At 37.1% G+C, this 71,253-nt stretch overlaps 4 protein-coding genes and 1 long non-coding RNA gene across 9 annotated transcripts; 2 read left to right on the forward strand and 3 right to left on the reverse strand.

The window, feature by feature from the left end:
- Nucleotides 1-10,668: 10,668 nt before the first annotated feature.
- Nucleotides 10,669-13,473, reverse strand: LOC125476679. Its single transcript, XM_048583009.1, has 4 exons — nt 13,322-13,473; nt 11,577-12,098; nt 11,224-11,457; nt 10,669-10,954 (listed from the first exon to the last, which is right to left on the reverse strand). The coding sequence occupies exons 1-4, from the start codon at nt 13,471-13,473 to the stop codon at nt 10,669-10,671; spliced, it is 1,194 nt and encodes a 397-aa protein (XP_048438966.1).
- An 8,932-nt stretch (nt 13,474-22,405) lies between these two features.
- Nucleotides 22,406-26,856, reverse strand: LOC103959031 (zinc finger CCCH domain-containing protein 15 homolog). Of its 4 annotated transcripts, XR_007257917.1 has the most exons (4): nt 26,690-26,856; nt 26,150-26,285; nt 23,778-23,838; nt 22,406-22,745 (listed from the first exon to the last, which is right to left on the reverse strand). XR_007257917.1 is itself a non-coding variant. In XM_009371365.3 (3 exons), exons 1-2 carry the CDS (start codon nt 26,768-26,770, stop codon nt 26,151-26,153), a joined length of 216 nt encoding a protein of 71 aa, XP_009369640.1. In that variant the 5' UTR covers nt 26,771-26,853; the 3' UTR covers nt 22,406-22,745; nt 26,150. The 4 variants fall into 4 exon arrangements, 3 of the variants coding, with proteins under 3 accessions (XP_009369640.1, XP_048438842.1, XP_048438841.1); XM_009371365.3 differs by lacking the exon at nt 23,778-23,838 and having other exon boundaries at nt 26,690-26,853; XM_048582885.1 differs by lacking the exons at nt 22,406-22,745; nt 23,778-23,838 and adding an exon at nt 24,666-24,894.
- A 3,549-nt stretch (nt 26,857-30,405) lies between these two features.
- On the forward strand, nt 30,406-33,761 carry LOC125476700. The gene is made up of 3 exons (XR_007257996.1): nt 30,406-31,278; nt 32,844-33,029; nt 33,539-33,761. It is a non-coding gene; the product is annotated as an uncharacterized LOC125476700 (long non-coding RNA).
- Nucleotides 33,762-34,177: 416 nt separating this feature from the next.
- On the reverse strand, nt 34,178-37,760 carry LOC103964019 (4-hydroxybenzoate polyprenyltransferase, mitochondrial-like). 2 transcript variants are annotated; one of them, XM_048583076.1, is made up of 9 exons: nt 37,507-37,760; nt 36,575-37,134; nt 36,171-36,306; nt 35,953-36,074; nt 35,755-35,824; nt 35,498-35,647; nt 35,198-35,355; nt 34,989-35,085; nt 34,178-34,721 (listed from the first exon to the last, which is right to left on the reverse strand). In XM_048583076.1, exons 2-8 carry the CDS (start codon nt 36,973-36,975, stop codon nt 35,019-35,021), a joined length of 1,104 nt encoding a protein of 367 aa, XP_048439033.1. In that variant the 5' UTR covers nt 36,976-37,134; nt 37,507-37,760; the 3' UTR covers nt 34,178-34,721; nt 34,989-35,018. The 2 variants fall into 2 exon arrangements, with proteins under 2 accessions (XP_048439033.1, XP_009375171.2); XM_009376896.3 differs by having other exon boundaries at nt 35,220-35,355; nt 37,507-37,758.
- Nucleotides 37,761-62,404: 24,644 nt separating this feature from the next.
- LOC103959034 (sulfate transporter 1.2) lies at nt 62,405-66,860 on the forward strand. Its single transcript, XM_009371370.2, has 14 exons — nt 62,405-62,506; nt 62,793-63,148; nt 63,237-63,285; nt 63,386-63,593; nt 63,705-63,879; nt 63,974-64,039; nt 64,128-64,241; nt 64,330-64,446; nt 64,535-64,661; nt 64,996-65,282; nt 65,369-65,559; nt 65,981-66,066; nt 66,168-66,244; nt 66,365-66,860. Exons 2-14 carry the CDS (start codon nt 62,807-62,809, stop codon nt 66,506-66,508), a joined length of 1,983 nt encoding a protein of 660 aa, XP_009369645.2. The 5' UTR covers nt 62,405-62,506; nt 62,793-62,806; the 3' UTR covers nt 66,509-66,860.
- Nucleotides 66,861-71,253: the final 4,393 nt, after the last annotated feature.

Here is a 71,253-nt window from a genome sequence, read left to right on the forward strand (position 1 = left end):
CTGAAGGAAAAAGATTACACAATCCAATGGGAAAAAGAATAAGGTTTGGTAGAAACCAAAGGGGAAAGGGATAGCGAATTTCACCAGAAATTAGGGATTCTAGAAACTAGGTATTTTGTGGCAGAAATTAGACTTCTAAAAGGGATAAAGGGTAGATTTCTAGAAGAACTTAGGCTAAGGGTGCGGCACCTTTGTAGGAGAGGGATTACAACTCCTAAACTTCCAAGGAATGGCATATATGCAGCACATAAGGAATTAGGCTTCTAGAATTTGAGTTTATGTGTTTAAATGTATATCTAATCCCTTCTAAATAGCTAGAATTAAGGCACAAACTGATTTGGATAAGATAAGATAGGATAGGATAAGATAAGGTTGGATAATGTTCCTTATTTCTTGCTCTTTCCTTATCTTCTTTCTCCAGATTTGTAGCCTTTCCTAGCCTATTTTGACTTCAATTTCGTCCATCCACTTTGCTTCATAGTTAAGCTATCCAATCCATGCCCAAAACTGCTCCAAATGGCTCCAAAATGGACTTTCTTGCTCCTTTTGCCATTAGGACCTAAAAACATACGAAAATAGCTTAAAAGACTATAATAAGTAGTAATTAACTAACTAAATGCAAGGAAACAACATAGCTAAGTAGCATAAATATGCTCCTATCAAATTCCCCCACACTTAGCTTTTGCTAGTCCTCGAGCAAAACAAAATAAACAAAACAAACAAGAAACAATCTAAACCTTCCAACAATTGCCTTAGAGATTTCCAATGCAACATGACATTTTAAAGATTACTAATCCCATAGATTTTAGCTATCCCTACCCTTTAGCAAATACTTAACCATAGTCACCACTCACTAGCTCGCATTTAATCAATTAAAACAACATTTTGAATTTAGTAACATGCCTTAGAGAATTCCCTCAATTCCTCACTGGATACACTCTATTTTCACACAAATTTTCTGACTACACTCCCTACACTAAGTATATGTGAGAAGATTGATGTAAACATGTAGACTAATACTCACATATGTATAATCAAGGAAGACACTTTCTGGAATTATTAACGTGTACATATATCATCTCATGAATGGAATGCCACTACTTAGACGCGAGAACCAGGGATACCATATGCTCAAACCAATTTTAAACTCTACATATTGAAACATATAACAATCAAGATAGAAGTCTAAGGGTTGTAACGGGGCTAAGATATTGGTTAACAAAGAAAGGTAAGGATAAACAAAAGTTCTTAAAGCAATAGTAAACAAAGTAATGAATTGACACTTAGAATTCACTTTTGATGCAGAAATCAACTTTGAACACCAAGGGAAGATTCACACAAAACTTAGGGTCAAATTCAATCTTTTGGACCCTTTCTTCAACAACCAACACTTGTGAGTTCATTCTCACTTATTTTCAACTCTTTTTCTTCTTTTTTTTTCTTTCTTTTTCACGTTTTTTTTTTTTCGTACCCCATTCTTTCTTTGGCACCTAAATCATACATCCTCCTAGATTTCCACGAAAATCCTTCCCCCACACTTGTTTTTCTGCAATTTTTAGATCAAAAGGTATTCCTTCTAAGTCATGCTTCACTATACTTTAAGAACAAGGGTATGGATAGTCTTATTCTAGGCTAGGTAAGGATAGTGTGGCTAACAAAGAAAATAGGCTAACTAAGGCTCAAAGGGGTTAAACCTACAATAAATATGCAAAGGGTAAGGCTTTTTGGCTCTGGTTTAACTAAACAACTTCATCTTCTTTTATGTTAGGCACTCAATTTTATGCTTTGAATGAAATGAGCATGAGTTCTAGTATTTGGAATTATAGTGATAAAACGCATTCTAAGTAACAACCAAGCAAAGAATAATGAGATCTTGCAACGACTTTAGAAAACAAAAACATCAAGATTAATAACTCTCCAAACAAAGTTTAGGCTCAAGTCTTTCAGGATTGTAGCGTTACGTTGAGTTTCTTCCTTCAAGCATGTTACAAAAACTGATTTTTTCCTTTTAGTGATTACATGTAAATTCATAAACGACAACTACAACTAAGCATAAACCAAAGAGCATATCAAACTTCCATCCATGTTTGTAACTTTCTTTAACAGTCATGCAATTAAAAACCAAATCCTCATCATTGTGTTGAAAGGTACCCTAAGACACAAACAAACATAAAAACAAAAACGACTCTAAAAACAACTCTTTTTTGGGTTTTTAAAACACTCTTTTTCGATTTTTCTTTCATATTTTCGGATTTTCTGTTTAAGACACATAAAAACACTTCAAAACACATTAAAAACAATGAATAACAACTTTAGAAGTGATAGGTGATAAAATCCCACGAAAATCATGCAAAAACAGCTTGTTTACCCCCCCCCACCCCCCCCACTCCCCCCCCCCCCACTTAAACTAAACATTGTCCTCAATGTTTTAAGCATAGACTCACAAACAAACAAACAAATAACACAACTAACAAACATGACAATCATGGCAAATTAAAAGCAATAAAGAGTAGGGTTTAGGAACGCAAATCTGGTTATGGATTGTTGGAGATTGCTAGGCCTTCTTTATTTGCATGCATGGGTTGCCTCCCAAGAAGCGCTTGCTTTAACGTTTTCCAGCCGGACGAGACCTTTAGGCTTCATTGGGGCCTAAGGCATAGAGGGTTATATCATCCACTACATGTTCCTCAAAATGCTCATACTATGGCTCAATGAATGGGAGGGGATAGTGATCCTCCCTAATTGTGGTGTTTTGGTTCCTAAAGTCCATGTAAATGCTCCCACCACCTTGAAATCGATTTGGAACCTGAACCAAAAAAGGTAACAACCTATTAGTTGAAATGGGAATTGGAATTGGGATTGGAGACTTACTAGGATGTTGTGGCAATGCCCCTAGGGCAGCCACCATCTTGCCAATTTTATCACTAGGCACGGCCATATTGGGTGTTTTTAGGGTAGTGGCATGCTCCTTGTGCTCCACTCCAATTCCTTCCTCGATGGTGGTTCTAGATGCATCCTTCTTGATTGGTGTTGAACGTTCTTGCCCTATATTTTTAATTATACCAATGGCAAAACAAGAACGAACATCATTAGGATTCTTAATAGATTCAGAAACTTTAAAGTTAATCATATCACCACCAAACTCCATAGTTAAGGCTCCTTTGGCCACGTTAATCTTGGTGTGGGCTGTTTTCATGAAAGGTCATCCAAGTAAGAGTGGCAATGGTGGAGAGTGGGTTGAATCCTCCATGTCAAGCACATAGAAATCTGCAGGAAAAATCAAGTGGTCTACCTACACCAAAACATCTTCCAAAACTCCTCTCGGGTATACGTTAGATCGATCGGCTAATTGAATAATAACACCATCATTTTTAAGCTCTCCTAGATTCATAGATACATAAACAGAATATGGCATGACATTAATTGATGCACCTAAATCTAGCATAGCATGTTCAAACCTTGTATTACCAATTACACAAGGGATACTGAAACTACCTAGATCTTTGCATTTAGGTGGCAGCTTTCTTTGCAACATTGCAGAGACATTCTCACTTACATGTACCACCTCTTTCTCCCAAATCCGTTTCCTTGTTGTATAAATCTTCTTTAAAAACTTAGCATACTTCGGAATTTGCTTTATTGCATCAAGGAGCGGGATATTGACGTGCACCTTCCTAAACGTCTCCAAAATGTCTTTTTCATCCTCCTCTATCTTAGATTGCATAAACCTGCTAGGAAAGGGCACATTTAGTGGAATAGAAATAGAAAAATTCGAATTTGGACTTACCTTGGTGGTTTGGGACGATTTTGGTGCACTAGGGGGCTGCGGCAAGATTTTGGCTTCCCTTGCCTTAGCCTTTGCTCCTTGTTCTTCTTCTTGCAACAGCTTTTCCTCCTCATTAAGGCCTTGTTTGGATGGTTTTGGATGATTTCCAAGCTCCTTACCACTTCTCAACGTAATGGCCTTGGCGGTTTCAAAGCTTCCCTTTGGATTCACAATGGTTGAACTAGAAAGTTTACCTTGCTCTTGAAACTGCCCAAGGAACTCTGAAATCTACCCTATTTGCTTCTTTATGTCACTCATCTCTTTTTCTTCGTTCGCTATTCTATTATTTTGATTTTGTAATCTCTGCGATCTAGAAGTTAGTAATTGAAAAGTTTGATCATTATCAATTAGCGAACCTGAGTTTTGTTGGGCAGTTTGTGATTGAGGTTGAGATTGTGCAAATGGCCTTTAATATATCCCAACAGGTGGCTGTTGAATTCCTCCTTGTTGTTGAGACTCCCTCCACTTGAAATTTGGGTGATCTCTCAATCCCGGATTGTATGTATTTGAGTATGGATCATTCCTTGGTTGATTTTGACTTTGGTACCCCACGGCATGGGCACTATCCTATTCTCCATTCTCTATCAATTGAGGACATTGATCACTGAGATATCCTTGCATAGAGCACACTCCACATATGGCCGCACCTTGCATTTTGGATCCTTCAACAACCTGAGACACAAGCATAGTGAGATTAGCTAATTGAGATTGAATTTCAAAAATTGCACTTACCTCATTCACTTGTTGTTGCCGTGAGGGGTCTCGTTGTCCAACTCCCTCGTATTGTTGTGCATTCAAGGCTCGATTTGCAATTAGGACCTTAGCAGCCACCAGTGTTTTGTCAACCAAAGAACCTCCTGCCGAGGCATCTAACATTTGTCTCTCAATTGGAAGGAGTCCTTCGTAAAAGTATTGAACTAGAAGCTCTTCCTTCATTTGGTGTTGTGGGCAAGATGCAACAAGGGCTTTGAAATGCTCATAATATGCTGGAAAGGATTCTCCTTGGTTTCGTTGAATTCCGCTAATCTTCTTCCTCAAAAGAAATACTTTTGAAGTTGGGAAGAATTTCTCCAAGAACACTCGTTTCATGCTTTCCCAAGAAGTAACAGTTCCGGGCGCCAATTCGTATAGCCAATCTTTAGCCTTTTCCAAAAGAGAGAATGGAAAGGCTTTCATCTTCAAAATATTCCCATCCACGTTAATGGGTGTCATGCTTGAGCATACAACTTCAAACTCCTTCAAATGCTTGTTTGGATCTTGACACGTCCCGACCCCGATATCCCGAATACCAGTTAGGCACGTGCTGGCCGCAACCCGAGGTGACGAAAGCATTTATTATTGGGGCAAAGCTGCAAACAAGATAAATAGCTATAAATCTTAAAAGAATTGAATTTTCAAATAAGGACGTGTTCAGTGACCCACATCTAGAACACGTAAAAGAAGTAATAAAAATGAATGAAACAAAGAGGGGTCCATGAAGACCGAAGATGCCGATGGGAGGTGCCTGACGTGGGATTGTAGCCTCGATCTAAGTCCTGAGGGGGCGCAAAAAAATGAGTGGACCTAGTTGATATTAAAACACAGTTATCACATACTGCCCCCAGTTTTTATGACAAAAACATATATTAATGATAACATAGGTTTTCCGAACCAGTGTCGTGCAATGTCTCAATCAAGTGCATAAATAATAAACACTAGTGAATGTCCGATACAGCTCTCCAGGCCCCATGCCGGCTCCCCGTCTCTGAGCACACAGTCAGAGGAAAATACACTTCAGGCCCCATGCCGGCTCCCCGTCTCTGAGCAGACAGTCAGAGGAAAACACACTCCAGGCCCTATGCCAACACCAAACCGTCGCCCGGGACGGACCGGATCTATCCCTACGTCCCGTAGCGGAAAGGACCACTAGGTAAGTACAAAACCAGTGAACATACATATATTGAAAATCAACTTCATAGTATAAAGTCATGCATCATCTATACTATAAAGAGGTGTTCTAAACATGTTCTAAATATCATATCGTCATCCATCAGATATTCTATAAGAACATGGGTTATAGGAAAAATAGTAATAATTCAAACTAGCCTCAATAAGCATGTTATCTCGTAAAACGTTTCATAAAACATAATCATCAAATCATGCTTTTTATGTATGCATTTCTACTATCAAAACATGCATTTTTAGAAGGGGTCCACTCACAGTACTTCGCCGTCGAAAAGCCACGTCATCTAACGAAGAAGGAAACGTCATCGATAATCGCCCCTAAGCACATAAAGGGTACATTTAGTCAAACTCTACTCAAACGATTGAATTTGGGAAAACGGACATCGAAAACGGGTTCAGGACGTCGAAATTAGCCTAGGAGGGGTCCCGCACGAAAACCCAAAAAGTCAACCCCCGAGGTCAAAGTCAACGGTCAAAGTCAAAGTTGACCGTTGACTGGTCAACGCTGACCGTTGACCCGGTCAACGGTCAACGGGTCAAGGTCAACGGGTCGTGGGTCAACCCGTCAGAGTCAACCCGGGTCAACCCGGTTTAGGGTTTGGGTAATGGATCCGGGTTTGGGCCTAAGGGTTTGGGTTAGGGTAATTGGGTTTAGGTTTTAGGGTTTTGGGTTAGGGTTTTGGGTTAGGTTTTTAAGTGGGTTGGGTTTGGGTAAAAAGGAAAATGGGTTTGGGTTTTGGGCTAACAGAAAATGGGTTTGGGCTGCAACCAAGGCCCTAAGGCCTTTGGGTTTGGTGGTCGCCGGATTCCAAGGAGGGGGAAGGCCGGATTTCGGCCGGAGAATTCCCAAGCTCCGTTGGAGCTCAAAACTCAACCAAAACATGTCATTCAATATACCAAATTGAAGCCCCGAAGGTAAGGAATCGCAATATACCCTTGGTTCCCGTCATTGTGGCCGGAGTTGGCCGGAAAACAGCTTGGAAGCCACGGGTGTCCGCCGGAAACTGGGTAAGATTCAAATGAGCATAACTTCTTCAATACTCAATGAAATTAGGTGAAACAAAAAGGAAAGTTGTAGTACTCAGCGAGATGAAGAGATTGATACCTCGCACGCCGGCCAACTCGCCGTGGTTTGGCCGGAAATCGTCTCGAAAGGGGCGGTGCTCGCCGGAAAACTGAGAAATGTCTCCCGAGGTGGTTTCTTCGTGGTTTGACGTCCAAAACACAACCAATGCGTTAGAAAAGAGTTATAGGCGTGGGCATGGGTCTGTGTGTGTGTGTGTGTGTGGGTGTGTTCTGCTCGGAGAAAAGAGCACCGAGAGGAAGGGTGAAAGAGAGAGCACGGAGGAAGAAAGAGAGAAGAGAGGAGAAGACTTTTCAGAAAAAAAAAAGAAAAGGGAAAGGAACCGGGGGACAAAACAGGGGGTGGGCCCCTTGGGCTCACCAATTAAGGTTCAAAAACAATTTTAAAAAGAAAGGTATCCCCCAAACTTAGTGAAAAATACAAAAATACCCATTTTCTTACGTAAATCCCGGGACGGGATGGGATCTACTAGGCACGCTGTCTGCCAGCAAAAACCTGAAAAAGGAACTGGATGAGTTGCAGGGTGCTCACATTGGGCTTGTTAAGGAGAATGTGTAGCTAAAGAATGAGAAAGCCGGTCACAAAGTGGCGCTTGCTTCTTGTCAGGCCGATTTCTACAAGCTTGGCTATGTAGACCATCTTCAGGGCAGGCCGTCGGATTATGAGTTTTCCGAGAATGACTTCGAGACTTTTTCCATTTCTCCAGTTGATCTACTTGATTTCTTATTTGAGGCTGCCTTTGGTAGAGCAGTTGAGGGTCAGGCAATCCAGGTAGGGGATGCTAAGGATAGACTGATGGAAGCTTTGGCTGCTAGGAGCAGTATGGCTGCTGAAAGCGTGGTAGTCGAGGAACCAATGGTTACACAGGCTGCCAACAAGTAATAGTCATTTTGCTTAGACTTAGGAATTTTTTTCCTTTCCTTTTTGTTCTGCTTTACTTGAACTTTGTTGGCCTTCGAGCTAGTTTATCAATTTGCTAGAAATTTAATAAACAATTTTGCTTATATTTGCTTCATCCTTCTATTTTTCCATGTCTTTTGCAAAACTTTTCCATATGACAGGTGGCTGGGTGAGCTGCTTCAATGAAGCAATTGATCCCACGTTGTAACTTAGGTTTTAGTTTCGGCTTCGAGGCTTTGGGAGCCTTGCCTGCTTGAGGCGTCTTGCAAAACTTTGTTGTAGGACAGGCAGTTGAGTTGGCTACTTCGATGGAGCAGTTGACTCATGCGACCACTTTAGGCTTCAGTTTTGGCTTTGGGGCTTCTAGAGCTTTACCTGCAAAAGGAAAAAATGCTGGATTTCCAACTTATAGAGTCGGCGACTGAACTCATTGTCTCCATATGAGGCAGGCAAGTTCGCGTAGCTACTATAGCTCTGAATCTCGGCTTTAAGTAGCTTCGTGAGCTTTAGCCCTCCCGGGGCATGTTGCAAGATTTTTGACTTATAGAGCCATCAACTGGACTCGTGCTTCCCATAAGAAGCAGAGGAGATCCGCATAGCTATTATAGTCATGACACTCGACTTTAGTGGCTTCTTGAGCTTCCTAAACTCCAATCTGTCCGCAGGGAGCATTTCATTGACTATGTAGTCGATGATGGGATCTTGCCAACTCGGGAATGTGTTGATCTGTGCCACTTTGACTCCTAGTTCCTCTTCTATGCTTGACTTTTCCAAGTACTCGACTGGAATAGAGCACTTGAGCTGATGGTCTAGTGCAGAGCCTAGGCTTGCTAGTGCGTTTGCGTGGGCATTTTCTGCTCATGGAACCTAAGTGTGTTTGTACGCCTGGAACGTCACTAGCTTCTCTCGTACCTTTTCGAGGTATCAAGCCATCCTTGGGTGCTTTGCTGCGTTCTCCCCTAAGGTTTGGTTAGTGATCAGCTGGGAATCGAAATAGATCACAAGCTTCTACATCGTTAGGTCTTTTGCTAATCGAAAACCTACTAGTACGGCTTCATACTTTGCTTCATTGTTTGATGCTTTGAAGCTTAGAGGGATCGCTTGCTCGAGCATCAAGCCGTCTGGGGTAGTAAGAACTAGGCTTATCCCAAATCCTTGACGGTTGGATGATCCATTGAATTGCAAATGCCAAAAATCTCCATCAGGTAGGGCTGGTACGGCTATGGTGTGCTCGGCTGCCTTCAAAGCACTTTCAGGCCGTGTTGCTGTATCTTTCAGGCTTAAGGTGAATTCTGCTATGAAGTCCGCCAATGCCTGGGCTTTTATCGCCTTGCGGGGTTGGTATGCTAGGCCGTACTGACCAAGTTCCAACGCCCACTTCATGCTATGCCGTTTTGCAAAACTGATCCTAATGGGTATTAGGTCATGACGATGACCGGATGCCCTTGAAAGTAGGTCCGAGCTTCCGAGCTGCAACCACTAGTGCTAAAATTAGTTTTTCAATCTTTGGGTATCTGGTTTCTACATCGAATAAAGCTTTGGATGTGTAGAATACAGGCATTTAGGCCCCAGCTCTTCTCGCATGAGGTCAGAGCTTACTACTACTTTCGATACCACCATATAGATGTATAAGTTCTCCGTTACTTCCGGTTTGGATAGTAGTGAAGGTGATGTCAGGTACTATTTTAGATCCTGAAATGCTTTCTTACTTTCATCGTCCCATTTGTCCTTCTGTGTTTTTTTTATTGCCTTGAAGAAGGGTTTGCATTAGTTAGTGGATCGTGAAAGGAAACGATTGAGTGGTGCGACTGCTCGTCCGGTCAGACTTTCGATCTTCTTCAGAGCTGTGGGTGATTTCATGTCCAGGATCACTTTGATCTGCCTTGGATGAGCCTCAATTCCTTGTTAGCTTACAAGGTACCCTAGGAATCGACCTGAAGAGACGCCAAATGTGCAATTTGGCTAGGTTAAGCTTCATGTTGCATTCTCAGAGAATGGCAAAAGTTTCTATCAAGTTGCAAATACGGTCTGACCGCTGCTTGCCTTTCACCATAATGTCATCAACGTAAACTTCAATGGTGACTCCAATATGCTTCTTAAACATCGTGTTTACGAGTCGTTGGTAGGTTGCTCTTGCGTTCTTGAGGCCAAAGGGCATGACCTTGTAGCAATATGTGCCTCGCTCTGTCATGAATGTGGTCTTTTCTTTATCAAGCTTTTGCATGGAAATTTGATTATAGCCTGAGTACTCGTCCAAGAAGCTAAGTAGCTGGCTCCCGGATGTTAAGTCAACGAGTAGGTCGATTCGAGGAACTGGGTAGTTATCCTTAAGGCATGCCATGTTGAGATCAGTGTAATCACGCATACTCTCCATTTTCCCTTCTCTTTTTTCATCACTAGCATGATGTTCGCCAGCCATGCTGAGTGTGCCACTTCCTCAATGAATTTAGCCTCCAGTAACTTGTTGATTTCTACCTTAATGATCGCTACTCGCTCGGGTGAGAAATGTTGCCTTTTCTGGATCACAGGTTTGGCAGCGGGATCGACGTGCAACTCGTGACAAGCTATCCCTGGATCAATGCTGGGCATGTCAAAGGGTGACCATGCAAAAACGTCGTGATTCTCTCTAAGGAAAGCCGTGAGCTCTTCCTTCTCCACTAGGCTCAGAATCGGCGTCTTCTTCAGGTTTTCATCCTGATTCATCTTCCAAGGAATTGTCGACCTTGACGTCATCTTCTTGACCTGCCTGCTGTAATTGCTATCTGGTGGAGGTAGAGTCATCTTTCTACACTTCAACTGCTACTGCTGAAGAAAAAGATTTCTTCTTCGACTATTTAAGAACTTGTACAGTGCATCACCTAGACATGGCCTGATCGCCTTTGATCTCTCTGACTGCTCCTACCGGGATACGAAATCAGATTTTCTGATACTCGATCGATGTCACAGCCCCAATCTTCACTAGCCAGGGACGACTCAATATCCCTTTGTGAGAAAATGGGTCACTGACAATCATGAAGGTCTGCGATGAGACAATCAATGGGCTGGTTACGTCAAGTGTGATAGTGCCAATGGTAGTTGAGGTGAGTCCGTTGAATCCAATCAAGACCTCTATTTTACGTTTGATTGTGTTTTCCAGGCCCATCTTTTGGATGACTGACAGTTGTAAGAGGTTGACTGAGCTGCCGTTGTCCACCATGACTCTGCCAATGATAGCGTAGGCCAATTGTATAGAAATCACCTAGGCACAACATTTACAGCTTGAACCTAATTAACCGATCTCATATGTTGGATCTTCCTCTTCTTGGAGTTATTGGTAGCCCCCAGATGCTCAGATTCGACAAAGATTCCGTTGATTCGGATTGTCTTGGTTGGGGCTTCGACATTAGCATTTGCTTCTTACCTTGGCCGGGCAGCTGGTCTATCAAAATACTAGTCGCACTTGCCTTCATTCACGAATTGCTCAAGGTACCTTTTCCATATAGTGTAATCATTGGATGTGTACCCAGGACCTCTATGGAATGCGTAATATTTGGTCTGGTCCATCTTAGAGATGTCGCCCCTTAAAGGTGGCGGCGGCTTGAACCATGGCTTGTCCTTGAGGTCGCGAAGGATTTGGCTGATCGGGACTAAGAACTTGGTGTACGTCTTGGGTGCTGTGCCTCCCTTTGCTGGAGACCGGTCCCTGCGTTTATCTCCTGGCTTGCTTTTGATGTTGAGCGGTTTATCGCTTATCTTCTTTTGAGTCGATTCCGTGACTCTGCATAGCTACTCATGCTACTTTTGGGAGAACTTTTCCTCATCCCAGAGGGAGTGCTTTTCTACCAAAGCATAAGAGTTTGCCAAGGACATGTTCTAGCTATAATCAATTCTCCGAAAAGCTGGTGATCTGCTGGGAGCCCTTTTCGAAAAGTTGAGCATGCGATGTTGTCATCGCATCTGACAATCTTTGCCTTCTCCACCTTGAATCTTTTGACGAAAGAGCGGAGTGACTCCTTCAGGTCCTTCTTCATATTGAAGAGGTGATCAAACTTCTTTTTGATCAAGCGGTATGACAAATATTCCTTAGTGAAAACCAAGGAAAACTCGCTGAAGTTCCGAATTAAGCATGGCGGTAGGGTGTAGAACCAGACTTGCGCCTCGCCTTGGAGCGTCGTGGCAAAAATCTTGCACATGAAAGCATCATTGTTGGTGTAGAGGGTCATGGCACTTCGGTAATGCATCAAATGCTTGTCCGGATCTTCACCTCCCCTAAACGAGGTGAAATGTGGCAGGTTGAACTTCCGTGGTGGCTCCGTCTTCTTGATCTCGTCTGTAAAAGGTGACCTACTTAGGTTGGCCACATCTCTACGAAGGGCATCATCAATAGTGTTAATGTGTTGGAATCCGCGCAGCTGCTCTGCTACAAGTCTTTATACTTCCTCTTGGATTTGTGCCTGGTGAGGCAGTGGAGCCTCCAGCTGCCTTGGGTGTTGACCTACTGGTCTATGTTACTCTTCGACATGTCATGCTCGTCTGTGCCATGATTGATGTGCATTGTGCTGCTCGCCGCTCTTGGCGGAGGCACCCAGTGGAACTTGAGCTGAACTGCTCACGTGCTTTTCTTTGGGTGTCATGCGGCTGCCTACTCTGCTGCCTTATAGAAGGATCTCCTTATGGGCCTAGCCTCGTGTGGACGTTTCTCCTAGAACGTCCTAATTGCTCATCGGAGTGTGGACCTAACCTCGACTACACACTGACTCGTGAGCTAAGTTAGGAATGAATGCTTCTCTGCACATCTAGAAGGGAGAAGACCCCCAAGGGCCCAAACTAGAGTGCACACTACCTAAACGCACAATTCGTGGTAGGTTGAGTGGCTCTTTGCCAGGACATTGCTGGAATGAGTCACGTTCTTCCACCATTTTCCTACTTTGAGACACCTTATCTAAGGTGCGCTACATCTTGATACGCTCAAAAAGCTGGTTCACCAAGATGGTCTGCTGCACGAGGGCGTTCGTCAAATTGGTGACCTACTAGGGCAGGTGGTGCTCACCATTTAGATTGGAATAACTTATATAATAGGCGTCTCCATGTGTGGTGGAAGTATAGTGGACTGCAAGTACAAAACTTAAGCCTAAAGCTGGGATTCCTGCAGAAAAGTGGGGTGTAAGTAACCTTGAATCAATCGCATGACCAGTGGTCGGAATCTGGATCACTGGAGATGACCTTGGAATAGATTGGGTCGCGGACCGGATCGTCGAAACGGGTAGCGGGGCGCGTTGGATCGGCACCTGCTCGCCTTGGGCCTGCATAGCCGTTGGGCTGCCACATCATGGCCTGTTGGCTGGGTGGCTTGGGGTTGGGCTCGTTACGCTACCCAGCTAGAAATAATTATTGAATTCTAGGCTCGGGTTTAGGCCTGCTGTGTAACAAGGCCTGCTGCTGCATTAGGCTAGGCCTCCTGTCCAGGGCTTGCTGTGGCAACTGCAAAGTTCTAGGCCTCCTGCTCATGGGCTTGGAAATGGACCTGGGCCTTCTGCCTAGGGTTTGGTGTGAGTGGTGTCGTGGCCTGGTGGCCTTATCGTAGCTACTGGGTCACGGTGATGATGGTGATGGCGCAGCTCTGCGACAGTAGGGCTCCTCTTGCTGTCACGTTGAGCCTTGAAGATCTCTTTCGTAGGGCTATGTCCTTGTCTCCATTCTTCGGTCCAAATCTTTCCACGTATGATGTTCTGTTCGTCATAGTTTCTGAATTTCCTACCATTGTATCCTTTCTCCAGGGATTGATCAAGAAACTTTTCTTGGAAAAATTAATTGATACGACATGTGAGAAATTCAACATAATAGAAAATTCAAGAAACAAATTGTAAACACGAAAATTCCTTGAGACAAAAACACGTGTACAAAATATATTTTGTATTGATTTTGGGGTTATAATCTCTTCTACAATTTGATCCTCTGATTCTATCTTCGTAAGGTGTAGATATGTGGATGGGCTGTTGATCCAAAAGGCCGTCAGGGCTTGGTCTAAGGATGAACAGTTATGCGGATTTATTGATGTTGTTGATCCAAAGGGCCGTTGGGGCTTGATCTTAGGATGAACGGTTGATGAACGGATCTTCAAGGGGCTTTTGGGCTTGATCTTGAAGAATGGGTGTTTGTTGATCCAAAGGGTTGTCGGGGCTTGATCTTGGGATGAACGGTTGATGAACGAATCTTCAAGGGCTTTTGGGCTTGATCTTGAAAAATGGATGTGCGGATTTGTTAGTGTTGTTGATCCAAAGGGCCGTCGGGGCTTAATCTTAGGAAGAACGGATGATGAACGATGAACACTTTCTTCAAGGGCCGTCAGGGCTTGATCTTGAGTTGGTGGAAGTTCTTCAAGGGCCGTCGGGGCTTGATCTTGAAGGACGATTTGACGAAAAACGAAGAGGGCTTTCTTGATCATTCGAGATTTGCTTAAGAGCTTTAGAGTTTCACAGCTTCAAGGTTTTGGTGTGATGTGAATTTGTGAAAAAAAATGAATGAAATTGGCTTCTATTTATAGAAATTTTCAAGGCCTAATTTTGAATATAATAGTCAGATGAAATAAATCATTTTTGCCAGGTGTTGACACATGTCTTATTTGATGACTTTTCTGATTCATTTCGATTTTTCATTGAGTCACACTCTACGTGTAAAATTTATGTGACACGTAAGCGTTGAAATTTTATTTATTAGTCAACATTCATTTCATCGAAATTTCGATGTCTACACAAATGTGAGAGGATTCTTCAAGTATTTTGAATCAACTCTCAATGAAAGCACCAATTTGTCGATGTAAATTTCCACCGTCTTCAGTCTTGACGAAAATGCACCTGCAAAACAATGAACACCTTTGATCAAAGACCTAAGCCTCATGGGCCCACGAGGTAGAGGGGTTAGGTCAACGGATCTCTGATGCCTAAGTTAGTTTCTCTGAGAGAATAAAGTGTTTAAGGCCTTTTTAGGGTTGCAAAAGCCTTGAAAATTTGGTAGAATATGGGGTATTTATAAGGCTAGGGCTGGCCATATAGGGGGTGTTTGTTTGACCGAATTGCTAGTGTAGTCTCATGTTTGGTTTGCACAAGGATTAGGTTTAATGGGATTATATGGGACTCGCTGGGATTAAAGACTTCGTTAGGAGTTCTTGGCCAAGAACCCCAATTCGGCCGGACTCGTAAGACCACCTGCGAGAGAGAACCTCGCTCTTCCTATGAGAGAGAGTTGTCGCCATCACTCCCTGCGTTCCCTGCTCCCTCCTTGTCCTACTTCCTCATCCTCGTCCTCATCACCCTCATCTCTGCGTCCTGCTTGCCCTCATCAGTATCCTGGTCGCCCTCCACCTAAATCGCCCCTCCTCCTCCCCCGTTCAATCCCGGTTGAACTAACCATCTCTCTCTGTCTCTCACTCTCTCTAGTTCTTTTGAATTTTTTCCATCTGTTTTTTTTATTTTTTATTTATTTATGGAATCTGGGTTTATTGAAAGGTGTTGAATTTCAGAATTTAAGTTGAGTTTTTGCAGGTTGTATAATGCGATTTAGTTAAGGTTTATGTGTTAGAGTTTGTCAATCTGATAAATTTTATGGACTGATTGGATTCTACCCGTTGCATTTTGATGGGTTTCAAGCAGATTGCTATGTGTGTGTGTAGTGTGCAATGTGCAATGTGCAATGTGCTCCAGGGCTTCAGGGACAATGACATGGAGAAAGAGTCCTTGCTTGTAATTTCCAGCGAAGAAGAAGAAGAAAGAGTCCCTGTTTGGACCCAATTTGAAAGAGTCCCTGTTTGGACCCAATTTGAGTTGTTTGTGCTAATTTGGTGTCGGATTTGTGAATTGCATGTTGAAAATTTTATTATCCTACTTCTTAGTCCGACACTACACCAAACGCATCATTAAGTTAATCCAGCTTAGTCCCGGCAGCTAGTCTAGTCCGAGACAGTCCGGTGCAACAAATACACCCATAGTGTATAATGGAGAGACATTCTCTAAATATTCCCAAGATATTTAATAGGAAATAATATCTCGAGATAATGGAGTAATTATCCCTAATTGATTTAAATTAGGATTACTTACTTGATTGGAGTCAATCTTTAATTAGGAATGTATTAAAGATAGGATTTGGGTAATTAATCCTTATCTTTAATTCCTTGCCAAGGGCAGGTGAGCCGTGGGTAGTCGTATTCAACTGCTGGGACCTCCAGGGGTGTGAGCTGCATGTGGGAGCATCTGAGAAGCATGCCCATTTATTGAGGGCAATCTTGTCTTTCTTGAATAAAAGTACACGTGTTGCCTCTAGAATATTTGGGATTATTTTAGGCTCCACAAAACGCTCAATTTTTCGGGCTCTTGCTACAATTAAGCGATCTTCTTCGATTAATTCATCCAACCCAAAAATAGCTATAATGTCTTGAAGTTCAAATATCAATATTTTTTTCCTATTGAAACTTATTATGAACTATTCGTAATTATTGACATTGTAAGAACCAAATGAAGAATAGAGAAAAACATAGAAACCAAGCATAGTTACCATTTGTGACAAACCTCATTTATAACGGACGATTTGTGTTGCATAGAATGGATGGTAGAAAAGAACAAGCTTGCATGGTTAGCATTTGTGATAGACTCCGTTCCGGATGGATGAGGTGTGTTGCATAAAATAGATGGTTGAGAAAAACAAGCTTGTATGGTTACCATTTGTGCCTCAATTAAAGTACCAATACTTAATTAAGAAATCTTATTTAGGGCACTAAATCTAATGAACATCCTGTTAGATTTTGTATACCGTCTTTCTTTATTTACTTTTCCATCTAGTTATTATTTTTCCTTCTACGGATATGGTTGTACGTATTATTGCTTCACAAATCACAATCCCTTTTCATTTATTTCAAAAAATTACAAAAATCCACAAATCCGACATTAACTCATCCTTATCTTTTGCGAACAACCTTCAGTTCTGGGCCAATGAACTAAAGTTGACTGGAAAAGGCACATTTTTATCAACAAGAATTTGTTGACAAATGTAAAAAAAGGACCAATTAGAGACAAATCTCGCATGCATGCATATTTAAGGAAAGGCTACGAGGCCTATGGCGTGGCAAAAGAGTCTTAGTGCTTTCAGTTACAGAATCTGGCCATTTTAATTTTGCTTCAAATTTAATAATAAGGGAAGGTGTGAAGAAACTCGGGTGGATCACTTTCGTCCCTTGGCTTAAGACCACTGAAACCCAGGTTACACTTGTACATGCATACAAATGCCCGGATTGGCCAATGTTTTTGTACTCATGTCTTACTTTGTACTACCACACAAAGTTTCAAAGTTAGCTTTGTGCTTTTTACTCATTTACCAACGGTGAATTATAAAATAACATTGTGGAAAATATGTTAAGCATCAATGAATTAATCCCATAGGAATTTAGGTTATGTGAATTAACAAATGAGACTTTCCATACAAAACTCAAGCATACTAACGAAATGTGGATGAGGTTGAGGAAACAAAATGTTAATTGACACGCGTAAGTATCGAGAATACTTGATCAACGTGACATATTGATGGGCTAACGAAACTAATGTTTATGGACACGCGTAAGTATTGGAAGTTAATCAATCATTTGAATTGATAGTTACGTACACGTTTAAAAAAGAGAAGCGCTATTCCCGCTCCGTTTATATTGCACTCGCTATTGCCAACAAATTTTGCGCATAGTGTATATATAAGCAATAGAAAGCGCGCGAAATACACCATTTTGAAAATAAAAAAATTTTGTACTCATGGTAATATATTAAAACCCTTTTATCTTATTCAACCCTAAAGAAAGTGTGTTCTCTATAACCTTTTTGGTTCTTAAAAATAAGCCTCTCACTAACTTCCAGATTAGAAAAAGAAAAAATGTTACACTTTGGTTTATTTTCCGAGTTCAAACGTTAAAATTTTTAACAGCTGACCTCGTTTACTTTTGTGACACATATTGGTTTTTTTGGCTATAAATAAGCTATATCTCTCACCCATCTGAAGATACAAACAACTAGTTGATTTTATCTTGAGAGTGTCTTCCTGTTCACAACTAGCCAGAGGTATTCACTTTCCCTTTCACTCCTTTATCAGTCACCATCTCCATCCTTCTCTCCTTTCTCCTATAGCTAGAAGGTTACCGCGTGCCCTAGGCCAAAGTAGCACCCCTACACCTATTTTATCTTTGTGTAATTTTTTCAATAAAATTTTTCATGTTTAATTTCACAGTTTAGAATATACATCATAAAATTGAAATGGTCATATACTGATTCAAGTTGTCTATTTTATTATACAGGAATCTGTGGAGTGTGAAGCGTGTATTCTGAGGTAATTCACAAGAATTTCGTAAAAATTAAATAATAAAAAAAGAAGTACGAATTTGAAATTTTTTTTACTTTTTGGTTTGGTTTCTTTGCAAGATTGATTCAATTTATTTGTTTGTTGGCCTTGGATCTCCTTTTATATAATTTTTTTTCTTTTTGTTGTCCATTTCAAGGATTTCATATAGCAGGTAGCTGCAGGTGTGATCCTTGCTGATGTCCAAAAGTAAAGTTTTATGGGAAAGGTATCCTCTCCATATTCCTTTTACCAAATTCACAAATTCTACTTATCCGAGTTATTGAAATTTGATTAAACGGTTACAAACAGGGATCATTTTAAAAGTTATAATAACTTTAGCCGTTGCATCAAATTTCAATGGACCGGATGGATGAACTTGGTAAACTTGGTGGAAGGGATGATCCTTTTCTAGTTTTACGAGAGAGAGAGAGAGAGAGAGAGAGAGAGAGAGAGAGAGAGAGAGAGTTCGTGTGTTTCTCTGCCCAAACAGTCACATAACCACATTTTTTTTTTTTCAAATTTGGGCACTCTTTGCAAGAGAGAGAGAGAGAGAGAGAGAGAGTTCGTGTGTTTCTCTGCCCAAACAATCACATAACCACATTTTTTTTTTTTTCAAATTTGGGCACTCTTTGCATTGACTATTTAATTTCTAGTTTTTTACTAATTGATTTGTATTTTGCATGAGTCTGGTTCAATTAGCAAATGATTTTTTTTGGAAGATTTTGCTAAATTATGAAAAGTGTAGCAGAAAATCCTTCTGATTTCCTTTGGGCTTTTTGTCGAAAGTAACTTCTTTGGTTATATCGGTTTTAAGTGGCTGGCCCTTAATTTGCCTCCATCTGAGCAAAGTCAAAGTATTCCTTCTATCAAATAATGTGGCAGATGTATTTCATGGGCCCCTGTCTCTAGTTTAAATATTTTTTTCATTAAATAAAAAGAAAATTAAATTCTAAAAAAAAAAAATTTCTCAGCCAACCTTGATATTGGGTGGTGTGGTTTGAAACATTTTGCATCATATAAATTTTTATTATAATTATTAATTAAATTGTAATTTGAATTAAAGTACTAATTTGATAGTAGCACGTTATTTGGTGCAAAAATTTAATATGGCTAACATTATTCTTTATAAATTTCCCTTTCTTTTGTTTTCTTTCATTTTTTTTTTTTTTTTTTTTTGTGTTTTCCCTTCGAAAAGATTCAACCCCATGAGAGGGATGAGCTCGGTCAAATAATATCCTACCTCAAAAAAGACTCAGCTCTCACTAAATAATTTTGTGTATAAGTTATATGTTTATCATATATATATATATATATATTAATTTTAGGCGAGATCGTTTGGTTTTAAAACTTTTGTAATTTTATTGTTCGATGGGCTTTTTTATTATTTTTTTTAATACTTTTAGTGAATATATTTAATCACATAAATGCCATGTAATTTGAATGGATGACTTGTCTTTAGTCTTTACTGCCAAATCCAATGTACATAATGTAACTATAAAAGAATTTCTATATTTTTCGAAGTATTAGGTTTTGGTTCTGTCCGATTAATTTTAACTCACTCTCCCAGTAAGAAATGTAGACTCTGCAAATCTAGTATTTTATCAACAATTTTGTGTTGGTTTTTTTTATGTGGTATTTAAGGAATAATATGGTTATCTATAAACACCACTTACTTTATATAACAAGACATTTATGATTGTTTTTTATCCCAAAAAGAATGCTTTTTCCTAATGAAAGAAAATGTATATGAGCCGGTTAGGCTATGTTTGGGGAAGATATTTATAATCTCCTCTATCCAATTTTTTGGGGTCTATTTTTTTACTAGCTTGGTTTTAAACGGGACATGGAAATCTCTCATCCAAACATGGCCTTAATCTATATAACAAAAATATAATGTGGAAAATCATTTTAATGAGTAATTCTCTTCAGTGTAACCAAACAGGTTTTGACCTACGTACACACATGCAATATTTGTAGTGATATCAATTTAAATACAAAGCTGACTTCTTGTTTGAAACTGTGATCAGAAGAATCAGATGGAAGGTGATCAGTCGGCTAGCATTGGACGTGATCCATTCGATCCCTTTGCTAACAATCACAGCATGCAAATACCGTCAATGGAGAACAATGCTGCGGTGAAACTCTTACTCGTGTTCTTTTCTCTTTTTGTTAAATTTGTAACACTTTCTGTTTCACTAGTTTAGTTAACCAGTTTACGAGATACGATATTTGTCACACGTAAATAATTCTACGTAAACTATTAGTAAATGTGATATAAGTAGTTGTATATTTCTAATTATTTTGCGACGGAATGTGATGGTGTAGCAGGAACACGTTGTTGACTTGGAATCATCAACCGATAGCCCTCAGCCTATGGATCCGATAAGGTCGACGGAGACCCTCACAGAGACGGAATTCAACTTTTTAAACCCTTCCCATGAACAACCTGCAAACTTGGCTCCAAATGAGATTTCATTTTCTGCTCTATTTGCTGAGGCAATGGGGAATAACCCGCAAATAATAGTATGTTTCGTTTACTCATTTTGAATTATATGCCTCTAACTAAGTAAAGATTATCGACTGTGTTGGAATTCATTGGTATGTGACGGATCTCACATGATTGTAGTAGACCTCACGTAGTGTTAGAGTCCAATGCAATGTGTTCAACCAATCTAAAATTGTTCTAATGAAACAAAGTTTTAGAAGTGGAGATGACTCTGGCCTAGTGAAGGAACAAAATCATGATGATTCCACAATTGTATAGACTTCGGGTATAATAAAATGGTTTTGGATTTAGTTGTCTTTGATTAACAGAAAGCAAAGATATGACATGGATATACTCCAAACCCTAATCAACTAATGTGGGACATTTGGAATAAATTGTTGTCCTAACCTTTGAGAATATTACAAGTTTCATTATAAGTGCATTAGTAGTATAAGCATTGTTATTCAAATTAATTTGAATGGGAGCAATAACTTGTTTTCTTTTTTCATTGATGTTTATTAGGCTCAACCAAATCCAGAAGAGTTAATCCCTCCGATTTCTAATGCTCCGAACTTGTCATTGCCGCCGCTGCCGGAAGTTACATTTAATCATCTACTTAGAGGAGCATCCCAACCCTACCCTCCATACATGGTAAGACACTAAAACGTAATTTGACTTGAAAGGTAATTTGAAAGATAATCTGATACGTTTGCTTAAAATATTCAATTTTAACCCATATTTACTTGGATTCGCATTTGAATGCGTGACCTGGACTAACAATCTAGCAATGTGACATGCCGAAGTTTGAAATTTATAAACCATCTCTCAACCCCATTTCAAGTTTGTGACTTCATATTGTAATAGTATCAAACCCTAGAAGATACGGTTTAGCATCACCTACCTATGAAGAAGGTTCAATTCTATGTATTCCAAGATTAAAAATGGTTTTGTGATGTATTTCCGGTTTGCTTATTTGCTATTGATGGTAATCTTTTTACATTTAGTTTATAATTTTTTTGCATCTTTGCATATAGGAGGAGCTGGAGCTCGGTTCATCAGCTGGAAATAACTGGTCCGGTCTGAATCCAGCAAATTCAACCCAAAACTTCATGCCTGGAGCCGCTGTATTTCCAAGCTATCAGTCCTCTAACCCTCTTTTTCTATATCCTCAAAACCAGAGTGAAAGAACACGGTTCTTCTTCAATCCTCCTATGCCAAACAGTGCACCGGAGTATCGTCCGGTGAGTATAATACCTCAATCATATTATTGTCCTTCCATTTAAAACTAACATTAATGTTATTATTATGCTATTCTATCAAGCACAAAAAAATAAAAAAAATAAAATGACACGTGATTCACACGCATCAACAATTATCAATCGCGATGCTAGACGGAAATTGGGTTATTTCACCTCCCAATTTCCGTCCTACATCAAGTCGTCTACGAACTATGATATGCCTTGATAATTCGATCACCATTGACTATCTATTGACGTTTTGATGAACAGATGTATGTCGGTAATGTTATGGCGGAGCCATTTCATCAAGAAACCAATCCAGTTGTTCACCCCTATCCCCAACAGGAGCAATTGCCTCTGTATGTCAATCACACATTCTTTTCAACAAAAATTCATTGGAATAACTCTCTAAGCATAATTTATTGGAATAACTTTCTAAGCATAATTTCTGATTGTATGAAAAATTGATTGATGCTTAGGTCTCTAACTTTGGGGCCCAATCAATATGGAACAAGAACAGTGAGCTCTGTGTTTAAACCCTTCAAACACTAGCGTAAATGAGAAGTGATTTCCACACTCGATTCCCCCTGAACACACTGCTCTGTTTATTTATGGTCATTAGATTGAATAAATCAAAATAGAAGGTATAGACAGAAACGAACAGGAGTGTGCAGAAAGAGAAAATGGATGTGCGGAAATCAGTTCCCAAACAATCAGTTTCATTTTACTTCACCAAGAAATTTGATAAAATTGATACTACTGTTGTATACAACTTGTTTTCTGTGAGCAGATGATGGCAGGCCTAGGTGGTGAGAACCAGAGGCCATCCTACCTCAACCAGCAACCAGCTGTTCTCTTCTATCCCCAGAGTGTCAATTCTGCTACACAGCTCTCGACTCCATTGGGGTTTTGGTACATGACCTGACATAATCACAATCTTGGTTTAGTTCTCTTGTAACATTGACGTATGGTTAATTCGATATGATGATTGAATTTAGGCCCCAACATAATCAAGTTATACAAGGTAATGGAGCTTTTAACCCACAAGGGAACAACTTCGTACCCTTTGGAGCTGCACAAATAAGGTACAAATAAATTTAATATTGCAATGTGAACACGGAAACATAATGTTTAGGGGTACTTTGTTAACTTGTTTAAGTATGCATCTGATTTAGGCCCCAAGCCACCCTACAGTTACTGAATCCGACACAGCAGGAAAATCAGCCACAACATTGAATAGGCCCCAAGGCACCCAACAGTCATTGAATTGGGCGCAGCCGGAAAATCAACGAGAACAATTGAACAAAATCCCGCAAAATCCTTTCCCGGCAGGGGAATTTAGGTACCTGATCTAACTTTGTTCTTTCCTAATTTATGTATCAAAATAGTTTTATCACGGAAATTAACAATCAATCATGGACATAAACCTTATAGTATATATTATGCATTTAGGCCCTGGATACTGGAATCATCTCTGGCAAGGTAATGCAACATTACCAATTATATTTTCTCCTATATCAAAGATGGTGCTTTCTGTAATGGATATTCAGTAACCATAATGGTAAAATGATGAAAAGCATATCGTAATACAGTTCAATCTTAATTTTGAAATGCAGGGCCCCGCCTCAACAACAAGAACAAACTAACAAAGGGAAGGCCGTCCTTGTGCACGAGCCACATAATTCTAATTCTAATCCTCTCATGCAGTCTGGGTGAGCAATCAAATGTTTAATTCTTCTATGAATCTATATATGAAAGTGTATACAGCAAAAAAAGGTGGGGGAAATTGGTAAACAGAATGATTATCAATAGTCGAAAATGTGAATAGTAACTAGGTTTTATTGTGTTCAAATTAAGGTTCTTCCTATACGTCTTCCTTAGGCCTCATAAAGTAGCTAAGTCACTACCTACTCTCCCTATCCCTGTAAGGCCGAGGCCGTCTGTGCTACCTACCATAGCTGATCCTCCGCATCACAGCTCTGCACCTTCCAAAGCTCAGATGCCTTTTAGGTACCTGCATGATCCTCAATTGCTTATATCATCTATTCTTACAAGGAAAATAGACAGAGAAGCACGGAAAATATCATTTATTTTATTTTAATCATAAGTATCTCCTGGGCAAAATACTCTTATCTTCATGCTCTTATTGAATTCTTTTTTGTAGGCCTTCTCCCATCCAACTTGAAGAAACAATGAATCAATCTAATGTTACAAGTGATCGCAGTTCTCAGAGGAGCAGTCAACTACGGAGCTCCCCAACTGAGAAAGTACGAGCCTTCCTCACTCATAACTTAAATAAGTTTCTTCTGAATCGATAATCAAATATCCTACATTCTTTCATTGGGAAAACTATAACTATCACACTGGTTTCGAGTTTCCAACCAACATGAATCTTCACGAAGCAATTTCATAGTAGTATAATTGTAAGAACTCTACTTTTGTGAGTAAAGGGGGTTTTCCTATCGACATAAGCAGTCTTGGATGCACATTAGAGAAAGATTCTCTTGATAGGTGGTTTCTTTTCTTGAGTATATTTTGTAAACAAGAGCAATTTCTGAAGACGAACATATTTTAGGAAGAGACACCAGAACAGCTGGGATTTTCTGAAAAACGTGGCAAACAACCAGTAGGAGAGTCATCCCCGGCCAAATGTTCCAAGGTATCAACTTTTCAGTACTGCAGTGTATTAGGTTTTGCAAGGGTTTAACTGTGGAAAAGGGTTTCAGAATCAATATTGTATTATCACTAATGAAACCATCTTTTCACGATATGGTCAAATGCAGAGGAATTCAGCAGCTTCTAGTTGTAGTAGAGTTAACAGGAGTACTTTTGAACCGCAAGAAAAAAAATTGGATCTATTCACCAATTTTTTCATTCCTTCTAATCCAAGGTATTTGAAGTTTTATTGAATGATGATCATTCTGTTCTTGGTAAACTTCAAACTTATTACAGTTTTTATGGTTGCCTTTCAGACCAATGAAGAATAGTCATTATGATCCAGCATTTGAGGCAATGGGACTGCCTATTGACCCTCATATTCGAATGTTTCTAGCAAGCCAACAAAATCCTCCTGCAAAGAAATAATTGGCTTGGTCACCTTCAACTTGTCCGGCAAGAGTTTGTCCTGCCATGATTTATGGTTTAATATCAATTAATAAAATGCCAGTGTAATTCTGACATAATAGTCCTTGATAACTATTTAAGGTCTTTCCTTAAGAATTTCTTAAAGGTTCTTAAATATTTTATTTAAAGTTTTTACCAAAAAAAAATTCTATGTAGTTGCAGTTTTCATGTATGCAGATGCTTTAAATCTATATACAGTGATGATTTTTAAATTTTATGGCTGGGGAAAGAAATGAATAAGAACACATCATCCCCTTAGTTTTAAGGACAAGGTGGTGCAATAGGTCAAATGCCAATAAGTACGGAAAATTGGTAGAACATTCTTTGTTACGAAATAGGAAAACCAGTATGTTACTGTTTCTTGGCATAATATTTGATTAACTGGAAGGGAAGTGTACCATGACTAAGAAAACTCAAGGTCGTACTAGGTAACCAGTGCTGTAGCCCAAAGAATATATTTGGTAGAGATAGAATAGACATGAAACCACAGATACTTTTGAAAGGAAAGCATACTAGGCATAAATCGATTCATACAAACAATCGTCCAAATAATCCTTAAGCATTGAGCTTGTCTAGGGAGGATTAATTACCATAGTAGTAACAAAGAAATAATAGGATCGCCTGGAAGTGATGCAAAATAGAAGAGCAGGTGTTTTCTTCTATTGAGGAGGTTGTTAGGGGTTTGTAGTCCGATTCTTGTCAGGGATACTCATACTCGCGTATTCCTGAATCTATGTTCAGGATTCAAATAGAGTTCGGTTCTGGTTTTCCCAGGTATTTTGCTGCAGAGAAGGTAAATTTGGTTGATGTACTATGTTTTTCTCGGCTTTTAACCCCTTAGCCTGCTGTTGTACTTCTGAACTAAGAGTCCTCAAATAAGATTAGAGTTTTTTCTCTTTCCTAAAGCTGGTTCAGATTTTGCCATATTATTGTGTGGTACACAAAACAATGATACACAAACATAGTTTACTAATAATTTCTGGTACGTCCAGTCCTTTCGAGAGTTAAAATCAAGGAAGGAGATGCATGGAGAGAAAGCGTGATATTATCTCAACTAGGTTCTGATTACTCACTCTACTTTCATTTCAGAAACACCCAATAACATAATCCAGATCAGATAATAATATATTCTAAAATCTATCCACCAGTTTAACTAATTCAACAAAAATGAAAACAGAATCTCTCTCTTGACAAAAACTAACCTCAATAAATAGTGTTATCAAAAACCCAAGGTTCGTGCACGAAAAGCTCTCGGCCATTCATTGGCACTGACCCTGCAGCAATGTCCTCTGCGCGTTTCCTCTCTGCTTCAGCTCTTCTGGCAGATGCATCATCATCCTACCAAAAAAAACAAAAAACAAAACAAAACAATTCAACATTTTACTACACACCAATCCCATTAGTTCCACCAACATCAACCATACAATTACAAACACCCCGAAAACAAGAACTCGAATCATATTCGACATTGCAATTCCAAACAAAAATCAGACACACACAAACACACAATACACATTAAAAAAGAAATCAAACGTTCACAAACATTTGCATATCAAACCAACCTTTGTTAAAGTTAAATTAACACATATTCTAAACAATCTAATCCATAATATGTAAATTATATTATCACCATATAATACCAAAAATAGAAAAACTAATGGGAGAAAGCAAAACCCTCGCCCCTACAAATCCAAAGCGAGAAAAAAAAAAAAAAATCGGAGAAAAAAAAAGAGGAGAGGGACCTTCTGGCGTTTCCAGGAAAGGAACTGGTCCTTCGTCATCGACCTCGGATTCTCAACTTCCTTAATTTCTTCTTCTCCCATTGTCGTTGATGTTTTCTTTTTTTCCTTTCGTTTTCTCGGATTTTACTTTCTGTTCCAAACTGAGGTCCGAGGGTCTCTCGTCGGCCATGGTAGTTTTATTAGTGTTCTTTGACGCGGTGAATTTGAGACGTCGGGGCTGGGGTCAACTTACTACCAACGACGTGTCGTTTTTTAAGGCAAGATCGAAACCCACAAGAGCTAGACTTGTCGCTAAAAGGCATAAATAAAGAGAAGACTGCTATTTTGATGAAGAACCGGATCACCTCCGAATCCAAAGAAATTGAGCTCAATGATCAAATGATTCGGGTCATTGAAATTTGATACAACGGTTATAATTATTATAACTTTTAGAAGGTCCCTGTTTATAGTTGTTGGATCAAATTTCAATGATACGGATCATTTGATGAGTGAGCTCAATTCCTTTGGATCCGGAGCGGATCCAGTTCCTTTGGATAAAACCACCACATGAATTGTCATCATAAATTTATTTGAATACTACTTGTTATATTTAACTCAGTAGAGCTACTCCACCTCTGAAAAATCATAGTCAAGAGTCAATTTCATCCACCCAAATTAATATTAATTGACTGTAATAAAGAGCAATTGTTCAAGTGCATCTCCACTCTTAAACTAAATTGCATAGTCAATTTGTATTGAAATATTATTATTTTTTTAATAAAATAGAAAATAATTTTATTTTTAATTTTGGATAGGATTTTTAACCGATCTTATCACATCACGTGTCATTATCCAAAAGTACAATTTTGTGAATAGATTTCGATGTAGAATTTTAACCAATTTCGTAGCGCCAAATGTCATGATTTTGTAAGAATTTTATGAATAAATTTCCGATAAGATTTTGAACTAATCTCATCGCACCAATGTCATTATCTATTTAAAATCCTTTAGAATAGATTTCGATAAGATTTTCAACCAATCACGTTGTGCCACGTGACATTATCTACAATCTCATCATTTCTTTTTTGTCCATATAAACCCCCACATACATTCTAATTCATACACCAAACTCAAACTAGCCCAGAATCCTATAGTTTATAAATCTTGAGTTTTTACAATGTCTTCTTCAGAGATTGTATGGAATCGATGAGTAAGAGAAAAAATTGTTTGAGAACATGAAGAATTGTTCAATCTCGAGAATGGTGCAGATGAGATGTTCGTAATGGAAGAGGAAAATGATGATGAACTTAGAAGGCAAAAAGCCTCACATTCACATCGTGTCATGCAAGTTGTGGGTCAGATCTCCAAACTCAGGCGTTTCGCAAACTTGGATAGAAAGAGGGAAAGACGAGGTAAGGAACCTTTGAAAGATTATTTTATCCCTAACAGTGTATTCCCTGCTGATGTTTTTAGAAATCGTTTTAGAATGCAACAAAGTTTGTTCAACAAATTGCTATTTGCAACCAAGATCCATACTTTGTGCAAAAAAAAAAAATGATACTTTTCATGTTATAGGCCTCCTTCCTAAGCAAAAAATTAATGTTGCCTTGCGGATACTTGCATATGAAGCGTCTGCAAACCAAGTGGATGATATTATGAGAATGGAAAAATCAACTGTTCTAGAGTCCCTGATGAGGTTTTGCTTCGCAATCAAAACTATTCACACCAATGAGTACTAAAAATAAATAAAAAAAATTACATAAAGTACTAAAAATAAATAAGAAATTACATAAAGTCTGTGTAGCTAGGATATGTGGTGCTAGGATCTTCGTTGCTCGGATCCTCTCCCCACTTGTCCCCTCGATTCTTGCAGGCCTTCTTCCCACCATGTCCTCTTTTTCTGATGTCCAAAAATATTTAGAATTTGGAGACATTCATTCTAGAGGCTTGTTCATAGTGTCATGATCTTGGTGTAAGTCTACTTCTGACCGAGAGTGTAGAGGGATGTTGTGCATGACAACTTCTGGACCAGTTGGCATAATTTTGTATCTAGGACAATCTTTGTCAACATTCCAACATTCCCAGTGGCTGAATGATTTGTTTTTGTTTTTGTTTTTTGCATGGTACCAAGTTTGTACTTGAAGTGTCTAAAAAATGCGAGAGAAGACAATATTATAAAATGCAGGTGTAATACAAATAAATAAATAAAAATATTGTCACCTAATCCGTGAAACTTTCACCATTACTCTGATTAGTGGCAGCTTTAAAGAGGCAGTTTTCCAACAAGTAAGCAATTGGTTGAGATTTTTCCAATGACCTTGAAGACCTTGATTCGTTCTTGTGGCGCCAAACTTCTCACAAAACAAGGTATGAACCATATTTCAAACTTCTTACAATTGCATCTCATTACCCGTAATCGGGTCATGAATAGCTTGAACCCACCATTTACACAATGTAACATCTCCGATGACCGTCCTATTAGCCTTTTTTTTGCAATCAAAAGTATATGAAAACTTTGATTGAAAGTATTGAAAATATTGAAATGTGATGTAAGGTGGAAGATGATGGTTAGGTATTTATAGTAAAAAATAAAATAAAATAAAATAAAAATTTGTTTTATTTTTTCTGTATTTTTTAACTATTTTTTATATTTTTTTTACACTTTTTATTAAGTTAATTAATCTGGACCATTGGATTTCAAAAAGATTGAAATCCAATAGCCCAAAATTGGGCACATGGCCAATGGTAAGATTTCTAACATTTTTTTATTTTTTGGCCGAAAAACCTTTACCGTTGTCCTGAAAATCGAACGGTCCAGATTTTGCCACGTCACTAGCTATTGGGTTTGAAAATTTTTAGACCGTTCCAATGGTCCAGAAAACTAGCCGTTGGAAATCCAACGGTCATGGACGTGCCACGTAGCCCCATGTCCTGCTTTCATTAGTGCACCTACAACGCGGGTTCGCCCCCCTGCGCAATATCAGGAAGGCGTGCCCACACACCTAGCGCAAAAGAAATTGGTTTCACTTGGCTGATGTCAAGTAGGCCAAGTATTGGGCTAGTTGCTTTTTGCTATGCATGTGGCTGGCCTCCCCCAAAGCCTAGTTGATTGGATGGGGGTGGACTGGATTTTTGCGGGGGAGGGGGGAAAAAGGGATGTTGCCCTACTAACCCATGGAGGGCTGGAGTTGTTCTTATGATTATGAGGTTGGACTTCATGCAAGCGACTTGAAGTTGGTATATGAGATTTAGGGGTGGGTTCAAAAATCGAAAAAATGGATTTATACTGAATCGAAATTGAAAAAAAAAAAAAAAACCAAACCAAACCAAACTTTATTGGTTCGGTTTCGATTTTGGAGGTTCGGAAATCTAACTAGACTAAACCGAATCCCTTTACATTTTATGAATGTATGCCCACAATTATTTTTTTGTGAAACTTTGTTGCCAAGTTTTAAACTTCTAGTAAGAAAAAAGATCAAGCACATGCCTAAGCGAAAGACTAGTGATAGTAACTTAGTAAGCATGAAGTAGCCCGAGCACTGATGGGCAGCCACATTTGCCCTTCTGAGGAAGATTTGCTTTCGGCTAGTTGATTTTGCAGTGCTCCCTCAGCACTCAGTTGGTAAAACCAACACTGTAAATCAAATTTTATCTTATACTAATTATATTCACTCGCTGTGCCACAAGCTAGGTATATAGAATAACACTGCATGGTTTAGAGACTAAGCCTAGGGATTCCATTGGTTATAGAAACTTTTTTTGTGAAACTTTGTTGCCAATTAGGGAGCGTAATCCTTTGGTTATAAAAGAAAGTTTTAGAAGGCTTTGGAACTTGGAAGAGTTTTTCTATTTGTTTGCTTTTGGAATGGATACGGGGATTATTTTTCTTTGCAATTGAGGTTGTTGATATGATTGATTTATATAATCTTGTATATGTACAATTACCTTTCAAATTTCCTAATTTTCTTATTATTAGTCTACCAATGCAAGCCTTTTTTCTTTTTAAATTCCATATTACTAAAGATCAAGTTTTATAAAATAATAAAATAAAAAAACTGAAACCGAATGAACAAAGCCAAACCTAAAAAAAACTGAACTAAAAAAAAAAAAAAAAAAACCAAAAGAAAATTCAACTGAACTGACCGAATGAAACCGAACCCACTCATAATGAGATTTGACGAAGTAATATGGGTCATATGAGTAATGTCCAAGCTACGTAGGCGCAAAAAAGTGCGACCGTACCTCTGGAAGTCAGAAATCTTCATTGAGATTGAGGAACCATCACCATGGATCTTTGAAACGACATCGTTTTGGACTTGGAATATAAAAAATAATAATTGGAACGACATCGTTTTGATTTTAAAAAATATACATAACACAAATAACAGGAGACCACTGATCCCCATTATACACACACGAGAGGAACCGAGCACCAGCACCAAAATCCAGCCTCCAAACATACTCAAGACAAAAAGGTAAGAAGCTTTTTCTGCCATTGGCCATTGGAAGCAGCAGCCAGGTGACCGCCACCAGTCACACGTCATTGCTCTCCACACTCGACGCGGTCGTTAGCCATCGGCCCACCACCATCGGCCACCGTCAATGTTGAGGTAAAACCCTAATTATTCAAATTTTAGTTATTTAAATCCTAATATGAAACTTTGTTTAATTGATATAATATAGTTAATGGTTATTGATTAATAATTTTTGTTTAATATATGATTGTTGATCAATTGAATTGTTGTTTAACTAGACATTAGTTATTGTAGAGCACTTAAGGGAGTCTAATTCCCTTTTTATTTTCCTCCTTCGTACATTTGGTGTGGTCTTCCTTCAAATATTCTTGGTAGTTCACAACAAATTTGATCACTGAGTTGAATGAAATATTGGCTAATCTTCCTGCAAATCCTTGTTGATTGCATTTAGTGAACTCACTCTCTATTGAGCACCTATATACTTGCTTTGATGTCTTTCAGACTAATGACTCAAGACCAGACACTCTCTAAAGAAAGAAGACATTGTATATACTGATCTTATCAGATTGTCAATACTGAATTGACAATCCTATAATCAGAATGTTTAGAATATGTGCATGGTTTCATGAATCTAACTTCCTCATACATTCCCTTATTTAGATATTCCTTGGACTTGTTATTTAAGCATATAACATTTAATGAGATGACTTTAAACAATAATATTCCTTAGATTAAACTAAATTAGTTTAATATGTGAAATATCTATAAAGTATAATCTCATGATTGACTTTTAAGGTATATTTCTAACACCATATCATGCTCATACTCTTAATCACACAACGGGTCACAACTTGGTCTCCTTTTATACATTCCCCTTCATTCTTCCTGTCTTCTTTGTTCTCCTTTCTCTCCTGTCTTTGCCTACGCCACTGCTTTCACTATACCAAACTCTGTACCACCTAAGCCCAAGGCTCCATCGTAGATACATATACTCTCACGTGTGCTTGTGAGCATGCTAATCATCTTCTACGTACGCATTCAAAGAATCAAATAAAATCGAAAAACAAAGCACGACAGTGTAAGCAAGAGAAGACATTAGAAAAATTAAGATATATAAACATTTAAACCATGTTCAATTGTTAAAGCCACCATGCAATCTCCCAAAAGAGTAAATCAATCTAACTTCGATCCCTCCAGTACTGCCTAATACTTGTTCGAACACCTTCGACATATTCCAAGACTTAACTAGACTCCATACACAAGAAATGACAAAAAATTCATATATAAAAGAGAAAAATACTATAACCTTGGAGGTAGCTATTTTAACATCCTCAAGAGTTTAAAACCAAGAAGTTAAGTCGCTTATCCATTAAAAAGGTGAAAGTAATTGTGAAAAATCACCAACCTTATCAATCCGCAGAGAAAAGTCTTTCCAATAAGTAAGAAGAAAAAATTTGCAGTGCCTTCGAGCACATTCTTTCTTGTGTCACTTTCTTGACTTCCAAGATTTCTCTTCATTCTGCAATAAATATTGAAAGATTGTTTGTAATCATGAATTATTGATCTTGTTCCCCAAGCAGAGCATGCGCATCAAAATTTCTCCCATCTTCCTTAGCCTTTTTCTTGAGAAGTATTCCCTTAATCAACACCTTTTACTGGTGTTCGACTATCCTCACCTACATTCCTTCTGTCACCTTCAGAACTGTAGGCACATAACTGGCTACTCTTCAAACATGGATTTGACCTTACATGCAAATCAGTGCGGCTATAACCAGGAGCAACACTATGAATCTATGAGACGGCTTCTAATAATACTACCATGAGCGCCTTGGCTTCCCGAGACTGTTTTATAACCCAAAGATTGAGAAGAACAATGAACAGTGTAGGTAGGCCTTGCTGAAATTTGGACATTTGAAGCACCCATCTCTGATTTTTTAACTTTATTCTTCTTGCATGCATCATCACTTGTGATTTTCCAAATTTTACTGTGCTGCAAAGTATGCTCCGATCAGTTTACAGCAGTAATTATAAACTTGTGAGTGAATCAAATATAAAATGTGCAATATAAGAACCATTTATTGCATGACGTTTCTAGGTATTCAAACATTGCTGCATTGCATGCTATAAAGTATTCTTTCTAAAATTGTTTTCCTGGGAAAGCAAGATTAAATCAAGCCTGAGAATATAATATTGACATATAAATAATAATCAATGTTTTAATAAATTAATTTATTTTTCTATTTACTTCCCAAAACCTTAAAAACAGGAGTAACAGGGGAGATCACACTGCCATGGAAGGGTATATTTTGCTGGGTTTAGGTATTAGGTTTGTCGGGCTTAGGGGTTGTGGGTATTAACAATTGTTATTGCTGATATGTTGTTCATGTGATTGCAGATACTCTTAAGGAGAAGGAGCAGTGGACCGAAAAAACTGCTGCCTCAAAGAATTTGGAGGGTAATTTCCTATTCGCTTGCAAATATTGTACTTGACAAGGCATGTAATGCTAATGATATGTTTTAGGGTACTTTAACGAAAAACTCCTTGTACTGTTCACTTTAACGAAAAACCGTATTTTCACACTAAAAGTCAATCCTGATACTATTCATTTTACCCTTTATTTTAAATTTATCGTTAAAACTCAGTTTTCAAACCTTTTTTATTAGTTTTTCTTATATTTTACTGCAAGGCAGGAAGTTGAGCAAATCGGCACTCTAGTTTCTCTGTAGCTTTTAAAACCTAATTATACTCAGTTGACATGTTGAATCCTCCTCGATTTTGGACGTCTCCTTGAAAGTATGATCCACTAGAAAGACCTTAGAGGTCTTCAAGGACATTGCATCCTGTTTATCCACAACGATCACCTGTTGCGCCTCGTGCGTGAGAGCGACTGAAGCAGCAAACTGGGACACCATATCTTCAAAGTTCAATTCTATTTAGTTTCACATACAAAATTTAGAGTACAATTTATGTGATCCGCCGCTGCGGCTGCCAGAACAGATCTCCACAGATGAACTCATACAGGAAACAAAAAAGTATCCACAAAGAAATAACCTCTCATATGACTCCCTTGATCGATGTTTAACTCGAAATAGTGACCTTACAATTATATCCTCATGTACCAAAAAGAATGATGTTACAACAAAATTGCCACTTAGGAAATGGATATTTCTACGTTAGTTGCAAATGCATCGACTGCCAAAATCGTCCTGCCCTTAGAATTGAACAAACCCCAAGAACAGGGTCTGGTGTATAGTTATGCAACCACAATAGCAAATATCTTGCAGTGGGAGACCTCTAGTGTAGACGCGACATGCATAATAGCCTCCACTTATTCAATCCGGGAGCTTTCTTGCAAATTTAACAAGCAGGTCACCATAAATCATTTAAACTTCGAACGTATCAGTATGCAATTCTGTTGCTGTCAGAAGGTGAAGACATGCATTTGTAAAAGAGACCCATATGAATTAATTGTAGTTCCCCGAGGTTGCATCCAAGCATTCTTTAACCCTATGATGAAAGTCTTCCAAACAGGATTCCACTGAAAATAATAGCACCAAACCATTTGTTCGACACAAATCTGAAACCAAGACAAGGGCAAGCTCAGCAATCAATTATGTTCAAAGTAAAACGAAGTAAAAAGTTCTTACACCTAAACGATGTTTTTCTTTTCATAGACCGACTAACACACACTACACTATTCAAAAACCAATTCCAACCTCCACCTTTCCTTTTTTGTTCATCTTTGATTGGACAAACATGCAAGAAGCCAAAAATAATATTGATGCAATACACATATTTAACCTATATGAATACTTGAAAGCAAAATCATGACTGTAATACGCACTTTCTATTGCAATCAGCCCGGGATGAAAGGTCAGCTGTCCATATCTGCCAAGCTAATTGTCCAGAAGCGGCCGACAAAAATGCATAATAAGGCCAACCTGCTCCAAAGTTTAATGATTTGGGTGTGAGGATGTGGCAGAAACAAAAAGAAAATTTAGATTGAAGTTCCAACAATGATAAAGGGTAAAAAAAAAACGAACAGAGATACACATTAAGGAAGAAAGAAGAAAACCAATTTCAGCATTATATCCACTGAGGGCAAGACTACTCATGCACAAAATTCCAAAGCCAGTAATCCACTCCTTAGTTGAATCGCCAAATCTCAAAGCCGTAGACTTAACACCTACTTTCAAATCATCTTCCTTGTCCTGCAAGCATGGTCAGAAACATCTTTGGTTGGATTACATTTGAAAAGTTCTCTTAATCCTCCATAATCCATTTCATCACAATCAAACATTGGAAACCACAGCTTCTGACCGCATGAGCAATATAGTGACTAGTTTGTTGTACCTGATGTGCATATATCGTATCATACACAAGTGTCCAGCATACTCCAGAAAAGTACAATGGGAGCACTACAGCTGGATCAATGCTTCCTTTAACTGCAGCCCATCCTAACAAAGCTCCCCAATTGAAGGTTAACCCTAGATAGGCTTGAGGCTGCACCAAGCATGAAAGCATTACCAAATTATCAGTCCACTGTTATGAAACAGCACGTCTAAGTTAAAGAATAAAGCTTCAGGATAAGAAACAAAAGCTTTAATTACCCAGAATGTGAACCTCTTCATGAGAGGATAGGAGAAAACTAGAAACAAAGATGAAGCCCCTAAAACACGGCTGAAAATTCCAACAAATTAAATAAGTTTCATATGCTTGCAGATAATATTGGTTTAATCCGATTTATACACTAAAAGAGAACAATTAAAAAATCCATGGGTTTAAGGGCAGATACAAAAGATACCAACCTATAATTATTCAGTTGGAGGAGAATCCCAAGACCCAAAAGCAATTGAAATCCAAGAAAGCAAAGCCCCTGAAAGGGTGTCAAAACACCACTTGCAACTGGCCTCAACTTTGTGCGTGCGACCTGAAACAATAATGCATACTCATCATCACATGATCAAAAACCAAACCAAAACGAGCATGAAAGTCCAACTGAAAATGCAATGGCTGTGGACGTTACCATGGTATCAATATCCCGGTCAAGGAGATCGTTTATGGTGCATCCAGCACCCCTCAAAAGCAGAGCGCCACATCCGAATAGTGTCATCATCTTAAAATCAGGAAGGTGGCCTGGGCTTGCTGCCAATGTTATTGACCTGCACCAACAAGCATATGTATTTCAGACAACTTCAACTAAACAAATAAATATACTGTTGCCAATGTTACACAACACTTGTTTTTACTTCAACAAGTAAATGTGCGCCCCTCTATGCACCAGAGTTCTATTAGATTAGTTTAATCGAATATCGCTTATACAGAAAAACAAAACAAGTAAATTCAGCTTAACCAAATTGTTATCAGTGAATTTTACAAAACAATGAACTGGAGAAACCAAGTTCAAAAATTGAAGTAAAAATCACTTACCACATACAAGGCCAAGCGAGCAACCAGGTGCCAATGGGCCGGTCGAGGCGAGCGAGCTTAGCATAAGGCCGAGCTTGCCTCGGCAAATACAAGTCGATCCAAGATGCCTCAGCCTTCGTGCCATGGCCGCCCTGATTTCCGTCGTTCTTCTCACCGGTTGACGAAGGCGAGCTGGAGAGGTGCGCTAAGAGTCTGAGATCAAATTCAACGGAGCCTGGAGTCCAACGGTGCCTTTGATTGAATGGGCCCAACGGGCTTGCGTTCTGATAAGGGTTAGGGTTAGGATTGGCGGTGGTGGTAGTTGGGTGATAAGAAGAGACTGCGAATAGGGTGCGGGAGAGGGGCACTGCAGGTTTCAGAAACCTACGTGAAGAGCGAGAGGCCAGCCAAAACGAAGCCATTTTCGTTATTCATTCAAATGCATCTCTCAGATGGGGAGGTAAGATACACTTCGGTACCGAACATGGTTTCCGTTTTTTTTTTTTTTTTTTTGGTTTTTCTGGGTTTTGTTTCCTGCTGCTGTGTTATGACTTATGAGGCAGCTCTCTGTATGCTCTGCACTGTGGATGTGGAAATGCACAGAGAGCAATGGCATTCAAGAACCAAAATCAAATGTCTCCAATTCTCCAACCAACATAACAAAATGTCAAAAAATCAAAATGCTTTAAGGGATTAGTACAACCCAAAGTTCTAGGTATTAGCAACATAATTAAAAATGCCTTATCTAATATCATTGAGGCAATAAGTTGGAAGAGATGAATAAAAACCAGGAGGAAAAAGTACAAGAGAGGAAGGATACCCAAAACCCATCACAAATCATACTCAAAATTAGTGTTATTGCAAACCCTAAATTCAAAAGATTTCTCTAGTTTTCCATATTTTCTCATTAAACAAACAAACAAATTCGTATAAAATCAGAAAAGTAAAATCACCAGCAGCAGCGTGCTCCGTGGCTCCTATGACGGCTTTCCTCCACCCGCAACGGCGTCAACGTTGCTTTCGGCGGCGATGAAAGGCGGACACGGGGTGAAGTGTCGGGTCTGAGAGGATCGGCTGTTCCTAATTCGCAGGAGATATCGCCGACGAAAGAGTTTGAGAGAGAGGCTGAGAGAAGAGACAACAGAGAGAGGCTGCGTGAGGAGAGTCAGCAGACCGAGAGAAGAATAGAGTTATGGTGTGGACAGGTCCAGGGAACTTTGTATAAGCTCTCCAACAACTTATAGAATGCATCCTCTTTGTAAGGATCCTCTCCGGATCCTCTTTGTAAGGATTCTAAAGATTCTCAAATTATGTCCATTCATCGTACGTAAATTATTTTAAATATTTTTATTTCAAATTAAATATAAACAGCATCTGATGAAAACTGACCATACGATGCACGATGAACAAACATGAGAGAATCCTCATTCATAGAATCTGACATGTGGTTTTAAAAAATATGAAAATAGGGAGTTTTAACGAAAAGCCATGGTACTGTTCACTTTAACGAAAAACCACATTTTTACACTAAAAAGTCAATCCTAGTACTAGTCACTTTACCCTTTATTTTTGTCCTTATCATTAAAAGTAAAAGTTTTCAAGCATTTTTCATTAGTTTTCCTATGGATAGGCACGGTTTGAAAATAAAGAAACCAAAACCGAAACCGAAACCGAAACTTTGGTTTAGAAAGTTGTACGATTTTGTACCAAAATTGAAAAAACCGAATCAGTAGGTATGGTACGAACTTGGTCGGTTTCAGTTTCCCCTTTTTCTCCCACCCTTACTCTCAATCTCGGGTCTCGGCCAAAACAATACCTAGGGCTGGTTTGATATGGGATACCAAACCGAAACCCTTGTCCCAATTTCCCAACCAAAGCTTTCAGGAATCTCAAATTCAAGACCGATCTCAAACCAAATTTTCAGAAATCCCAATTTTCGGGAATCTCGAAATAGTTTTGGGATTTCAACTCCATTCAAAATCCCATCGATTCAAAATCCCTAATTCCAAAAGCCCTAATTCATAAACCCTAATTTCAGAAATTCCTAATTCCAAAAGCCTTAATTTAGAAACCCTAATTTTAGAAACTCCTAATTCAGAAACCCAAATTCAAAATCCCTAATCAAATTTGAAATCAAACAATTTGTATGAACTTTGGTTGAGTTTATTGCAGGAATTTCTTACCTTGTGCAGTGAGGAGGAGTGCAGATTGAGACCAAGAGCTCGATTCAGGAGGTATGCACAGTGGGTGAAGTCGAGATTCAAGTGAGGAGTGAGGACTGATGACCGAGGACTGAAGACTGAGAGGAATGAGGACTGGTGTGGGTAGATTCGAGATTCAGGCGACGGATGTGGGAGGAGAGACAAATCGGCAAGGATGGTGGTGAGGTTCCGTTTAGGTGGTGAGGTTCCGTTTAGTTACTGAGGTGAGGTGAGGTTTGAGTCTGAGGGGAGAGAGAGTGAATGTGACTGTGAGTGTCAAGAGACGTAGAGAGAGAGAGAGAGTTAGAGACTAGGTTTAATTTATATTCAACGGTTGAGATTAAATCTCAACTGAATCCAACGGTTGTTACAATTCCAAATATATATATAAATTAAATATATTTTATTTCGGTTCGGGATTACCGAATGAACAAAAACTTGATACCGATTCCCGTACTGAAATTTCGGAATTGGTTCGATATTGGGTACCGAAATTTTCGAAATTTTTGGTTTGGTATTTTTTTGATTCGGTTTCGGAAATTTTTCGGTATGATTTGGAATTTTCAATTTTTTTTTCCACCCACCACAGAGGGGTGGGGGTGTACTGGCAACACTACAAAAAGACTTATTTTTTACCCCTTTTTACCCTGCCAAAATCTCAACTTAATCTTTATATTTTTATTTCGTCTCACTTTACTTTTTGTTCTCGTCATTTGTATCCATATAATTATGGGATAACTTGATATAGATCCAATTTTGTGAGCCATTAGTAGGATTAGTCCACTTCTTTGAAATAGGTCCAATAATTGAGATTTCATGTATGCTTATTTTTTATTTGTACCATATTTACCCATTAGGCTTACGAATTGTAGTAAATACACAAAATTTCTTAATTATGGGATTATTTGTGGTTTAACTAATCCCTTAATTGTAGGATTAGTTATAGCAATATAATCACCTCAACCCCCAGTTCGTTTCATCCCTCCTTCTTTCCTTCTTCCACACAATTCCCTTTGTTAGATCATGGAATCAATCCTCCTCTTTTTTTTCTCTTCATTTCATGGGTGATATTTTTGTGTTCTTCCCTCCAAATTCGTTCCTTTCATGGAGGTATATTATATCATATTTATATTTCTATGTTCCGCCATGTAGGTTCCCAAAATTTTTCTTCCAATACAATAGGTAGTTTATTTTTGTTTTGCAGGTAGATTATATCTGCTTTGTAGGTATAAAGCATCCTTCTTACTATACAATGGGTACGTAGTTACTAGATTATATCGGTTTTCTTTTCTTCATAACTAGTAGGTAGTTAGTAGTTACTAGATAATATTTTAGTTTGAGTATTTAAATATTCAAAATTTAAAAACTGAATAATTGATAAAAAAAAAATTAAAAAAATTAAATATTTTTATCTAAAGGGGCAAAATTGATATCAAAATATGTAATTGGATAATTGGATTCAGTCCCAAAAACTACTTATGTTTTGGACCTAGATCCAAAAGCCCCAATTATCATTCAATGTTTTGAGGTTGGCGTTGTATTAGTACAAATAATGTTCTATATAAAAGCAAGGGAGAAAAGTTTGAACTTGTGACACATATGGTTGAAGAAGAAAACCCTGACCATTAGAGTGATCTACTACTTACGTCTTGAGATTGCCGTTAGTTTTGTGATGTGAGTTTTACTAATGATCTTTGAAAAATTAAGCAATTTAAGGGGAGCATATTCAATTTGAGATTCTAAAGGAATTTAGGTTGTCATGAATGAATTTGGATAACTTTGGTAGGGAGTTTGGTGTTTTCTTTTATGTGCCATGATGATTTATCCGTTTTTAGACGTTTCAGATGTAAAAATGAGTTGTCACTTAGTACTACGGTCTAGTGGTATTCTTCTTCACTTGTAAGTGAGAGGTCTTAGGTTCGATTCTTGTCACAGGCGAATTTGAACCACATTATTGCTAGTTCATTGTGAAGCTAAGCTTGCTCCCTCCCTCTTAGTGTAAATAATATCATTTGTTTAAAACACACAAAAAAAATGTAAAAATGAGCTAAGAATCAAACCTAAGGCTTAACTCTTACAAGTGATGAAGAATAAACTTTTTAGACAAAATGGTCCTTGAGATTTGCATAACACATTACTTTGGTCCATGTGATTTGAAATCAATAGAAGTGGTCCCTGAGATTGTTCATCATCAATCATTTTGATCATTCCATGCAAAATTATGTTAAATAAGAATCAAAATGATAAATATATTCTCAATTTAATACACAATGAGCCAAAATGATTTGACAAAAATTAAGGGTATTTTGGTTATTCTATTGTTATTTAATGGAGATTTTTCAAGGAATGACCAAAATGATTGGTGATGGACAAACTTAGGGACCAAGTCTATTGATTTCAAATTTTAGGGACCAAAGTAAGGAGTCATGCAAATCTCATGGACCATTTTGACTAAAAAGCCTAAAGAATATTATTAAGTAGTAGACTAGTAGTTACAACGCTAATTGCAATTTTATAATAGATTTTAAAATTAAGAAGAATATGACAATAGTCATTTAGTGCTACAACGTAGTGGTATCCCTTCTTATTGATAAATGAGAGGTTTTATGTTCAATTCTCGTCAAAAGTGATTTCAAACCAAATTATTATGGCTAACTCACTGTGAGGCTTAACCCACTTTTTCACTCCATATTGTAAATAATATCGTATATATTGAAAAATAAAAAAATGATCATAGAATTTGTTAAAAATGCATACCATGTTGCTAGAGAGTGGGTTCAACCAAGCACAAATGGAGCCATAGAATTTGATTTGTATAATTTTGGGGTTAATGAAGCGCATGATTTAATTATGATAAATTTTGAAGTAAATATAACTCATTGTTGAATTCATGTTTGACAACTTTATGTTGGTTTTGATATTTATTATATTACGTTTAAAATAGTAAGCAACTATATTTTAGGTAGAGGTGTTCAGCCTGATTCCATCCTCAAATTGGAACCAGGAAAATATCAACGGTTTGAGTCGTACGGTTTCGCTTAAATTTGTTACTAAAATAGTACGGTTCGTTTCACGATGGTTCTTATTTAGTTCATACCGATTTACGATTCTGAATACTAAATCATTTGAATCTTGCAAACATATATTTAGAGTACATAAAAAGGTCAAAGGATTTTTATAAACATGCATGACTAATCATAAAGAATGATAAACTACAATATATAGAAGAAGACTTAAAAAGTTAAGTGGCACCAAAAATTTACAAAGTTAATGAATATTATTCATATCAACAATTCACAAAACATAACACACATAACTAACAAATTTAGCTTATCAGATCCATTCTGGTTACTAATTTAACAATCTAGAAACAAAAGACCGAAGCATTCTTATTAAGAAACATGATAAAACGGTTGAAATTCATAAAATTTTCAAAACCTAATTAATTATTTATATTCACGGTTTGGTTCTTTTCTAAGCGGTTCCGCCAACATAAAAACCGGAACCGGTATGAACGGTTCGGTCTGATTGTTGAACCTCTATTAACATTTTTTTTTTGTCAACACGGTTTTTTACGGTTTATTTTATTGTGGTTCAATTCAATTTCGCTATTTGCCCACCCCTATATTTAGGTACATTCTTTGAAAGAACACATTAATGAGTATTTGCCTGAGAGAATAAAAGAAAATCTGAGCTTCACAATCATTAACTTGTTTTTAATAAGTTATTGAATTCTAATCATACTGGTTTTGCGTTGAAGAGTGACATAAACGTATCTATTATTCCATCTTTCATGAATTATGCTACTAAGTATTGGTTGTTGACGAAATTAAATTGAATCCTGACTAAAAGGATAACAACATGTTTAGATTGCACGAATATGTACCTGGTGTGTATGTATTTGTTAATCTTTATGTTGTTAAAGAAATCAACCCCATCTCATTAAAGGACTTACACAAATCTAGAATAAAGAATTCTAGAACATTCACTAAGGTTGGTTAGCTAGATTATCCAAGTTAAAGTAGTACTTTGTAGAAATGACTAGAATGTTGTCTCTTAAGTTGGTGGAAGAGTCTAGAAGAATGGTGAGGTTTCCACCAACATGCAAGATTAGTGTAGATAATTCTAGCTTAGGAAGTTAGTGGAATTATCTAGATATCTCTAGCATGGTGTGTCCATGCTTCTCCAAGGTTCCATCCATACCTATAAAAGGAGAAGGTATCCACACCATTTGTATCAACAAATCAACAAGAAAGCTTGTAAACAAAGCAAGCAAGTGAGAGTGAGAAGAAAGAATAGTCTTGTAAGAGTGTGAGTGTTCTAGAGTTTGTCTCTAGAAAATGAGTGAGTGTCATAGCTTCTCAAGAGTGTCTTTGATAGTTTGTGTTGTAATATTTTGTTTGTGTAATACAAGTAATTTGTTTACTTGTATTGTCTCTCCAACACTTGTGTTAGAGTTGAGTACTCTAAGTTTTTTTCATCCCAACAATTGGTATCAGAGCGGTACGATCAGGGACCGTCTCTATTAAAGCTTTTGAGAATCGTGAGAAGTTTAGTACTTCGCAAGATTATTCGTTAATCTTGTTCGGCTTATCGAAGCTCTGCCGACACGATGGGAGACTTTCAAGTTGTTGGAGGAATCAAGAAGTTGAACAACAAAAATTACAACACGTGGGCGACGTGTATGGAGTCTTACCTACAAGGCCAAGATCTTTGGGATGTCGTCGGCGGTAATGAAGTTACGCAGCCAGAAGAAGACACTAGCGACGCTTTGAGGAAGTGGAAGATCAAGGCAGGTAAGGCCATGTTTGCCTTAAAAACCACAGTTGAAGATCACATGTTAGAGCACATACGGAAGGCCAAGACACCAAAAGAATCATGGGACACCTTCGCCACACTCTTTTCAAAGAGGAACGATACAAGACTGCAGCTTCTCGAGAACGAGTTGTTATCAGTGGCCCAAAGGGACATGATGATTGCGCAGTATTTCCACAAGGTAAAGTCTATTTGCCGTGAAATTTCTGAATTAGATCCTAGTGCTGCCATTGTAGAATCCAGGATAAAAAGAATAATTATCCATGGATTAAGACCCGAATATCGAGGCTTCATTGCCGCTGTACAAGGATGGCCGACCCAACCATCACTTGTTGAGTTCGAGAATTTGCTTGCCGATCAAGAAGCTTTGGCAAAGCAAATGGGAGGGATCTCGTTAAAAGGTGAGGAGGAAGCGCTCTACACCAAAAGTAAAGGCAACTTTAAGCAGCGTGCTGGTGGTGGATCTAAAAGAAATGGTGACAAGGAAAAAGGTCATCAAGGAGGAGGGAGTTCTCGGCCAGGGGGAGCTTCGAAGTATCACGGCAATCGTGGTCAGTCCCAGAATAATAAAAGATTTGAGGGCAAGTGTTACAATTGTGGAAAGAATGGCCACATGGCGAAGGATTGCTGGTTCAAAAGGCCTGTAGAAAGTAATGTTGCCAACTCAGAGAAGAAAAGTGAAGATGATTGGGATGCCATAGCATATCTAGCTGTGGATGAAGAATGGGATGCTGAAGCATCTTCTTGGTGGTCCTCAGAAAAGGAGGCGTTGCCTGATTCAAGAGAGATAGAAGATAAGTTGCAGCAAAAGATAGGGGAGCAAATTGTTCGAATCCAGTCGAGACCTGATGAGTCTGAAGATTTGCTTGATGGTGATGATGTTGAACAAGCAGTGCCCCAAAACCCTTGCCAAGCTGACATATATCAACAACCAGAAGAAGATAGACCTAGTGAAGTGGAAGTATCAACTCCACAATCACAACTAAGGAGGTCAACAAGAATCTGGAGGCAAAATCCGAGATACGTCAACGCAGTCTTAGAAGAAGAAGCATCTGGACCTGAGTGCTTCAAAGTTGGGAGAAGAGGTCACTGCAGCAAAGCTAAATCAAGCTTGGAATCCAGTGCCAAAGCGAAGAGATGTGAAACCCATATCATGCAAATGGGTGTTCAAGATGAAGCGTTGTCAACCCAGTGTAGAGAGAAGAATGAGATGGTGTTGAGGGGGAGTGTTAAAGAAATCAACCCCATCTCATTAAAGGACTTACACAAATCTAGAATAAAGAATTCTAGAACATTCACTAAGGTTGGTTAGCTAGATTATCCAAGTTAAAGTAGTTCTTTTTAGAAATGACTAGAATGTTGTCTCTTAAGTTGGTGGAAGAGTCTAGAAGAATGGTGAGGTTTCCACCAACATGCAAGATTAGTGTAGATAATTCTAGCTTAGGAAGTTAGTGGAATTATCTAGATATCTCTAGTATGGTGTGTCCATGCTTCTCCAAGGTTCCATCCATGCCTATAAAAGGAGAAGGTATCCACACCATTTGTATCAACAAATCAACAAGAAAGCTTGTAAACAAAGCAAGCAAGTGAGAGTGAGAAGAAAGAATAGTCTTGTAAGAGTGTGAGTGTTCTAGAGTTTGTCTCTAGAAAGTGAGTGAGTGTCATAGCTTCTCAAGAGTGTCTTTGATAGTTTGTGTTGTAATATTTTGTTTGTGTAATACAAGTAATTTGTTTACTTGTATTGTCTCTCCAACGCTTGTGTTAGAGTTGAGTACTCTAAGTTTTTTTCATCCCAACATATGTACCTATGTGTATGTATTTGTTAATCTTTCTTGTTGCCCATACTCAATTCCAAATGCTTTAATTGGTCAGTTGTTAGTCCTTTTAACAGGATTTCGAGGCTAATAGCACTTAGAGTTAATATGGATTAATTTATTTGTCTTATTGATTCATACTTAATTGTTGTCAAATTGTATGATTTTGTTATGTTAATGGTGAATGATTGAATGATTCGTATACCTTTCATTAAGATTGTGGAGAAAAGGAAAAAAAAAAAAAAGTAGATAATTTTGTAATGATATGCATTCGTATTAACTTACTAAGGTTTTTTTTCACCCAAAACCATGGTTTTGGTTTGTATTGATCTGCAATTAAGTTATGATATAGAAAATTAGTTGAAGTTTTAGATTCAATATTAATTTGCCTTACATGTTGCACGTTAACCTATAATATAATATTAGCCGTAAGGATTCTTTTCTGATTTGCTTAAAGGATACGTGCAATTAAGAAACCTTGTGGGTAAGCAGTTAGAATAATTAGCTAATTGTGCTGCTATGAGATAAGTCTTTTAGACTTTAAGTTCTTGATTGCTTGGTTAGTGGGAGCATTCAAATGTTAAATACGACCCATGATTGCTATCTAATGTTAATTAATTACAATTATGCTTAGGCATATGCCTGATGGCTTAGTGTCACTATGTCATACACTGCCATATTATCTGTCATATTATTGTAAAAGCAAGAGACCAAGCAACTAATGAAAGCAATTGGCAAGTAATCCAATTTTCGAGCTTTACTTCTTTGGCTTTAGTAGAAGCTAGCCATGTCCTCCCCTCCCCTACTCTCTCAGAATGCCACCCTAACATCCCAAACCAATTGGTCCGGTGGCATTCTGAGTGCAAGAAAGTCTCTTGCTCCTACTCTATTGCCTTTAAATAATATAAATAAGAAAACATATACACACATTTTGGAGTAACTAGCAGCTCGGCTCTACGAATTAACTAAGCACCAAATCGCTTGCAACAACAAAACTGTTCTACGAATTAACTAAGCACCAAATCGCTTGCAACAACAAAGCTGTTTGTCACAACTCCAAGAGAATAATTCTATTACTTAAGTCTTAATTTATCCTCGAGCTCTTCCGCCTTCCCCGTCAATTCTTTGTAACCCGGTCAGCTCTACCTCCCCTATTCATTTCCAGTCTTATGCAGAATCACCTTTGTCTCCCTTAGTCTTGCTTGTCGTATGAAATGACTGAATTTGACCGCGGCGGTATTTGTGCCAACCAAACTAGCTAGCTCATTATCTAAGCCTAAAGCAGTGCGTGCTAGTTCAATGTAGCCACTCCATTATGGATCCAATTGAGTAAACCTGTAAACGGGTCGGTTTAAGTGTGACCCGTTATGTCAACGGATTATTCAAATCCAATCAATTAATCTAATTAGTCATCCAAATTTAACCCGTTAAACTAATATGTCATCTGTTTCATCCATTAACACCCATTAGCAATTTTTTATTTTTTTTATTTTGCATTTTGTTGCAAAATACGTTCTAACCCGATGCTTATATTAGAACACGAATAGCCTTTTACCAGGTGCCAAATAGGCTTTAGCGTTATGGTTAGTTCCATGCAACACCGTACCAGGTAGTTTGATGTCATCTTCAATTTGATAAAAAAACTGTAAAAAGCAAGAAATTTGAGCTGATTTATTGCCTAATGTGTCGGCCAGATGATAAGGTAAATAATTTAGATTTTATTCCAAGAAAATAATTCTCTTTTTTATACTTCTTGTTTACTTCAAATCCTTTCATGGCGCTTTGTTTACAGCATCATACGCTATGGAAATGGAAGGAACACATGGATTAAAATTTTCTTTTAATAAAATTACAGAAATATTTTCAACGCGTTCGGAGTAGACCCAAAATGACTCGTAAAATAACAAATTTTTAACAGAGTTTTCCGTTAACAATCCAAACTATGAAGCATCCACCAAATGTTAACTTTAACGAGTGCATTGGGTTGGGTTAACGGATTGGTTCTAAAATGCCACCCCTACAATCGAGGCTGATAACCACACAAGACATCCATAAATGGACTTCACGTCATCCATCCGATGACCATCTCCACTGTGACTTTCACCCACTGGAAAAAAGTCGAGCCAAGCTAATGCATAAGCACTTCTTGGGTTAAGCTGCGCCAGTGATTGGACTATCACAAGCTTCATCAAAATTGAACTTGAAAATTGACGCGTGTGGAGGTTGTAGGAGTTTGAGACCCTCTTATCCCACATTGGTCAACAGTATTTTTTTCACTAGCCTTTATATAGGCTTATTCCTTTTTCTTAGTAATTAAAACTTGGACCATTTGGAAATGGATTGAAAGCTTGGGTTTTATGGTTGTGTTGATTAGGCTTGATGATTATACTATAATATTAATATTAATTAATCAAGACAAGGGCCTTGGGCCTTGGGGCCAAGGAATTAGTTTTTTGGAAAGAGCTGTATAGCTTCAGATACATCCAAAATGTGTTTGAAGATGTATGAAAGAGCCTATATAACTGGAGTCCTCATTTTCATCAATCATTATCTTTTTCTTCTCCTTTGTCTTCCGTACAAAATTTCCAGAGAGTAAACACACAAAGCAATTCGCTAGAGTTCTATAATCCAGTGCGGGTTGTAGAATTAGGTAGTTGTATCCTGGTCGAGCAGACGTTGTAGAACCACAAGCACACAAGTGAGACGAAAATACTGTTCAAATGACATAGCGTTTTACCTTCAATTCATTCAAGTTAGTATCATTTTAATTTTTTGTAATTATTGTGTTATTGCATTCTGTATTGCAAGTATTTTTTGAATAATAAAGTATAAGTATTTCAGTTCTGTATTTCTGTTATTTTATTGTTTCTAAATTGTTCTCCAACAGAGGTTGTACAACCATATATGTTATGTTAATTAATTAATTTCTTTTATGTGATATTGCGTTGCAGACAAAGGTGATGTAGTTTTAGACCTGGTTTGGTACTGAGGTGATTCTGAAAAAAGCTGCTATCAAAAAAAGCTGGGAGCTGTTTTTGTGTTTGGTAAATACTCAGCTTCAGCTTTTTTTCACAGTTTTGGATGAAAAAAAGCCAAAAACAAGAAGCTGCAAAACCTAGCTTTGAAAAACCAGCTTTTTTTCACATCTGTTTTACATAAAAGTTTACCAAACACTCTAATACTGCTTTTTTTTATTTCAAAAGCACTTTTACAAAAAAGTTTACCAAACACTCTGCTGCTTTATTTCACAGCTGCTTATTCTCACAGCACAGCAGAAGCAGCTTTTTTTCAAAGCACAGTAATACCAAACCAGAATAAGCACGATCAACTACCCAAAGAGGCAGCAGCCTGCAATTCCATTCATTTAGGAGTCGCTCGAATTGTTGTCACAAGAAATTTGCTTAAGGAGTTTGTCAACAAAGCACTAGAAACGCAAAGAAAGTTTCTTAAATGGCAGCCTGCCTACTCTTCTGATCATGACAGTCGAGAAATCCCAGCAGCAGTGTATGAGTTGGAAGACCAAAAAGGATGCTCCCAAAATTCCAATAGAAATTCCTGCAAGTTGTTCACTTCCGGCTGCTCAAGATCTGCTCGTGAAGGAATTTTCAATCACCATGGACCAACGAGTGGCTTGATCCCTCACAAGGGATACCTAGGCAATTTAAGTCTTTACCTAAATGCAGGCGTATAACTAAACAAATACAACAATCCTCATATTCCATTTTTTTTTTTTTCATGTTAGAGTCAAAGGGGTTTCTTGTGACAAAAGATTGTAAATAAGAAGCATTAGTCTTGAATGGCTCATACGCAAAATAATAAAACCTTCCGCCACGAGAAATAAAGGGTGAAATTGTGTTGGATTTATTTCGTTACATTATGTACAAATTTTTTTAACACTCACTTAGAGAAGTGAGTTACCAAACTTGTCCACCATTAGAGCAATCCATTATTGTTTCGTAACGTTTTCCACATCTATGACAACCATCATGAGGCGAAAAATTTCGCTTGGATTGGAGACGTTCGTAGCGCAAGGTAATATTTGGTGACAAGCTTTCCGTAAATGAGAAATAACAGGAGCATTGGGAGAAACTTTGACACCAGGCTGCCTGATGTTACAGTTCAAAACCTTTGTAAATCCCACCTAGCTCAATGAAATTTCATTTTTATCAACCCACCAAAATACCTTTCACCCAGCTCAAGTGATTTGGAGCATGTTTAATATTCTTTTTTGATTCAATATTTAGTTTTTGAAAACGATGAATGCATCTAAATTACTATTAGCTAAAGATCAAAACGCTTTCTAACCCAAAAAAGGTAATTTATTTGTAATGATTTGTCTCCATCACGATATGAAAAGAAGCTTGAGCTATGACTAAGTACTCTAAACAAGAGTCCACGTAGCTAGCGTAAGAAAGAAAATGTAAAATGTCACACATAGGTAGCCTAGGTTCTTTGTGAGATTCAAACACTGAAATCTAACTACCCTAAACAAGAATCAACACATAGCTAGTTTTTGTTCCCTTCGCACTGTGAGAGTCAATGCATAAACATATAGCAATACATCAATAGGCATTAGCTAGGCAGTCTCAGAGATCGATCTTTTCTTATACAAGCAATAGTAGAGAAGAGAATAATCGAACCTAAAGCCTAAATGATCTGAATATCGTTGTATGCAATAGCATATAGTTGATCTCCTCAATATACGTGGAAGGTGACCAGTCTAAAACTATGCATCCATATTTTTCAACATTTTCTTAATAACTTGACATCTTGTTCCTTGATTCGAAAGAAGTACATAGAAGTACGTCGCAATCGAACATTCTGAACTTATCAATTGGAAAGAATCATAAAAATATTGATACAGGACAAGTAGCTGAGAGCAAGAAAATACATACAAGTGGTAAAGTGATGCGTGAGTAGTGGACTTGATTCACACAAAGTCATGCTACATGAAATTGAACCCTCTCTGGACCGACCATTGGCATATTGATCTCTTTTTAGACTAGTAAAGAACACCGACAAATGCGAATGAACGATCCACAAAAAGGGAAAATTTTCATGATATCAAACGTGGTTGTTTTTTGTTTTTTCAACCATCAGCAATATTACTAGTCTAAACTACACACTAAAGAAGAACGAAGGTTTGAATTCGAGAAATAATTGGTTGGCGAGAATGCGCTATCAATCAAAGCTACCCACCACTGCATTTTTGTTTAATAATAATGGGAATTCATAATTGCATTTGTGATATGTCAATGTGTGGCTGTGATAAGAGGATTTCATTGATATTATTTTTTATGAGAATTCATTTATAATGAATTCAGATCCTCTCTAGATTTGTTTCTGGATCCTCGAGATTAAAAATCTTGTGTCCAGGAATTAAGTTTAATTTCTTTTACTTATTTCACGCAAACGAGGTTTTGGTGGAGACATCTTTCTTCCTCTCTTCCTTCGTCCTTCATAATCACGCCTCCGCCTGTTCGGTCTATCTCAATTCTGAATCCTTTCTCCCAAATCTCCTAACACCGTCCACTATTGGCGGCGAAAGAGCTGGAAACCAATGGGCAACACCGAGTTTGTGGCTCTGGTTCTCTCCAATATTAAACAACCAATAAAGAATCTGCATTTCGTTGATTTTTGAGATGCAAATTCTTCTATCTTCTCCCTCCCTCTCTCTGCTCCCTCTCTTCAAATTTGTACGTTGTAACCAGCCCAATCAACAAGTACTAAATAGGGTTTGGGTGACAATTAAAAGAAAAAATATATATAAAAAAAAAACAGTATTAAAGTTCAGTCGGCTTATTGTATGTGAAATCATAATTTCTCCATTGAAAGCATTAGGCATCAGAGAGGAAGAAAAGAGAATGATATGAACGGAAAGAGGACGAAGAGAAAAAGGTGTCTGCTACATCTGACAAACGAAAACAAAATACAAAAATTTACGTGAACAGCTAGAATTAAACGGTCAACGGCCTCTAAGGATCCGAAGAGGATCCGACGCCATTCATATTCTGCAAATTCTAACTTATCCATATCTGACTAATAAAATACTTTTAAGTACCAACGAAGGTATAATATTTCGTATTTAAGTAGGTGTCTCGAGCCCCTTAGTATTACGGTATAATGATATTTCTCTTCATTTATAAGAAATTTTAGGTTCGATTCTCATAAAAAATAAGTTTGAATTACATTATTGTTTACTTACGAGGAGACGTTGAATTTTCAAAACTCACCATTTTGAACTTTCATGAGGCATGGACCATAAGTAAAAGCCTAGTAAATTTTAAGTCCCTGTTTTTTTTTTTTTTTTTTTTTTTTGGGAAAGTATTTTAAGTTTCTGTTTAGAAATATTAAACAATGATGAGTTTTCTTTGCCATTTGGTGTAAACGTACACGTTAGCTTATTTAAAGGTCTAACGCTTACTACATTTTTTATTTAATGAAAGATCAAACAATCAATTCAACTAAAAGTATAAATTATTTTAATTTTTTTTTTTTTGTCAAACGATATATTTTGTTGGCTTAGATGTTAAATAAGCCATCGACAAGATTTGAACATACGTCTTCATGTAAGAGCTCAACACTTTTCTACCAATGTGGTAAATGACTCAATTTCAAGGTGAGATGATTAACAAGACTTTAGTCACCAATTTATGTTGCATGTTGTAATCTTTAATGATTATTGTTAAATTCTTTTAGTTTTGTGGATCCCTACCCTTCTTAATGTCAATATGGAGTCGGTAGAAGTGTTGGGTGGATTATCTTTCTTCTTAATCTCTTCTCATTTCCTTTCCTCCTCTCACACTTTTCTTTTTGTCTTTATCTATCTATAAAAAAATTATACAAAATGTTAAGGTGAATTGACCGTTTAAATAAGAAGAGAGAGAAGAAAAAAGAAATTAAGAAATAAGAGAATTCTACTCCCTAACGTAGAGATTTGAAGGTACTTATGCTTAGGAAACGTGCATATCACAAATATAAATACAGTAAAATGTTATTAAACTTTCAGTTTCATTGCTTTTCTTGCATCCAGAAAATTTGCTATTGGATACATATATATAGGAACCTTGAAGTTTTTTATTTCTTTTTGAGTGTACTTTCCCAACAAGTTTGGGTATAAATGATATTAGTTCATCTGGACAACACTCGAAACGGATCCTCATCTTGGGGATCTGGGAGATTCCGTGATCATGGTTGTTCATCGTACATTGTACGGTCAGTTTTTGTTAGGTAATATTTATATTTAATTTTAAATTTTAAATTTCAAATAATTTCTAACCGCACGATGTACAATAAACTGACATGATCACTGGATCTCTCAAATCCCCAGGAAAAGGATCCGACGACTTCACTTTCATCGTTCACATGTGTTGAATATTTTAAGAATATATATAGGGATAAGATCAAGGGACAAATATTTTTACAAATACTTTTACACTCTTTTTAAACCTTTTGATTACATAATATCCAATGGTTATTATTTATTCATTAAATGACATGGATACTTGTGTGGATTTAACTAATATTAAAGATAAAATAAAAACGTAAAATATAAAATCTAGAAAATTAAAAATATAATTAAAAAAGAAAGATAATTTAACTGAAATTGGTTTTCTCATTCCCTTTTCCATCAAGACTTGAACCCTAATAAAAAAATCATGAAACTTCTTCTTTGCGATGAGGAAGCTTGATGTCATCACCATCACAATCATAAAATTGGGTGTAGTCAAAGTTAAGAAGTGGATTTTGATCCTTATTGTTGATTTGATGATTCTGATCAAGATTGGATGGACTGGCTGGTGAAGAAGCCGCGGTGGGATCGGCTACAAAGTAGTCTGGCTGGTGGTCTTGTGGAACAAAGTAGTGTGCCTGATCAGCTAAACCAGTAGTACCAGTCTGCAGCGGATCATATTGAGAGGAATCAGTACCACTACTTGGCTCTTTTGTACTGGAGTAGTATTATTGTGGCATGTCCGTCGAAGCTTTGTTCACAAAACCATTGTGCTGAAGGTAGTCTTCTTGTCTAGCCATGCCTAGTGAAGATGCCATAGTTGGGTCTGCAATAGAATTTGGTTGGGAAAGACATGCTGCTTCTGCAATGAAATCATATGGCCTCGCCATAGCCGTCATTGGTATCATTGGTTCTTGGGTATCATGGTAGTATTGTGGCAAGTGCATCTGCTGCTATTGATTGTCTGGCATAGCTAGTGATGAAGAAGCCACGGTTCGGTCTTGTGTAACAAAGTTTAGGGTCAAGGCTAAACTCGTGCATAATCCAGCAACCGCTTTCTGCAAATACTTTTACAAATACTGGAGCAGTAATATTAAATCAAGGGCTCGAGTTTATATTTACAAGAAGAAGTTTCATGATTTTTTTATTAGGGCTCAAGCCTTGATCTTAAAGGGAATGAGAGAACCAATTTCATTTAAATTATCTTCCTTTTTTAATTTTCCAAATTTTATGTTTTTTCAGTTTTATTTTATCTTTAATATTAGTTAAATCTACATGAGTATCCATGTTATTTAATGAATAAATAAAAATCATTGGATCTCATGTGATCAAAAGGCTTAAAAAAAATGTAAAAATATTTGTCCCTTGATCATATCTCATACATACATATATATATATATGTGTGTGTGTGTGTGTGTGTGTGTGTGTGTGTGTGTGGGGCTGCTTGACAGAGGATGGGAAGTTGGGTTATTGACCCAACAATCACATTCTTTGAAATTAAACATTCAACCCAACAATCACATTCTTTGAAATTAAACATTCAACGTTTTCTAGTTGGCGAAAAGACATGATGTATTTTGTACAGATGCATTCCTTTACGAACAAACGTGATCATTGGTAATTGGTCTTTTGTATCAACCATATCCATTAGAAATACTGATGTAATGTTCAGTTGTATCTCATGGTTAGAGGACACACCCAAAACCAAAGGATATGTCTAAAAGGTGCAATTCTCTCTATATATATTGGTAACATTAGTAGAACAAAAATCATTCAGAAATTTGTTGTCTACATAATTTCTTTGCTCTTTCTTCTTTCTCCATCACATTCATACAATTTCTTTCTAATTATTTTTAAGGGAATATAATTCAGTTTTACTAATCGAATATTCTATACTTTGTTGTATTTGGGAAGTGATTTGTCAATAACCCTTTAGCAAACTCATTCGAGTGGGGGCAAATAACAGTTTAAAGAAACGATTCAAGTCGTACCTCAAAATCATCCTTTTGTTTATTCTCTATATTTCTACATTTATTCTAATAATATGTAATGTGACTATTTATTTATCTCATGGTGTTAGTTTTGTTATCTGGATGGTCGATATGAATATCTTAAGTAACTATTTACAAATGCACGTGTCACATTTCTAAAAATCATTAAAGGTTTACAATAAACATTCATGTTTGTTATTTAATTTATTTTAAAACAAAAAAAAAATGTGGGTGTCCCCGCACAAAACTTGATCATTTCAAATTTCAATCATTTAATTTAGTTTTCAATTTTTCTAAATCGAAATTTTCATTTATCTTGGCAGTTAATAGTCCAGTAGATACGAAGAATAAGCAAAGGAAGACACCTGCCGTCAGTTGAATATGAAGCTATATATATATAACTAATATAAATCATCTTAAACGATTGTGTGGGCATTTTTGCTAGTTTACTTGAGAAATAGCTGTAGCTGCATGCATGATCCATCAAAGAATGCTAATTTATTATTTGTTTTTATTGTTATTATTATTTTCTTGGGTGAGATTTGAATTTCTTCCCTACTTGGTGCTATTCTTTCACTTCTTCCCTACTCATCTCCATTACAGACCATACCTCAGACCAATGGATGTTACGATACACAAGTGTAGCTTGCACTTTAGTCAACATACTTCAAATGTCAACGCAGTTTGGCAGCTAATGGACCTCTGGCATAATTCACTAAGGTGTAGTTTAAAAAAAAAAAATATTCAGATTAATCAGAATTAACATCTGAAAACTACTTAGTATTATGGTCTAGTAGTATTTCTTTTCACTTGTAAGTGAGATATCTTAGGTTTAATTTTTTCTAAAGGCAAATTCGAACCACATTATTGCTGTGAGAATAAGCATACTCCTTTCCTTTTAGTGTAAATAATATAGTTTATTTAAAAAAAAAAAAAAACAACTGAAATCGTACCAAAAAGGGAAAGAAGGATGTTACCATCTGAAATTAATGTCTATAGCTACTAACGTAGTGTAATTAGATAAAAACAAAACAAATGCAGTATCACACCCTCATTATAAATAGATATAGTACATCATAAATCATGCATGCAGGCAATTCGAACTACAACAACACACACACACACACGCATACTTGAAAACGATGAGTTGCACCACTAACTTGACAGCATACATGAGTAACACAATCATCAGCATGTAATAGCACACCCTCATTATAATCGGAATAGTATATTATAAATCATACATATAGTTGCAGGCTCTTCGGAACGACGGTTGTTCCAATAAAAAAACATTAACTTGATTGCGAACATGAATTACATAACCTTCAGCATTTTAACACAAAACAAATTTCAAAGGTTAATTATGATATTCTTCTTTTTAATATTGTGTGACCACGATATAGGATGGTGATATTCTTTTTTTCAGATCCAATAATCCTTCTTTCTGACGCTCAGGCGATTATTCAAATGATTAATCGACGGACGAGGGTAGATGTGAATCTTGAAGGTTTACTACATGATATATGGTACTTGGCGGGTTGCATGGAATCTGTGGAGTTTGTGTTTTCGAACCGTGAAACCAACAAAGCGGCGCATGCCGTAGCAGCTTTCATTCAATCGGCATGAGGGTCTTATAGTTGGGATTGTATTGGTCATGACTTTCTTTTTAATATCCTTGCGGATGATGTAAACTTATTTATTAGACTTTGTTGGTTTCACAGTTCGAAACACACAAACTCCACAGATTCCATGCAACCCGCCAAGTACCATATATCATGTAGTAAACCTTCGAGATTCACATCTGCCCTCGTCTATCGGTTAATCATTGGAATAATCGCATAAGGGTCCTATAGTTGGGATTGTATTGGTCTTGACTTTCTTTTTAATATTGGATGATGTAAATTTATTTGAAACCCTTTTTATTAATTTTCTTTAAAATTTATCCTTTGCCAAAAAATAATAATAATAAATAACCCTTCTTTCTTTCTCTCTATTAATCTCTATTAATTAATGAAACCCTTTTTGTAAACCAAAAGAGAGTGAAAAGACTACTTAGTCTTCTATCACACAAAAAAAATGATGTGCAATAATGTAATTTCATAGATCTAAATTTTTTTTTATTGATTTCTCACCTACAGGTGATGTTAAAATACCTCTAATATACATATTTAAAAAAAAAATCCTAAAAACAAAAATTTCCTACTCCCCCCACGTTCTCTCTCTCTCTCCCTCTCCCTCTCTTCTCATTTTCTAAAAAAATGTGTTCATACACATAAAGTGTATAAGCAAATTCTAGTTCAATTTTGAAGGAAAGCCAAAAGCTACGCGATTTTTTCCTACTAAAAGAAAAGTTTAGTCATTTTTTAGACAAAAAAAAAAAAGAAGAAAAGTTTAGTCATTTAATCATGATTAGCCCACATCCCCATGGTTCATCGTCAACCATTGGCAAAGTCCACGTTCGCACATCTTGAACCTGGCCCTGGACACGTCTCTGTTCATTTTCCGTGGACCCCTCCCCCCATCTTCAACGTAAAAAAAAAGTCGCAGGGTATTGGACGGATCGCAACGAAAAGGCGAAAAAGTCAATGCCCAGAAACCACGGATGGAGAAAATTTTCAGTGAAAACACAGTTTAATATATTAAGTATGATAATAAAAATGTTGAAATTATTTTTAAATATCTAACGATTTATATTATGAACCAAACTATATTTTTGATACACCGAAAAATCTTTCAGCCAAACATGTTGCTTCTTCACAATTTTGCAATTTGAATAACTAACGTTGGAAGCGGGCATTTCCGTAAATACCTATAGCCGTTGACTCCCCAACATGAATTTACTTAGTTTTATAGATAATATTTTTTAGAACTTCGATGTGACCTAACTTGTCGTTAGACAATACGGAGTATGATAAATTATATGTAAACGGTGTGAAGTTTGAACAAACTAAATCAACTTTATGAAACAATTTAAAACGTATATGAACTGTGTATACAACATGTATTTTCTTATTTTATTATTTACAGTGTATTGACGATTTAGATGGTATACAAGCATGCCAAAGAGACATGACATGAATGCCAGTGTCACTCGCAAGTTAAGCTTTATTTATGTTTTTCTTGGACGATTGAGCCCGGATAAAATGATAAATCAAATACTTTAATAGTAATCTTAATAATGTTTTAAGGTTATAAATGTTAGAGTATCTAGAATTTGTAGTATGATTTTTTTTTTTTAGTCGAGCAATAACGTATAGTAAGTTAGATGTTAAATTAGACACTGACGAGATTCGAATTTACGTCATTATACAAGAGCACAATACCTTTTCATCACTGTGATAAAAAAACCACTTGCAGAATTTGTAGTATTATAGTGCAGAAGCGTATTTCACAAAAATCAAACATGTAGAGTCAGCCAATAAGAAGCTTAGCTCACTAACGGTTACTTGAGGAGAGAGAGTCTGAATTACAACTTGTAATCCTAGCCGTGCATCTAATCTAGCCTATGAGCTTTAGACAAGTGGCAATTCCTTGTAACAAACTGAATAATAACAACTCTTTTCTACTACCTTGCATATGAGCTTATAGTAAATTAACATGCAAATCAAATTAACCATTTATAAATCAACAATAAATTCATCTGCAACCATATTTACTTGTACGTTGATAGAACCCAATTCTCAACCCTACTCAAGGTTTTAAAAGACACTAGGCGCTAGTCGGGCGGCAAACTAGGGCCTATCGCCTAGGCGGTTAGGCCATCTCCAACCAATGGCTGGCCAGAGGGCTCGTTTTAGCCCTCTGACCCTCCAAGATTCTGTAAGATATTAATATTTTAATGAACAGTACAGAACCATATTTGCTTCCGTCTCCAACCAAGGGCCAAAGGGCCAGAGAGCTCATTTTAACCCTATCACAAAAAACCGTCTCCAACCGAGGGCCATAGGGCCAAACATAATTTATTATTTAAAAACTACAACTTAAATGTTGTTTAAGTTTCATGTTGTTAAATGTTTTTTTTTTATGTAGTATAATTTTTATGTTGGTTAATGTTATTTAATGTTGTTTCATATTGTTTAATGTTGTTTCATGTTACTTAATTTAATTTAATGTTGTATAATGACTTAGGAAGTTATAGGAAAAAAATAGAATTAAAAAAAAATATGAAACAAATTTTATGAAATAGAAGTTATAGGAAAAAAAATAGAATTTAAAATAAAATGAAACAAATTTTGTGAAATAGAAGTTATAGGAAAAAATGGAATTTAAAAAAAAATATGAAACAAATTTTGTAAAATAAAAGTTATAGGAAAAAAATAGAATTAAAAAAAAAATATGAAAAATAGAAGTTATAGGAAAAAATTTGTAAATAAAAAATAATAATAAAATGGTAAAAAAAAAAAAATCAAAGCATTCTTGTCGGTTATAACCGACAGGAATACATCGCTATTATTAGTATAAATGTATTACTGTCGATTATGCAGCCAGCCCTGCAGCCCTCTAGCCCTCTCCGATTTCGTGGGGCCCTCTCAAATTCCACAGCCCTCTGGCCTAGCCCTCGGTTGGAGAACGTTTTTGGGCTATTTTCGGCCCTCTGGCCCTCTGGACCCTTCGGTTGGAGATGGCCTTAGGCGGATTAGGCAGATTTAAGTAAATCTATTATATTTCGTGTAAATAAGTGTCTGTTTATACTTAAATAATATATAATTTCATCATAAACTACAAAATAAAATGACATATATATTGTGAGTATTGGAACATAATGAAAATATGGGGAACAAGCATATAATGTGTGTTCATTTAAGTATTCAACAAGTCTCTTACAATTTATTGAAAAAATAAAATGCAAATTGAAAGTTATTTGTTTTGTGTCTGAGTGAGTCGCAACTTAGGTAGGTGCCTAGAGGGATTTGGCCAGGCTAGGCGGGTGCCTAGACGGTCTAGTCGGGCGCCTTAACAAATTTAGGCGCCATTTCTTAATTTTCAAACGTCTAGGCATTAATCGGGACTATGGCCAGCTGCCTAACGCCTAGATGGCGCTAGGTGGGGATTTTTAGAACAGTGATTGCACTTAGAAGAAGAGGGAAGGAAGGAAGAAGGAGCAAGCGCTCCAATATAATTTTAAGGTGATTTGCCAATTTAGTCCTTGAATTATCACTTGAGTGAAAATTAGGTTCCTAAACAATTTTTTTTTTCTTCAGAAAAATCAGTCATTGAATTATAAAAGTCTGCCAATTACATCCCTATTATTAGATTCGAAGCTACTATATTCAATTTTCTATCAATTTAAGTCATGTTACTTACATGTGATGCACATTGGAGGGTAGATTGGTAATTTGACGAAAGAAATAGTGTATGGAGTTAACTTTGGAGTCTAAATTGGACATTGATTCACAATCTATATGAAATGTTAAGGGTTTATAGGCGAGAAAAAGCCAATATTACATTCTAAAGTGTGTCAAGTGACTTAAGTTGACGAAAAATTGGATAAAATAGCTTTGAATATAATAGTAGAGATGAAATTAGCAATTTTTAATGAATTTAAAGACTTATTTTACTAAAAAAAAAATTCAAAGACCTTATTTCACTGAGTTGATAATTTAGGGACAAATTTTCACTGAGATGTAAAAAATGATCTCCTTTCATTTCTGGGAGCTAGGCTCCTTTTATACAGACTCCACACATTAAAATGCCAGCTGGCATATTTAACAGTCCTTAATAATAAAACTAAAGCATAAAGCCTTCAACTAACTCTCTAAATCACCGATTAAGGCAATCAGAAATGAGTCCTATTTGGGTTCCTGAACGTGACCTACTATAACAGTGAGTCCATGACAAGTTATGTTTCCCCAAAATTCAACAAAACCATCACAAGATAAAAGGAGAAATTCCAACAAGTTGAATTTCTAAATTTTCTAAAATCTTTAATAATAATGCTATAAAAGAATAAGCGAACGTGAACTGGGTTTCGAGATTTCTTTGAAAACATAAAAAGATTCATGCTGTCGTGCTGCCTACCTGTTTAATGTTACTTTAGTTACACGGGGAGATGGTTATGTAATTTTCTCAGTAGCCAAACAGGTCTCCTTTTTTATTGGGTTTTTATTTTCATTTTTGGAGGACTTTTTCTTCTAGTAAAACAAATGCCTGAACACTAAACAGGTGGTATATAAGGGAGTTTGAGAATTAGTTTGGTTTTTTTTTTTTTTTGAGTTCATTGAACCTAGACAAAAATTTAGGCTTTTTCATCTACCTTAATCTTCCTCTCTGTGCCCCTTCACAGATTGCCCCTTCTTTTATAAATTGAATATTTTATTTTCTCAGAAACATGACGACCATTGAGTGTGGGAAAGAGAAGGTGCAAACTCTTTGCTTGCGTTTTGCCTTCTAGCGCATATTTTATCTAGTTTTTATTCCTTTTTCCTCAATTTTCTGCATTATTTTGTTAATTTGTTTGGTTCTTTTTGCCCTTTCGGAGCTCAAGTGGATTTTTATATTTACAGAAAGGAAGAACTTTTAGGTTAGGTGTAAATTGTTCCTCCCACTATCAGTGGCTTGCATGAGAAGCGTTTGTAGGAGGTAAGGTAGTCTTCGGTTCATATTTGTCAACCACTGGTTCTGATTTTTATTATTCCTTAATTGGTTAAGCATGCTTTTTCTTAGAGCAATGGTGGTGTAACCATGTATAAGATTGTAAAATACGCATAAATAAAATTGGTTACAAATCTAATTTGACGTGTTAGTGTTACTCGGATTCTATTTTTTATTAAAAGTTTATAACCAGTTTCATCTGCATGTATTTCCTGTAAGATTCTAGTAATGGGATTGTTTAATTGGGGTGATGTTATTATTAAAACCAAATAGTTTAAAGATTATTGCAGTTCAATCGAATTGGTCTAGTGGAATTTTAAGGAATTCTAAAGTGGCATAATTGATTTTGAACTTTTGTGCAGGAATTAGAAATAAATTAAGTAGGGAAGTAGGGTTTCAACTTTTAATCCCGCTTTTTTTTGGTTTGGAACAGTATCATATTTCTCTTGCGACACTAGTTTTTAAAAAGTTTAAAAGCACTGGATGCTTCTGCTTCTGTTGTTTGTTTCATATCAGCATCAATCAACATTGTAATTTCAACTTACTGTGAAGAAGAAGATTAGGTATTTAGCCATCTGTAACACAAGACGTATGCTTACATTGATCGACAACTTCACCTCTTGTTTCAACGAAGTAGACCCTCTTTTTTTCGCTCCCTCCCTCCATCCCTTTTTACATTCTTGTTCACTTGGAGTCAATGGCTCGAATCAAATCCCATTGTGGTCCTAACAAAATTCTCAAATAGTAGTTGAAAAGCAACTTAGACAACAAGGGTTTGCTTCCAATGGGACCATAATCAAGAATTTGATTCCAAATGCTTTTTTTTTTTTTCATCTAAGACACCAGCTAAAATCATGGAACTTCTACTTCCATACTTTTAGTTGCTGTTTGTGAGGGACTTAGGGTTGAAAAATAAGGCCTAATTAATATTTAAAGTTGGTTTATGCTTCTGGTTTTCTAGTTGCTAACCATCTGTCCTCCCAAGTCAAACACCATTTTTTAATACATTTTATACATCTAAGCTATACAATTATGGAACGGATGATGATCGCTTAGCTTATTTAATAATCAATTCGTGGGCGGGTTCAAATTATTTCTTGTTTTGTTAAACTTTGTTAACTTATTACTAGTCATGTATTTGACAGGTAAGATATCCACTTTTTGTACAGTTTGAAAAGTCTGACCACAAGTACTTTTTAAGTGCTTATATAAGGAAGAGCTTCTCGGCTTTCCTTCAGCATTCACGTAAGCCCTGCCTACTCCAAAAACAACTTCTGCCAAGTGCCTTCTCCGCACCCTCCTTTCATTTGGTTAGATTCAGTCTCTTCTGTAGCTAGCACGCCTAACAAGTTATATTTCTTGAGTGTAGTTATTTTAGTCTTCGGTTCTTTAAGATATGTGCATGAACTGAATAAGTCCATCAAACCTAATTCCCTTGGACTAGTTGAAAAAACACATTCTGCATGCAACTATAAACTGCTTCTAGTGGTTGATTGTACTCCTTCACATTTTTTCGCTATCACTTTGTTCGGAATATGAGAATCGCTATTCTGATCTGCCTGTTCATCATTTCTTTTTCTGTTTCTTGCATTACAGTGAACTGATTATCCATGGCTTCAATTCATTCAAGCAACGAGGACATCGAAGCCAAAGAATTGGACACGAGAAGCGTATCATCTTCACGCAATCATTCGCAGGGTGCACCATACATTCACAAAGTGGGAGTTCCTCCAAAGCAGAACCTTTTCAAGGAATTCTCGAACACTGTGAAAGAAACCTTCTTTTCAGATGATCCTCTACGGCCCTTCAAGCACCAACCTAAGTCGCGAAAGTTCATCCTTGGCGTGCAGGCTATTTTCCCCATATTCGAATGGGGGAGAGGCTATAATCTATTGAAGTTCCGGGGTGATCTAATTGCTGGACTGACTATTGCTAGTCTCTGCATTCCTCAGGTAAATTGGCAGCTTAATCTATTGAAAATCAGCTTATGTCATTTTTCCGGTTCCAAAGTTCTAATGATTTTCTCAACTGGAAAATCAGGACATTGGATATGCAAAACTTGCATACTTGGCTCCCCAGTATGGATTGTGTAAGTATATCTATGCTACTCAAGAACACACCTTTATTGTTACCTGATTTCCTTGGATGTTGTTCTGAGACTTCTCTTTTGTTTTTCAAAACCTTTACAGACTCGAGCTTTGTTCCACCTTTGATCTATGCAATCATGGGCAGCTCAAGAGATATTGCCATCGGACCAGTGGCTGTGGTGTCTCTCCTGCTGGGTACACTTCTTCAGAATGAGATTGACCCTGTTAAGAACCCAGATGATTACCGGCGCCTGGCCTTTACGGCTACCTTCTTTGCAGGCATCACCCAAGCCACCCTTGGGATTTTGAGGTAATTGCTTTAGCTTTATTTTACATCTTACATTTTTTTTTACCTTAATGAAGGCCTCTTAGCTTTTGATTCTCAGTCGTAATACTATCCTGGTTTTGTTTTTGTTATCAGGATGGGGTTCTTGATTGATTTCTTATCTCATGCTGCCATTGTTGGGTTTATGGGTGGAGCTGCCATCACAATTGCTCTCCAACAGCTTAAGGGTTTTCTCGGAATACAAAAATTCACAAAGAAAACTGATATTGTTTCTGTAATGAAATCTGTATTTCACTCGGCTCATCATGGGGTAAGCTTTATCTAGGGTTAAAATCCGAAACATCTTTTTTCTTTCACTAACTGAAACATCAAGTTACTGATCCCCATATTACACAATTTTGCAGTGGAACTGGCAGACAATAGTTATCGGAGTATCATTTTTATCGTTCCTCTTGCTTGCCAAATATATTGTAAGAATCCCCAAACTTTACTGCTACTCACCTAATACAATTCAAGCTTGTTAGTTCTTGTCTGATTTTCACAAGTTCTCGGGAGCAGGGAAAGAAGAAGAAGAATCTCTTCTGGGTTCCAGCAATCGCCCCGCTAATATCTGTTATCCTGTCCACTTTTTTTGTGTACATAACTCATGCAGAAAAGGATGGGGTTGCAATTGTAAGTCCCGTGTGTTATAAATAGTACTTCAGAAGAATGTTAATTTCAGTTGCAAGAAGCAGTACTTACGGTTTCTCCATGTATGTAGGTGAATCATATCGAAAAAGGAATCAATCCTCCATCTGTGAATGAAATATTTTTTACTGGTGACTATCTTGCGAAGGGTTTCAAGATTGGGGTTGTAGCTGGAATGGTAGCATTGACGGTGAGCATCTCAGAGCTCATTTCCTCTAACCAAGAAGAAAATTTGATATCATTTCTTGTATCTTTTTCTTATTGGTGTGAATTATCAGGAAGCTATAGCAATTGGAAGAACTTTTGCCTCCATGAAGGACTACCAGTTAGACGGCAACAAAGAAATGGTGGCTCTAGGAACCATGAATATTGTCGGTTCAATGACTTCCTGCTATGTTGCGACAGGTGAGAAAGAAAGTACCATTTAAATTATGAATTACAGACTAATAGTTGCGAATGCATATTTGTGCATGATAAGGGTTCAGGAGCTGTAGTCTCTTGGTTTAGGCTTCTAGCAGGCCTAGACCATGTTTTCAATGCAAAAATTTGACTAGTAAAACCGTTGAAGATGGATTATAGTTAATGCATAACAAATTCTCAAAATAATACAAATCTAGCAAACGTAGCTAGTTGATACTCTAAGGTTAAGCAATAAGCATACTTAAAACCCTTGAACCTTGTATCTAGAGGGATGCGTGACTAAGGACATGGAACTGATTGAATGCTCTTATACTTGCAGGTTCCTTCTCACGCTCGGCAGTGAATTACTTTGCCGGATGCCAAACTGCAGTCTCTAATATTGTCATGTCCGTTGTTGTTTTCCTAACCTTGCAATTCATTACACCTCTTTTTAAGTACACCCCGAATGCAATTCTTGCTGCCATCATTATATCCGCTGTGATCAACCTAGTCGACTTCCAAGCAGCAATCCTTATATGGAAGATTGACAAATTCGACTTTGTCGCTTGCATGGGAGCCTTCTTTGGTGTTATCTTTGCATCTGTTGAGATCGGCCTCTTAATTGCGGTACATATCTTTATTGTTAACTGCCTTGTATTCGAAAACTATCTTATAGAGATAAGCAATCTAAATTAACATTTGTTTCTGTCCAGGTCTCAATATCCTTTGCTAAAATCCTCTTACAAGTTACCAGACCACGGACTGCAATACTCGGTAAGATTCCAAGGACAAATGTATACAGAAACATCCAGCAGTATCCAGAAGCAACTAAGGTTCCAGGGGTTATGATTGTGAGAATTGACTCAGCAGTTTACTTCTCCAACTCCAATTACATTAAGGAGAGGTACATATAGTCTCTCGTATATGCTCAGTTCACTTAAATCTTCGTGGTAATTCTTAAAGCTGCAATGAAAAAGGGGTAACCTAGGACTAAAAAATCTATAAAAAGAGAACTTGTGGTTGCTTTACATTGACAATAGATCTAAATTTATTATGGTTAGACAAGATGAGACCTTTTGATTAGTTATATTTTGTTTGGCTGTTAAACTTTGGTTTAACTGCCAAACTAAGCTGTTTCTTTCGACTTATTAAAGCTTTCGTACTTGAAATGGGCAGCATAGGCTATATAAGTCACATGTTAGTTCTAGTAGTTTATATGCCCTATCACGGAAAAAACCTAGAAATAGGTTGATTTTCATGTTTCACAATTTTCTTAGTCATACTATCTGTAGTTTTTGCGGTCCTCAATTTCAACTTCTTAGCAGGATATTAAGATGGTTGGTAGACGAAGAAGAACAGTTGAAAGAAGCCTACCTACCAAGCATTCAGTTTTTGATCGTTGAAATGTCACGTAAGCAGTTTTCTAATCTTTAAAACCAAATGCCGATACGCTGATTCATTACTCCCGGTTTATCTAAACTCATTTCTCATGGTGTCTTGTGTTCGTTGCAGCCGTGACTGACATTGACACCAGTGGTATTCATGCTTTGGAAGAGTTGCATAGGAGTCTCCAAAAGAGAGATATTCAGGTAAATTATATGCATGCGAAATCATCCTGTCATTTTCTACTTCAGTGAACAAAAATTACACTGACATTCTACGTGATATGAACTTGTTCAAGTTGTCTTACCTCCAATCTTCTTGTGCAGCTTGTTCTTGCAAACCCCGGACCGGTGGTGATTGATAAGATTCACGCATCCCACGTTTCAACTATGATAGGCGAAGACAGAATCTTTCTCACGGTGGCTGATGCCGTCTCATCCTGTTCTCTGAAATTGGTGGAAGAAGCTTAGTGTAAATGGAATGTGATTATTGTTTGAGAGAGTAAGCACAAACAAATTATTGAAATGGAGAGAGAGGCTTACCAGGTTCTTCAGTTGAAAAGTGGATGGCCGGGAAGCAAACGTGAAAGTGGTAAAAGCTAAGTGTTTGAGTCCAATGCAAGTAAAAAGTAAAAAAGATATGTAATATAAAGAGGTGCAAATTGGTAAATGGGTGTTCAAATTACAGGAAAAATGTGTGTAGAATGAGAATCGAACTATTGGTTTTCTTTCTACATATAGATTTGTATGCTTTTGGATCTGTTTGTGCAAGTTTGGTATTCCACTTTTATTTATCAGTATATACGAGTTTTTGTGAGTTTGAGGGCATGGATCTTCTATTTCCTATTGCAACTAACACCAATGTTTTAGTATTAACGACGTGGGTGGAATGCTTATGATTGTTTGAGATTCAACTCTATATCGCTTTGATTAATAAATCCTTTTCAAAAAAGAAAAGAGTCGCAGTGATTCTGTGTAATGGTCAAACAAAAGGGTGGTGTAATTGGCACTCCAAAAAAATTATTGTGCACTACTTATAAGTGTATTTTTCTTTCTAAATATAAAAAGTGCAGAGTGCATAATAATTTTTATTGAGTGTAAATAATATCACTCTTCAACAAATATAAACCATCTATTAGAACACTACACAATATGTGATGTAACCTTGCTAGAAGCAATAAGACTATGGATTTAGGAATCATTTGGTACATAAAGAGATTGGATTGGAATAAATAACTGTTTAACATATTAAAGGTAGAAGAGAATAATTTTTCATTTTGAGGAGGATTAAAAGGAATTAGACATAAAGGAAATTTCTCCATTCTAATCCTATCATTTTGGGGATAATTGGATTGGAATGGATAAGTTTTCTTTCTTAAGTAATCTATCACTTACATCCACGTTGGTCACACTTTTTTCATCTCTTCCTTCAAAATAGCGTTTTATCCGTTCCAATCCGATCTTGCAATAGTACTCATGGCCTAAAGACAGTCGTACAGAAGCCCACAATAAACGACAATCCCAACTCAGTCCCCATATCAATACTTGGAGCCAATAAACTGCCAGAGATTTTATGTTTGGAGATCAAGGTACTCAAGAATGAAAAACGTCTCATTAGATAGGTAGGTCTTGCTATAACTTACAGGAAAGTTAAAAAAAACCAACCTCGTAGAGGGCTTTGCTAACCAAGCTAGAGGAAGGCATACTCTATATGAAATAGAGCAATATAAATATCAAAAACAATATATGCAACGTCTTCCATGGTAAGAATATATAGACCCATGATTAGATGGCTCGAATAAACTTTTTGAAATGACAATAACACCACCTTAAAAAGTTAGTATGAAACTTGGCCCAAGTTATTGGTAGAAAAGCGTAAATCTGTATATTAGTTTATGTATGTGGTACAGTCACAGAGGGCTTGGGGGTTGGGTACATCGACATCAAGAATACAGTAGTATATATAGTGTAGTGCAAGATATACGTAGCAATATTCCATTGTTTGATAGTTAGTGTTCAGGGTGGATCTATCTGAAACATAAATCATATCCAATCTCAAAATACTTCAGTCTAGTGTCACCTGAACCCTTAATCAGCCAATGGGCAAGGACTCATCCATTCATGGATTACATGTTGAAGGTTTCAGATAATTTGTTAGGTGGCCAGACAATGAATAACATAAAACTCGAATGATATAAAAAAAAGGTAAAGAAAACATTACATAATCTTCATTGTCCAACTTTATGTTTTATGAAAAATATATTTAAGAGTATGCATATATAGGCTAGTGCTGAAGTGGATTGATCTAACCCATACATACCTTACATATCAAATTCACACTAAATTTGAAGTCTATAAAATGATTTGCAATTAAACTAAACAAATTGGCTTACCTGCAGAGTCTTTTTTTTTGTCCAAATTTTGCGAAAATCTGCTTGCAGGCCACGGATTATATTTCTTCTCATGTTTGTAGAAAGCTGGCTAACAAGTTACTTGTTCTCTCATCCCATTTAACGAATAAGTTTTGATGAAATTAGAAATTGGATATTCTGATGAGAGAAAATAACAAGATATGGAAGAAGAGAGTACTACTGTGGGATGAGAGAGAGAGGGAGAGAGGGAGAGAGAGAGAGAGGTAGCAGTTGTAGTAGGGGAGGAGCAGCAGGAGGAGATTTTGAGGAATAAGAGAGGAAGAATTACGCATAGGTCCAGTTTTAAGTGGTGGACTGAAAAAGCAGCAAGCAGGTAAATTAAGTGGAGAGTGGGATCCTCATCTGAAACCCCAGCACCAAAAAGTAGCGATAATTCTAATAAAGTATGCACAACTAGAAAAAGGTTGATCATTTTGCATAAGGGATAAGATTGGTTTTATAAGAATCTGAATCCATAGGGTCTCTATGCTCTCACATTGAAAATTTCCCATATTTCCTCTTCAAGTTCTTAATTGTGTCATTGATTCCATTAACTAAGCTTATAATTTAAAATACAATATTTACTGAGGCACGTGAGATTCGAACACAAGATCTCGATTGAGGAGTAAGTAGTCTTTATCACGTGAATTAGAAAACACGTCTTGCATATATAACAATGATATTAAACAAGCGATGTGCTACATTTTCAGTATCATAAACCATATTATATGCAGAACGATGACACATGCAGTTTGGAAGGAAGTGAAAGCGACTGCTTTTTAAAGATGTTTAAGCAGAAGGAAGCAAGTGGATTTGGTTTTACTTTGTTGGTATTTGATGAATGTGGACGCAAAGGAAGCTACATGCATTGAGTATGCATATTCAAATTATGACAAAAGTCTAGGGATATAAAGTAATAGGGCTTTGGCAGCACAAGATGCTATTCTTTTTTTTTTTCTTCTTTTTCTTTTCTTTACAAGAAACGATTCTCTCAGGTGATCAGTTGGTATTTTAGGCACAAATAAACCTTGCTTATATGGAGTTATATGGACTCATTATTCATTGCAGTGCTCAGTTATATGCTGCTTTACAGTTGTTGGATTTTTGGATAAATTAAGGTCCCAATTCCACTACGAATTCTAACATTCAACCCGTCAGACTGTAGTCATAGGGCATGAATTATACACATGGTGCAAACTCGGCTATTATTACTTCTCTGGTTGTATTCGAAGCAACTTTTTAGCTGGAAAGCTTTTGATAACTATTAACCTGAGCCAAGTTTGTTGATTTGCGAACAATGAGCTCATGAGAGCAATGGCATTTGCCAGCTTGTAAGGTACAAACCAACCATGTTGTCGCATGAAAGGAACATATTGACTACTTCAGGAATGACAAAAAGAACTTTCTAAATGAGCTAAGGAGTTTGTGGAGTTTCATGAACTTTGTTTGACTCTTAAATTCAAATGTATTCAATATATACTTTTAAAGACTCAATGAAAGTCACTCTGTTTCGAATAAAGACTTTTAGGGCCTTTTATAAAGCTAAAAAAAAAATAAAATCTGGTGGTATTTGTTTTTCAAACAAAAATCTAGGTGTATTCAAAATTTTATTTATTTTGAAGGACTTTAAAAGGTCATGGATTTTGTTGGACTTTGAGTGCTTTTATAGTAAGTTTATTGTTATAATCCAACCTCTCCCCTTAATATTTTGATAGATTTTACACAGGTTCATGTCAAAGTACTTGTCAGCACAAGTGCTTCATAGAAAATCAATCCCGTTGTAAATTGAAATCTATCTTATCTTCCAACATGTCATACTTCTCAGCTATTTTCTTGCTAAACCACAAACTATGTAAAACAACATTTGGCAAATCCACCGCAGCACAAAAGACCCTAAGGAAAACCCCAAATATGAGTTAATGAGCTATATCTAACATGGCAAAAATAAGTAACGTATTAAGACACTACGAACATCACCTTACACATGTAGTAGAATCTAAGTATCTACAAACTTAGTAAGAAGACAACATGTCAAACAAAATCGATAATTTCATTCAGCAAAAAGAAAAACCAAGCCCTGAAACAAAATAATGCGTTCAACATATATAGCGGCAATATCCTACTCTTCTTCACTCAACCATGAATAGGTGACCTCCCAGAAGATGTCTCCAAATCCAACGAGTTCACCCTCTACCTCCAGATCAAGACTCGTTGGCACGTCACTTTGAACATCTTGATCAACGTGCATCACAACTTTAACCCGGCACATAGCACTATAGCATAAAACCTTGAAATTAGTTGGACCAAAACGCTGATGTCCACAAAAATCTACTTTAAGCTGAACAACTCATTAAGCAGAATGCAAAAAACCAAATGATACATACGGCAAAGTCAAACGAAGCTCATGTTGCCTTAGGGTACCACTTTTTTTATATTTAAATTTTTTTTTATTTTTAATACATTGATATTTTTACACTAATGAGCAGCCTAATTTGGTATTGAATTCACCATCCACGAGATTTAAACCTAAGACCTCTTACTTCTAAGTGAAGAGAAATACTACCAGACCGTAGTACTGAGTGACAAAGTTCTATACCACCAGACCTTTGGATACCCACATTAAAACAAAGAATTCTCATTTTATTTTTCACGTTGGCAAGCTCTATACAATATGCACAAATCACACCTCAACCATACGTTGGAATTATATATTATAATATTTAATTCAATATTTGGATGAAAAATGCTTTAATCATTTGTATCAAACCATATTTGTTATTAAGTGGGTGCCATCTTATACAAAGT

The sequence above is a fragment of a genome, unplaced genomic scaffold (genome assembly GCF_019419815.1).
Source record: "Pyrus x bretschneideri cultivar Hongxiangsu unplaced genomic scaffold, Pyrus_bretschneideri_v1 Contig2, whole genome shotgun sequence".
Lineage (NCBI taxonomy): Eukaryota > Viridiplantae > Streptophyta > Magnoliopsida > Rosales > Rosaceae > Pyrus > Pyrus x bretschneideri.

What these genes read in the sequence shown, in the direction of transcription:
- LOC103959034 (XM_009371370.2), top strand. Translation starts at nt 62,807, where the DNA reads ATGGCTTCAATTCATTCAAGCAACGAGGACATCGAAGCCAAAGAATTG. An exon ending in GCCACCCTTGGGATTTTGAG is followed by an intron (nt 63,594 to 63,704) that starts GTAATTGCTTTA and finishes TTTTGTTATCAG; the next exon opens with GATGGGGTTCTTGATTGATT. An exon ending in AGATCGGCCTCTTAATTGCG is followed by an intron (nt 65,283 to 65,368) that starts GTACATATCTTT and finishes GTTTCTGTCCAG; the next exon opens with GTCTCAATATCCTTTGCTAA.
- LOC103964019 (XM_009376896.3), bottom strand. Translation starts at nt 36,975, where the DNA reads ATGGCTTCGTTTTGGCTGGCCTCTCGCTCTTCACGTAGGTTTCTGAAA. An exon ending in ACCGGGATATTGATACCATG is followed by an intron (nt 36,075 to 36,170) that starts GTAACGTCCACA and finishes TTATTGTTTCAG; the next exon opens with GTCGCACGCACAAAGTTGAG. An exon ending in TGGATATAATGCTGAAATTG is followed by an intron (nt 35,086 to 35,219) that starts GTTTTCTTCTTT and finishes ACTTTGGAGCAG; the next exon opens with GTTGGCCTTATTATGCATTT.
- LOC103959031 (XM_009371365.3), bottom strand. Translation starts at nt 26,770, where the DNA reads ATGGGAGAAGAAGAAATTAAGGAAGTTGAGAATCCGAGGTCGATGACG. An exon ending in TTTCCTGGAAACGCCAGAAG is followed by an intron (nt 26,286 to 26,689) that starts GTCCCTCTCCTC and finishes TTTTTTTGGTAG; the next exon opens with GATGATGATGCATCTGCCAG.
- LOC125476679 (XM_048583009.1), bottom strand. Translation starts at nt 13,473, where the DNA reads ATGACGAACAGAACATCATACGTGGAAAGATTTGGACCGAAGAATGGA. An exon ending in TGGCAAACTCTTATGCTTTG is followed by an intron (nt 11,458 to 11,576) that starts GTAGAAAAGCAC and finishes CAACATCAAAAG; the next exon opens with CAAGCCAGGAGATAAACGCA. An exon ending in GATTACACTATATGGAAAAG is followed by an intron (nt 10,955 to 11,223) that starts GTACCTTGAGCA and finishes TATCATTGGCAG; the next exon opens with AGTCATGGTGGACAACGGCA.